Here is a 51,282-nt window from a genome sequence, read left to right on the forward strand (position 1 = left end):
GTAAGCGGTAGGCACCATATAATTGTCCTAGAGCTATCGAAACATCAGCATTCAGTCTAGATTTGAACCCTTTTGAACATCTTTTTAGATAATCTCATTTCTAAATGAGAAATCATTCGATTTCTTATCACAATGACTTAAACCGAGCTCTTGTAAAAAAATGGTCAGCAATTTACAGAGGGATATTTGAAAAATTGTTAATTTTATCCCAAACAGATTAAAACAGGTCATCAAGAATGTAAATGGTCCTACAAGGTAGTAGTTGAGCGAGAAAGGACATTTGTTTCAACTAATAGTTAACTGTCCGAATACTTTTTTGGCTGCATTTTTGAGGAATTCAAACTGTATGTACCATATCTTCAAAACGGAAAGCTTTTCCCCGAATTTTTGTTGTGCATATAAATATGCTTTAGTTAAACATTGTTTTAAAAAATATGTGTTACCATTCTTTGCAAAAATACTGTGCAAAATTTCTAAAAGAAAATTTTATGCGCTGCTGTCCGAATACTTTTTTGGTTGACTGTAGCTGTTTCAAAAAATTGAGTACCATTGATTAATGGAAACATTTTCTATAAATTTAACAATTTTTAAATATATTTCTCAAGAATTGGCTTTTACCGGTTTTTTACCGGTTTTACCGGTATTGAATTTATCAATACCGAAAAACCGGTTTTCGAAATACCCCGAAATGGCATCTCTAAGATTTACTTCCTCGATTTTAATGCTGTATGCTTTGCAATGGTTATCAGTGAAACAACGAGTTGTTTATTTTACTATGGTGTTCATTTTTGGAGTAATCAATGGTTTGCTGTCCAATATTTGTGTAATCGAATTGAAAGAGGAAGAGTCTTTCATAGATATAATACATGAAATGAAGATGAAATAAGAACACCGAATTTTTTGTCATGTGATTCACAGAGTCCGCTATTTTACAAAGGAATAAATGTTTTCAATTCGATATCAAGACACAATAAACGTGCAACAACATTTGCGAAGTTTGAAAGGCTATGTGTTTTACATGTAAAAGCAGTTTTTTAAAATTAATTTATTGATTTATAATTGACGAAGCTTTGAACGAAACATATGATTTTTTTTATGGAGAACTGTCTTGGCATTCCCCTCAGTGTATGCAAGAGGCGTGCGCCAAAATCACCACTCACTTTCATTCCTAGCGACAGCAGAGCGTGCGATGGCGTGTACACCACTATCTAACGTCCCGCATGTGCACTGAAGTTTGGATTGGCTACTTTCAACACACACCCATTGGAGCATTTGTAAGTAAAAGGGTTCTACTTATGTTGATGAGAGCATTGAGACTTACCAAAAATCCCAGGGGGCTTCCTATCTAACCGATGTTAAACGAGCAGAATTTTCTCCGGACGCGCATTGGTTACTTCAGGGGCATAGGACCGTTGTACTGAGGGGGAGTAGGCACCACGTGCCCGGATACATTTTTCTAGAATGGAGCCCTTGCACTGACTCACCCGCCGGTATTTTACGGAAACGGGTAATCCAGATAGCAGTTATTATTTTCGCGGACACATCTCAGGGCACGCGGATTCATCCTTCTCCTCGGCGTTTACACGGACCTCGCCCGAAAAGGCAGATCGACACTAAATTGTGTTGAGAACCCGTTCGCTCGATTTTCGCGGCGCGGGTGTAATACGGTAGATTTAAGTAGCGGGGTTTTTTCCCAAGCTACACAGCACTTCACGGTACACGGTCGATACGAACTTTCTTCTTAATACCGCCACGTGGATATCGCATGGGAGTAGCAACTCTTTACTCCCACTCTTAGGTACGTCCGAACGCCTTGCTTGCCAGAACAAAAAGCCTCGATCTCATTGCCGATTGCCTGCAACTCCCCCTTGCAGGCTTAAGCGGAACTACCTTGCGTTACGGCAGAACTCCTCTGCTCTCGGTCGGTTCCTGCGATGGAGTCAATGGCAGTCGCAGCGTCTCGATAAGGGGATTTTGTTTAATAAATTAACAATTTTTTCCCTTACTCCTAACATGCAAAACAAAATACAATTTTTACAACTAGGGTAAAGAACTAGTTTTAAGCAGTCCAAGCGGATCACTGATTGTTTTACCTTATTACAAGCGATGGGTTGACTAAGTGGGGGATATCAGCATACCAATCTTCTTGCTATCTTTAATTCTTCAAGCTGTTACCATTGGAAGACACTATTGTTGAGCTAAACTTTTGATTTTTCGCTTTAAAAGTTGGAGCGGCGGAACTAATTTTGAACAGACCGAACCCATTTTCACCCGCAAGGTGCTTTTTTAAGCAATCCTGAAATCTGAATTTTTTTACGTCCCCTTAAAAAATCCCTCGAACTTTTCCCCCTATTCAGTAAGTTCGCGTTCCTATCCGCGACCTACTAATCGGCATCTGATGCGTAATCGGCATAGCGTATCGGCATAGATGCGTAAAATGCCATCTGTCTAAATTGTTTATCGGGGCATACACTCACCGTACCGTTCGGCAAACGGTATTCGTCGTCTCTTTTATTCTCTGGTGTTCTTATGGGAAACTGCGAGTTTGACGTCTCACTCGCTGTTCATAAGGATGGTGGGAGAACAAAAGAGGTAAACATATAGCAGTACAAACGATCCGACTAAGAACAGTGTTGTCAAAGCAAATAACATTGAAACACATCGTTGCTTTATTAAATCACTGAGAAAATCTTCGAAAATTATTGAAAAAGCCAAGGAAAAAGCTGTCTTTTGTGTTGTTTTTAATAAAGAAGAATTTATTATGAACATACATTTCTCTTGAAAGTATTGAACCACGTTTTCACCATAGGAGGTTTCAGTTAATTTCAAACTTAAAATTCTTATTTCCAGAACCGAAACAGTGTCTTGGCAACATGATAGTTCATCAGTTGTGCTGCTGCTGCTGCTACTGGTGAACAGGTTCCGTCAATTCAGAATTTGTTTACAGTTTTGTTAGAAAATAATAAAACTTTCGGCTAGTGACAAAGCCATAAATAATAGAAAAAAAATGAGCTGCACACACATACATACACACACACATATACAGACATTGCTTAATTCGTCGAACCCTACCGATTGGTATATGACACTTGGCCCTCCGGGCCTTGGTTCTATTTCGCGTTTTTCGACCAATTTCTAAACCTTTGTTATATAGTACACTCAACCCCCGCTAATATGAAAAACAGCTCGTTCAGATTGGGCGAGTTCATTTTTAATCTGAATATTTGGTAACTATATTCATTTTCACATACGCGCAAGACGCGCACCCTATGAACTTGTTGTTTTGATTTGACGAAAACAAACGTTTTGAAAACATTTCAAACATGCGCGAATTCTAAAGGTTCGATTTATAGAAGACGAAATTGGCTCGGTAGTTTCGACTAAAATGGTCTATTTTGAGTGCTGGAGAGAGGTAAGTTGCATATGAGCTACATTGCCAAAGCTCCGGAGCAAGAGGAAACGCATTAAGATTTTTTGCTTTTTTTTAATTTGCCGGTCAACTTTAACGTCAATTGTGTGTGACGCTTGATCGGTTTTTAATGTGAACGCATTCATACCACCGGGGTACAGATTAAAAATGTTCAGATTAAAGAAGGTCATACCAACGGGGGTACACGGTATAACAAAGGTAAAAGAGAGTGAATAATATGGTATGTGACAATTGAGTGCTTGACTCTTAGAGTGGTTGTAATCAGTGCTGAAAAATGTGATGGATTCGTTAGTAGCGAGGCGGCGATTGCCTTCAGCAGCTGAAAAATGTACGTTTTTGGACAACAATTTTTAATTCATCATATTTCTTGTCGGAAACCCAATAAATTGTGTTTGTGTGAATCAAATGTATGGTTAAGTGATTTGTGAAGATGATCCTATCAAAAGATTTTGAAAATATGAATAAAAAAGTGCATTTTCGGCTCATTTATGTTCAACTGATTAAAATAGGTGACACTGCTTAACTCGTTCCTTACCCTATTTACATTTACTATAGGGCTATTGCTACACACACATGCAAGACATCTGTTGGGCACACATTGCATATTTTCCTATTCGAAGCAGCAAAAACGTGCTGGATAAAATTATCATTTTTTCTAAAATTATTAATCATTTTAAAGCAATTAACCGACAACTGTTCCCTGAAATATATGCTGACTTTTGGTAACTTGGGTTTCGGTAAATTCGCGTTAAATCGGTGTCCCAAATATACTGTTTTTTGAAGCAGTATACGGCATAGGCCAAGTTGAAAGTAACGGAATATAACATTGGTTTTAGCATAATAAATTGCTTTTTTAGCCGAAAGCAACTACCTGCTTTTGATATTTGTTTAGTTTTATCCCGCTAACATAGGTCATAGTTACATTTTTGATCATTGCTACCGCGTCTTAGCTTATTTGTTGAAAATAATTTTTTGATTTAGTAAACAGATATATTACCTTGCCATATGTATGAAGCAATTTGTAATTTCTGTTTTATATGAAGAAAACAAATCATTTAAAAAATTTTGCTCTTCCCAGCCCGTGTATTTTATATGGAGCTGTCACTTTTGCCTGCCCAACAGATCTCCAATACAAATGCACTCTGCAAACACCCTATAAGGTCTTGCACGGGCGAGCATAACCTCACTTCTTTGACGTCTATCAGTGGTTTGTTTACATGGACTTGGAACATGGCTTAACATGGTTGAAACTGAATATTGCTTAAGGCCTTAGCGGCAAGTTAGAAAAGGACATAAACTGCCATTCCGAGTAGTTTGGAGGGTGACACTGCTGGATAATACGCTTTCAAAACGTTTAACTCCAATTTATGCATATCGCGTTCGCCTAACAAATAGTAAACAAACCACGAGTGGATGTCAAATGGGTGAATTGCGTTCATTTCGGTTCATTCGTGACGTCACCTTGCAAAACCTTATGGGGCATGGTCACATGTTACACATTTTGTTTTGAGATTGATTATTTATTTCATTTATTTAAACAGAAAATTGTAATTGACGAAATATTTTGTGAATTATTTCATTGTGTTAGAAATTAAAATTGTATTTATTTTTTCAAATTTATATATTTTTTCATTTTTATCATAACACTTTAACTACTATGTTCACCACGATGGTGTTGATGGTTTTTTCTTTCATATTATAGTAATTAAAAAATAATACAAAAGCCGTCTACAGTTTGACCCTCGCACGCAGAGTACAGATACCTATAACTATATTTTGAAATAAATGTAGCTGTATCATACAGATATTAGCTATATCTGTATGTGAAACAAGATCGATCGTTTTTTTGAATTACTGGTTTAAATTGTTATAATATGAATTATCTCATAGATAATACCGTTTTGCTCAAGCCCTTGTGCGGATATGTGGCGGACCATCATCATCATCATCATCACCTCTGGAAAGGTTACAAAAACAATTAAGGGAGTTAAACAATCAGGATCCAGACTTGATGTCCAAATTTTGAATTTGTTTTGTAGTTTGTTTATTTTACATTTAAAACACGTAACATTCCTCATGACTCATGAGAATGTGTTCCAAGGACAATCATCTGAACTGTTGCTATTTTCGGAACTGAATCTTTGATCAGCTTGCACAGGTGGACTGAGCCATTATCGGCAGCGAAACGACAATCAGTCCGGGCTGTGTTCTGGCGCTTCTCAGGTCCATTGATTTTCCCCTTCCTGTATTAGAGGCAATCACTTGGCGAAGACAAACAACAATCATCGATGAATCTGTCTATTTGTCCTGCCTGGGCTAATTTATGTACTGAATTTGTTATCTCTTTGTGTACACCTACACACGTTATGATGGTTACAATTCCATCGGCCATGTAGCAGGGCAAGCTCACCTGTTGCGGTTGAAGTTAAAAAGGACAATTGCGTTCACTCTTCGTACAAGATTGACCCCATGGATATCACTTCCAATAAGTGATAAAATAAAAGCGAATGGCACAACTAGAGTTGCCTTATAAAAGTGCACAGACCGGCCGATGCTGGTCTCATTTTAGTTGGATCTTGGCCGCGGTTAGTTCGTGGCGAAGGGTGTTATCTCTCGAGAAAAATCTTCTGTAACTACCGAGAACAGTTATGAGTCTACCAGTGGTTTTAATTGGCTTCCAATATCTCTGATTGGATTGAACCGCATCGGGATGTGGATGCCGTTATCGGTGATGACAGCGTTGTGTGTCCTGATGGACGTAGCGGTGCATATTCGTGTTGGTGCTGCCGTCGCCAGTGCCGAGGATGCACTGGAAGTAACATTTAGTGAACGGACTCGCGCTGACTGGGAGAAGGTTTGGCACCAGGAAAGTCACTCCCGCTGTCGCGAAAAACTGATCCGACATCTTTACTGGGCATGTGAAAAGGATATTTATCGGATTTCGAGGCGAAACGACTACAGGCAAGAGACAAATCAGAGTCCAGAAAAGCGAACCAATGGTAATAGTTTGTGTGAACCGTGAGTGTGATTTAAGTTTAGTCAAATTTGGGTAATTTAGAAACACGTATGAAATAGTTCGTTATATGTTAATTGAGTACCGCGAAAGAAGAGTTTTCACATTCAAGTAAATTATACAAAACCATTCTGATAGTTCGAATTACTGCTCACAATTACAAGTTCGTATTTCGAATGACTAGTAGAATTTTTGAATGAAAATTAATGAAAATTAAGGCAGTTTTTCTTGTTTAATTATGAAGAATAGTGGTTTACCTATAGACAAACAAAAGTCTATGCATATTGATGTTCAGTAATATTTGAAATGCAATTTGATTCGCATCGAAGATGGTTCTAATCTAATGCTGTTGTTCGTCTCCGTAATGGGAAAATAGCCGAAGACATGGCATAGACTAAGACACTCAGCATCCTACCTCTAATTTGCAACGCCCGCAGAGTACAGCTCATACTTTCTGGTCCAGGTTTGCCGGTCCAGCAGAACCTAGGGATGATATCAGAGATCTTCACTGTTCTGTACGGTCGCTGTAGCTTTTACCTGCCGCCAGGACAGTTTCTCGTCAACAACCCGGATGTCTTTGGATGAGCTGCGTCACCATGAGCCGGTGGGTCTGCCTCTGCTTCGTTGGTCTTGTGGATTTCAGTCCAGTGCTTTTCAGCAGATCTCGTTCACTCCTTTTCTCAAGGTGTGTCCGATCCACTTTCACCTACGTTTCCGAATTTTTGTTGCCCTCGGTCGTTCATGATATCGACGATGCAGTTACTCTTTTTATATCAAGTTTTCAGGCCACCAGGCAGAAATGATAAATACCTCCAGTTTTTGTTTTGTACTCGCTGAAACGTACGACATTTCGCAGGCTTACAGGAATGCAGATTTAACGTTTGAGTTTAAAATTCGGGTTTTGGAATGTGATCTGGTTTGCGCACCAAATGTTTCGCAGACTTGTAAAGACACCCCTGTTCCGTGTGGGGTAAGGGCACATCAACCCGGGTGTCACCATCGGGCATTTTCTGGTTGCCGGGATATTGAAAGGCTTTACCCTGCTCAACCTGTTGGTTCACTGTTATAAAGTTGGTGGGAATGAGAGCCCTCAGAGAGCTCATCTATCTTGCTCTGCATGTCGTCGGCTAGATCGCGGTCATTTAGCTGTTCGATCGATAGAGGATTCTAAGGCAATCCACTATTTGATCTACTGTCAATCGCTCAAACTAATACCTCATCCATAGCGATGAGAAACGGCAGCGGTGATAAGATGCAGGTCTGTTAGCAGTAACCCTTACAGGGTCGGACAATACGCCATTGTGCAACACCTTTGCACGAGAACGCCTCGTACTGAGCTTGGATGAAACGGAATAGCTTATCTGGAATTGTTCTACGTCTAAGTGCGTCCCAGACGTTTTCGTGGCTGAGTCGGTCAAAGGCTTCTTCAAAGACAATGAACACCAGCAGAAGAGTGTCTTGGAATTCATTGATCTGCTTCAGCATAATACGGAGCGTTCTGATGGTCTACATATGGTCGACAACTCGAAATCCAGCTTGCTGCCTCCAGAGAGTAGCGTCGATCTTCTCCTGCTCCGGTTATCGGTTACCTTACAGAGTACCTTCAGAGTAGTACAGAGTAACGTGATGCCACGCCAGTTACCGCGTTCAGTTAGATCTCCTTTTATGGGAACTTTTACCAACATACCCTATATCTCTGATATGCCCTGATGCATGCCTTTGATAGTTGTTTCAATTTCATCCAGCGATGACACCTCAGAGTTCACGCGGTTAATGCGACGATCGATTGGTGTCATGCGCTGCTGGGTTTGCAGGGGACTCAAAATGTTCAGTCCATCGCTTAAGCTGTTCCGTACGGTCAGTTGGTAACAGACCAGCTCAGTCCTTTAGCGGCATCCTAGTATTCATTCTGATATAATTAGGGTGGAGACAAATATCGTACAAGAAACAGATATCATCATTGCCGGCGACGGGGTCTCTTTCTTCGACTAGTGAGTAAGTCCCGGCTCTCTTGTCCCGCCTGCAATCAAGTTTAGCAGCCAGTTCGGTGTACCATTGGGCAGGTGTCTTAGCCACTCTAGGTCGCGCCCGCTGGCTTCCACCACTCTCCGCTCGTTGATCATCTTCCAAATTTAATTCAAAATCCAGTCCCTCCGTGCGTCGCGCAATTTGTCGAGGGTTTCGCCACTGGTTGTGATGAACGCGTTCTTGATTCCGGTCAATTGCTCTTCGACAGTTCCACCAAGTGGCAACTCCGAGACTAGGGATTCAAGTTGCTCGACAAAGGCCCTTTTCACCTTGGGACACTAAAATCGGCGGATACGTGCGACGCGCAAGCGTATAATATAGCGTTTTTTGAGTGCCTTGACGTCACTGTAGTCTACAGTCTCTGTAAGCTACTCACGACACGATATTTCAATACCGAGTCTAATCCCCTATATTGCTTTAACACATTTCGGTTTGATTTCAATTTGGAAATAGTAGGTTAATGTCGTTACTAACCGACAGTTATTAAGCATTTAAGCCCTAACTTGTTCGGTTGGAGTACATCTTGGTCTATTTGCTGAATCATCGCTGTGAGACTCGACGGAAGGAAAGAAACATAACGAAAATCTCGGCATACATGCTTCTTGAAAAGACCTATGGAGAGTGCCCAAGATATGCACCCTTATCCTGGTTTTCATTCGAATCATTTTCGTACAAAAGTATAGACAATTCGTATTCATATTTTCGTTCGAATCAATTCGAATTACCTTTCCATTTCCATTCGATTTTGAGTATAGTGCCGTACGAATGTAGGATACGGCCACAAACAAGAATTAAGGTCGTAATCGGGTATAAAAAAGCACAGGTCAGTCGAGACGTGCTCTCAGATCGAGCACACTCTGATTGACGGCAGACCCTTTTCAGATGTCACAGGACAAACCTGGATCATTATTTTGTAGCGTGTAAGATTGGTGCACGGTTATTCAGAGTATTCAAATCGACACTAACGAGGAAAATATCGTTGACCATCCAGTAGTTATCAGCAAAGGAAGTTGCTACACACGGAAAGTTGATGAGTGGAGCAATTATGAGTGGACACGTGAATGAGCAGGAGAAGTTCAACCATGATTGGATCAGCATCACAGCTCAAAAATTATTAGGCATTTCTGCTGTTGCCTCCCAGGTGATCTCGAGGTTCGACACTGCTCTTACAAGCCAGTCGTTGTATGTTCGAAGCTCGACTGGGTCAATGGCACTTACTCCACAATTGTCCTTTACACCAGCAGTTTTCTGCGAAGTCTGTCAAATAAGCAAAACAGAAGCGTAATTTTCGAAAATGAAATGTTGGCGTCACGACTTAACTTTGTAATAGTTTACGATTAGACTAAAAATGCCAACGAGCGACAGGTGAAATAAAAAACCGACCAGAGCTCAGATGTTGGGTCCTACCGCGACGCATCAGAACAAGGAACAACATCGAAGGGCTAGAAAGAGGCTGCCGAATCGGAACTGCACTGTCGTATGAAACGCCAGCACAGGAATCGCGTTTTTGCCGAGACCAAGGATTACACTACTAGGCACGATACGATAGTATCTATAAAACCAGAAATGGAATCAGCAACCGGAACGTGCTATGTACAATACTGAAGACAATACTGAAGACAATACTGAAGGAACCCGACTATCGGGAAATCGGAGAAGACCTGGTGTTGGAAACAACTTTTCATGGTGCGGTTGAAAGGCAAAGAAAATAAAATCGGCGATAGGAACAAAGAACAGTGGGTCTGCCAACTTTGTACGAAATGGAAATAGCAGAGTACGAAATGAAAAAGCAGAAGAACGATAAGGCAGCTGAAAAGAGGTATTTCTTTTGAACTTTTGTTAGTCGGTATCAAACGACCACCTTTTTTTTTATAGATTTCAAGGCAGCGTAGAGTTCAGTAAAGCGAATTGAACTATAGTGGATTATGATTGAATATGGTTTTCCAACGAACCTTAGGATGATTAGCGGGTTGGATATCAAACTTGTTTGTGACAATAGATGGTTTGGAGCAAGATGATGTTATTCGAAAGCAGGCGTCAAGTGCACGCTAGGTTTAGCGAACGACATCGATATCATCAGCGTTAATGGTAAAGTAGTGGAAGAGGTTGTCGAGCATCCTAAGAAAGAAACTGCGTAAATTGAGCTTGTACTGTGCTAAAACGAAGTACATGGCAGTAAGGTTGGTATAGCTCCTCGGGTATTGATGCTGCGGTGATATTAGATGGAGATACTTTTGAAGTGCTCGATAAACTTGTTTATCTTGGTATACTAGTGACATGTTACAACCATGTTAGCCGTAACCAGTCAAAGTCCTAAAGTGTGCAAGTAACCACAAAACTCTCAGTCCACTAGACGCTGATTCTTCTGGTGGTAATCTACGATCACAAAGCTTGAACGCTAAAGAAGAACGACCGGCAAACTCTTAGTGTCTTTGAGTGTAAGATCATACGTTCAATTATTGGTGGTGAACTGGAAGAAGTCCAGTAAATCGTGGCTATAAGGGATATCGGCTGACCGCCGATTACTTACTTACTTACTTATGTGTCCATGTCCGCCGGTCCGGCAGAACAAAGGGATGAAATCAGAGATCTCCACTGCTGACGGTTACCTGCCATGACTTTTACCTGTCGCCAGGACAGGTTCTCGTATACAGCCCGGGTGTCGTTGGCTAAGCTCCGTCGCCATGCGCCTCTGGGTCTGCCTCTTCTACGCTGTCCTTGTGGATTCCAGTCGAGTGCTTCTCTGCAACCCTCGGTCGCTCCTTTCCTCAAGGTGTGTCCGATCCACTTCCACCTACGTTCACGAATTTCTGTGGCTATCGGCCGTGGATGACACTGACGATAGAGTTCCTCATTCCTCAGTCACCAGGCACGAATGATGTATCGCAGGCACCGGTTAATGAATACCTGCAGTTTTTGTGTTGTCTCCGCTGAGACGCACCACGTTTCGCAGGCATACACTGTAGAGATGGTCGGGTATGACATTTTGAATACCCGAACCCGACCCGTACCCGACTAAGAAAAAAAAAATTTAAAACTCGTACCCGACCCGAACCCGCAGGTTTATTTTTTTTTGATACCCGAACCCGACCGGACCATCTTTAGTGTTAAATGTTGTCAATAGAGGTACCCGACCCGACCCGTACCCGGCTTCAACAACAAAAATTAAGAACCCGTACCCGACTCGAACCCGCAAATTATTATTTTTCAATACCCGAACCCGGTGGGTACGGGTAAATTTTCCGCTACCCGGCCATCTCTAGCATACAGCAGTACGGATTTAACGTTTGAATTAAAGATTCGGGTTTTCGTACGTAGAGTGATCTGGTTTGAGCGTCAAATGTTTCGCAGACCTGCAAAGGCACCCCTGGCCTTCCTGACCCGTGTGACTATATCAATCTTGGTACCACCACAGAGAACAGACATCCAAGCGAAAGGTCCCCACTTGGATAAAACTTATGTCAAATTAGTTGGGAAACTATAGTGATGATGTCGCTAAAGGCGCATAAAATTCAACACTAAACTCACAACAGTTAGCTTCTGGCGCTAGCATAACGCTTATAGTCCATATTTAATAGCGCCAGAGAAGCCAAAAGTTGTCAGTGTGCAAATCAAAAGAATCATTTAGTTGGGAAACCACAGTGGTGGTGACGCTAGCATATTAGGTGATTTTATTTTGAAATTTTATCCAAGAATTCCCGGAAAATTTGTTCCTGAATGCATGTCTGTTCTCTGTGGTACCACCATCGGGCGTTGTTTGGCTACCAAGATATTGAAAGGTGCCTAGTGTGAGATACATACATATGCGGTGCATACAGGACTCTATGTTTGAGCATTCCTTCCCACTTCACAACGAAAGTGTTGGCAGCGCTGTCATGTGAAGCTGGTACAGTACGCAATTATCATTGGCAACATCGCACGTCTATCTGCCTCTTTTCCAGCAGACTTTTGGACAGGAAAAGGTAAGACGTGCTTTGTTCGCCCAGCTCTTCTCCGCGTCGAGTGATTTCTAGATTTGGTCACTTCTTTGTAGTTAGGTACTAGTATGGTAATTGTCAAGTGTGAATTGAAGAAGTGTGGCAAAACAATCAAAACACTGTCTGATATGGAAAAGTGGTGAAAAAAGGTGGTTGACAGTTTGTTTAATTGTAAAAAAAACTCATCGGACACAAGGTGGTCTTCATGATATAAACACATATGACAGTAAATACATACAATAGTACAATTACAAATTTATCGTCTACGAGAGAGTCGTCGTTGAAAATTATTAGGCATCATGTTGAAATCGAACCAACCGTAGAGTTCGTTGAACCGCATTGCCATAAATCGGATAAGGTCGTACAGTCCGTAGTTTGCATTCCGTCTCTGCAGGTGCAAGAAATACCTCATTCTGAGGGGTCGTTCAGGAGCATACAAATTCAGTTGACTCAGAAGAGCGGGGCTGTCAATATCTCCTAATAGCAATCTAGCCAGGAACGTCGCTTGAGCGTTGGCACGTCTTCTTTCAAGAGTCTCCAAGTTAAGCAGATGGCAGCGTTCCTCATATGGCGGAAGGTTTCTGGGATCGCGCTATAGAATTTGTTGATATGGACACCAGATCACTGATCCGAATTCTAAAATAGACCTTACAAGTACAAAGATCGGAAACAGTACGGGTCACGGAACTCCTTGGCGATTTTAAAAATAAATCCAAGTTGCTTATTGGCTCTGGAGATAATGTCGTTGTAGTGTATACGGAAGGTTAGTGCGCTATCCAGGACGACACCAAGATCACGTGATAGACGCGTTGTAACAAATGTCCTGCCATGTTGTAGCTAAAAGCTATGGACTTATTTTTACGATGAAAGGAGATGGCGAAGCATTTTGAGATGCTGACGGTAAGCATGTTATTCGAGCACCAACCTTCAAATTTGTCCACAAGGTGTTGCAGTTCAATGCAGTCGGAGTCCATTTTAATTACTTTAAAGATTTTTACATCGTCAGCATAAAAAGATCGACAGAAGAGCTGATAGTTCGTTTATAAAAAGAGAAAGAGCAAGGGTCCAAAGTTGCTCCCCTGTGGCACGCCAGAGATGTTGTTGAACGAGTCGGAGAACTCTGATCCGATCTTCACACTTAGCCTACGGTGTGTTAGGTACGAACGTAGCCACTTGCAGAACGGTGCGGAAACTCCCAGCTTTTCCAGCCTAGCAAGCAGGATGCCGTGATCCACCCGATCAAACGCAGCTTTCAGGTCCGTGTACACTGCATCAATTTGCACCCCTTCATTTATGTTGCGCAGGCAGAACGATACGAAATCGAAGAGATTCGTGGAGACTGAACGTTTTGGAAGAAAAAAAAACATGCTGGTCTGAGGGAATGTAGTGTTGACAGCTAGCGAACAAAGCGTCGTTCACGATTATCTCGAGCACTTTAGAACTTGAGCATAACGACGTAATCCCACGATAGTTTTGTACGTTGCGCTTATTACCCTTCTTGTGTACAGGGAACATTACTGATTCTTTCCATAGAGTAGGAAACTTACACTGCTGAATTGAAGCATTGAACAACAGTGAGAGAGGTTTAGCGAGAACAGTAGAACACTTTTTCAGGATGCAAGATGGAATACCGTCAGGACCGGTCACTAACGAATATGTTAATTTTCCGATGGCAGTTTTCACAATCTTCTCCGTTACACGAAAGACGTTGAGGTTGATGACTTCGTTAGGTGTGTTTCTAACAGCATAAGCAATTTGTTCTGAGGAAGCAAGAGCACGATTAAAAGCCTGCTTGAAGTGAGTAGCAAAGAGGTTGTATTTATCGCGAGCAACGTTGGCTTTACGATCGTCCAGAAACAGATCAACAGGTAGGCCGTCTTCGTTTTTCTTAGAGTTGACAAGTCACCAAAATTTCTTCGGATTTCTGCGCAGGTATCCTTGCATTCATAGAGTATACTGCTTATACAAAAAACGATTGTACGCTCGAAAATCACTACAGGCACGGTTAAAGTTTCGCTTGGTGGGTTGGCAGCGTGATCTTTGAAATGCGCGCAGAGCAGAGGATCTAGCACGTTTCAATTGACGGAGATGCGCGTTTTCCCATGGAGGCTTGCGAGCGGGTCGGCGTATGGGAACGAAATCGGTGATCAAGCTGTTCAAAGTGCGAATGAATTGTTCAACAGCCATGTCAACATCAGGATACAGTAACAGAGATTGCCAGTCGATTTGCGCAATTGCAGTGGCTAAGCCATTAGAATCAATTCTATGGATGTCGATAACGTCCTCAAACGCGACAGGGGTACAGTTAATACAGTTTTGGCAAGTACCGTCAAACGGGGTATCTTGCAACATTTCTCAACTTTAAGTTTAGGTAAAAACTTATCTGCAACGTATTTGAGGACATGTAATTAATACTTGCAAAAAGCGTTTTTCTGGAAATTGACTGAATTCACCCTGTAGGGGCTTTAGGTCTACATCGTGCTATCAGGTACAACCATAACGTTACAGAAAATGAAGAAATGAATTGATTTGGATTTTTGGCACTGACCTGTAGCATGAAACACGAATCGGAACATGGAAGGTATTCTTGGCCTTTGCTCAGCTTGGTCAACTGGCACAATTGGCTAAAGAAGCTAGTCGCCTGAAGCTCGAAATACTGGGACAGAGCAAGTTAGTTCCTAAGAGTGACAAGCAAATTCATTTAAGGGATTTTAATGCGAAGATTGTCTTCAGCAACTTTGAACAGCAGATCTTGAACGAGTGAAAGAAGGCCAGCCAAACCAACCAGTCGCCAGCCAGTCGAACAGGAAACCAAACAGATCACAACTTCCGCTTCCTCAGTGCAAAAGGAGCATAGATTATGTAAACAACAAACGCCGCATCGACATCACATCCGTCCATAAGGTACACCTGCGCGCGAGTTCAAAGATGTGAGTTATTACGGCGTGCACCATCTGAAAAATCATGAGGTAATGAAGGACTATGTCAGCTAGTATCCCGAGACTCAAAAATACCGCCCGGCAGAACTGTTGATGTACAATGGACCAGCATCAAGAACAACTTCGATGAAACTTTCTACAGAATTCAGATGAAACCTGTAGGAAGACCGATGAGCGGAGAAAGCCAGCATTGAGCGGGCACAAACTAGAGCAGCTGAGGCCCAGCTAGTATTTCCAGTTGCTAGTTCAGTGCTTCAGCTAGCCACATGTCAATGATACGTTGAGCTAGATAGGGCTGTTAAAGAGCCTTGTAGAGGGGTCAAGGTCATTTCCCTAGCTGAGGGGAGAGAAAGGACCGGCAAGCGATTCGCTTATTGTACACATTTCTCGATCAAAGCAATCAATGCAATTATGGACAGAGCTAGTCAAACATTGTCTTATTGAATATTTTGGCATGGAGAACGAGTCCAGTGTAGAAAAATTCATAGCAGCGAAAAACTCAATGAGAATTCATGCACAAGAAATTTCAACCTTGATCACAAGCGCAAAATTCACATATGAATTTCTCTCGTTATTATACGCGATGCCTCTGTTGCTATGCGATGTGAACAAAATTCAGCTGTAAGCATTTTGCTTCATTCTTCCACAGCTGGCATTTCATACAACGAACCAGAGAGCAAAAAAGAATCTACCGCCAGAGAAAACAGCAGCAGCGAAATACGCAGCACACATTCATGAATTAAAATGGCAAACATATTGGCGGAATTTACATTTTTCCTTCGCGGGAATCGACATTTTTTAACTAGAAAGTAACAAGCCTAATAAGAATTAGATAAACATACAATTTAAATGTGCGTTTTAGTTTAACATTCCCTCACGCTCACTCACAGCTACGTATCGCACAAGAGAACGCCTATGGTGTTCAACAACGAATTTGTATGTATATGTGCATAGCAGTGGGTAGCAGTTGAAGCAAAGCAGAATGTGATTTAGCGATGAGCAATATGTGTGAGTTTTGTGCTTCTTGCTATGAAAACAGAAAAACTCACTCGTGATTTTTTTCTGCATAGGATCAAGCTGACTTGATTCACAGTTGATTTTGATTTTTAATGAGTTTTGAGTTATTCATGATGTTTTTTTTAATGATTTTGAGTTTTTACCATCACTGAGAACGACTGTTCTGCTGTTGAGGATAGATGAAGTAATAATATCTGAGAGAGCACCTTGTAGGTAGCATTGATCAGCGTAATACCGCGCTAACTACAGCAAGCGAACCAGTCGCCTTTTTTGTAGATGGGACAAATCACACCTTCCAGTTCCGTTCACTCCTCTGGTAGTTTCTCCTTGCAAAGTCTGGAAATTATCCAATGAAGTTTAGTTGATAAGAATCTTTAAAGAATCGCGACTCGGCTGTTTAACTGTGCGATGGTGATCGAACATAAGTGTCGAACAAGAAATTATTACAATTAGTAGTTAAATTCATACTCTGCATTCGGCATTATGCTACCGGAAGGAAAAGTTGATACAATGAAACTTGTTGGTTTTGTTTAATTGTTAATGAGAAGCTTGTCCAGAACTTGAATTGAAACTTCCAAATGTCATGTTATCCCCAGCTCGCGAGCCTCAGTAATGATGACGACTTGTAATGACCAACAGTCTCGAGTCCTTTCGATTCGCGCAGAGGACTGTGGCAAGGCGATGGACTGTCCTGCATGTTATTCAATATCGCTGGTGTGATCCAGCGAGCGGGCATCGAAACGAGAGGAACGATCTTCAGCAAGAGTAGCCAACTCCTAGCCTTTCCAGACGACCTCGATATCATTACTAGAAACCTTGGAGCGGCGGAGACAATCTAGGCAAGACTAAAAACGGCGATTAGGAGGATAGGGTTACAAATCAATGCGTCGAAAACCGAATATATGGTAGGAAGAGGCTCCAGAGAAAGCAGCGTTTGCCTGCAGCGGATAGTGACTATTGACGGCGATGAACTGGATGTGGTTGATGAATTCGTATATTTGGAATCTCTGGTCACCGCCGACAATAATACTAGTAAGGAGATATTAAACGACGCTTTCAAGCTGGAAATCGAGCCTACTTTGCCCTCTCCAAGACGCTTCAATAAAGGAGCATTCCCCGCCGCACAAAGCTGACGGTGCACAAAACGCTAATCAGATCAGTAGTCCTCTACGGACTTGAGACTGTAACTTTGCTTACGAAAGACATACGTGCACTTGCCGTATTCGAACGAAAAGTGTTGCGGACTGTTTTTGATGGAGTACAAACGGATAGCAGATAGTAGCGTAGGCGTATAAACCATGAGTAACAGGCACTACTTGGAGAGACTTCCATCGTACACCTGGCGAAAGTTGGGATACTACGGTGGCCCGGCCACGTCGCAAGGATGCCGGACGAATGTGTAGTGAAATCCGTTCTCTTCAAGAACCCCACAGGCACCAGGAATAGAAGGGCCCAACGTGCTAGATAGCTCGACTAGGTTGAAGCCGACTTGCGTGTGTCGAGACGCGCAACGAATTGGTGGCGAGTAGCCCAGGATCGAGTGTAATGGAGCGGAATTCTTGATACGGCAGGAGCCACCCCGGCTCTTGGCTGAATTAGTAAGTAAGTTGTAATGACTAAAACTAGTATGTGGAGGTCTATACAGACTAGATGAAAAACTTTCGGTTAGCATACCTGAAAGATTCTACCTAGTAAAATGTCATTACAATTCCTTCATACGGAATTGAACGACGACTCGATGCGTTTGTTAGTCTTCGGGTTAGAAAAACAATGAATAGATGGTCAAGGTAAGCGACCATTTCTAATGCTGCTAAAACGACGCCACTCACCTTTCTTCGACGGCCAAATGGCTGATCAAAGAATAGCATGCGAGAACGAAACAGGAAGCAGTACGCAGCCCGCGTCACTCGGAAATTGCTCTGCCCACCACACGCTCTCAGTCGATAAGAAAAACCTTTATTACGCAACTTTCGTAGTTCTATGTCAACTATGTGCTCCTATATCGGAGATCACTTTCTTTTTCGAAACATTTTAATTCATGCCAATTTACTAATGGATTTCATTGAGTAAAAGCTACCAATTAAAAACAATCTAAAATTCTGTTTTGTTATATGTATTCAAAGTACACCAACGCTGTAATGTTCAGCGCTTTGGACGGTCAATTCACCGATCCCGAGATTAGATCATGGTTCATTCCATCAATTTTTTTTCCTAATTCATTCTATTTTCAATGCAACAACAAAATAACCGCATCACGATTGCTTTCTAGATCATAAACAACGTTCATAAAAAGAGAGGTTCCACCGAGATTTGAACTCGGATCGCAGGATTCAAAGTCCTGAGTGCTAACCGTTACACCATGGAACCTTGGATGAATGCGAAAGCTTGTAAACAGTTTTTTACATTCGTTAATAAATTACGAAAAAAAACATGCATCTGAAAATTATATAACCGCATCGTTGTTCTTACAGTTTTACCTCTCCTGTCGCGGTGGACTATCAGTGCGGAACAGGCGCAGAGTTTCTTACGCACCCGCCGAACTGGTAAGCGTCGCTCCGGTGGTTCAATCACAGCAGAATGCTGCACGCGAGTAGGCTGCACCTGGGAGGAGTATGCGGAGTATTGTCCCTCGAACAAGCGCATTAATCGTTACTGAGAGTAAACGGCTTTCGGATATATTCGCATCAGAGTGCGATTGTGAAGAAGTGTTGGTAAGCGGCGTAAACTTTAAATATATTTTGGGTTTGATGCAAACTGGCTATTTGGTGTTACTGTTGACTTATTTCATTTTTGTTTTCGAAAGTCCTGCCTTTGACGTTTGGAATGGGGTTTGAGCGAAAAAATGTTTTTGGTACACTATCCAAAAGTACAGAATTCCCAAAGCGGAATACACGCTTATTACCATAAGGGGAATGAAAGGAAGTGTTCGGTCCAGGTTCAGAAAAGGGTAGATTATGTTCTCCAAGAGGGAGATGAACACGAATCCAAATAAATAAAGCCGTTCCGGTATCGTTAAAAACTGTCCGCCATGGATATTGCGATAGAGAAGTACACTGATTCCGGTGTAAACAACGTGCATCGCGTGTTTGACTAAAATTAATTCTGGCTTAAAAAGTAAAGGAAATAGCGAATAATGCCCAACGATGCCCAGAAATAGTGTCCAGCGGGCGTCGGTGCGATTCGTGATAGAAAGAATCGTGAGCGGGATAAGCATCATTAGAATGGCTTTCTCGTGGACGTGCCAACCGAACATAAATGACGAACACGCACATATTGTTATAGCTCGGATAAAATTGAGTCCAAGACTGGGAGAGTGTTTCAGAGTCCATAGCTTATACAGAGCTGGAATCATAGTTATAGCAGACAACACAAACGTTATCAATGGCGATATTGATGGAAGTACATTGTGTGTAAACGTCTGTACAAGACCTCCGGTATTACGCGAGCCTATAGATTTCTTTCCCAAATAAAATGATAAAGCTTTATCGGCAAAGTTGTACAACGCCCAAAAATTGGGCGCCCAGTAAGCATGGGTGAGTCCTCGTTTGAACGGAAATAGCCTTGAAAACACCTAGAAAATATGACACAAAATAAGTTTTGCGTTTAATTGAATGAATAAATATTTAATACCTGTGGTATGTCATTATAGAACGGTCCAAACGAGAGCAAACAAATTCCAGAGACAATCACACCGAGCTTAATTAATTTCAATATAGCTCCACCATTGCGGAAGCAATAAAATCGTAATAGAAATACGACGTAGACCGGTGCCACGTAAATAAAGATATGTTTTAGATTTAGTAGAACCGCAAAGAATAGTGCAGAAGTTAGGTAGTTTTCCGTCAATACATAACTTATACTTAAAAGTAAAAAGCCAAAAAGGAATCCATTGTACTGAAAGTGAATGTGGTCTACCATCAGCAGTCCGATATTGGTCAGTAAAAGCGCTGATCCGACGATGTGTTGTGCGCCAGTTTTGGCCAAAACATTCATGCATCTGTAAAGCAATTATTATTCGCTGTTCTTAGATAAAAAATCATTATCTAACCGTTTCACACCAAACGCAAACATGACATCTGCTACCATCACTGAAAACCGCTGAAAAAATACCGTACTCATAGAAGAGTAATTCAGGTTTGTAACACTTAACATGGCTGGATCAAAATATTTCGCCACCTGAGAAAGGACCCATTCAAAGTAGGCAAAAAACGGAGGATAGTCTAGCGTCCACTCGCTGGTAGCATCGTAATACCACTTCGCTAACGGTCTGCTATGCGTGATGGCTAACCAATTACGATGCACTTCAAAATCTGTCGACCGGCTGTACGGTTATTGTTCCATAATGTAACGATTAGCACTCTGAAATACTAGTTCATTTAGGATATACTTACTATGCCGGTATGAACATAATTTTAAGTGCCGTAGCAAGCAGAAACAGGTACCAAAACATCCTCGAATGCAGACCGGTACGAAACGATCTTAAAAGACAGACTGCTGACACGAAATTGTTTACATCGACACTTTCTATCTTCCACATATGCGCCGAATGCGCCGCTTCGTTCGAACAAGCGGCTGATCAACGGAGCATGCGAACTGGTAAATATTTACAATTTCAGTTCAATCACTCGAACTAGGCGGGCACCCTTTCGGGCTTTTAGCCCGCATGCATACAATTGAATACAAGATTGAAAACAAGAAGACTTGCACACAAGATTGGTTTCTTTCGAAATGGTCGTTGCTTTCTAATTTTGGCAGTGGGAATTTTATTTTTCATATTTTACCGGCAACCGAGCCATATATTACTGGCTTTCCGAGGATAGCCCCGCTCTGGCCGAACACGTTCATTATTATAAAGCCAATAATAGTTTCCTTTGAAAAAATATGTCTTTCCTGTGTGTTTGAATCACAAATGAAAATATGTGGCTCTGAGGGATACATTTTAACAACAATTACCATTTGCACCTGACGTGGCTGCATCCAGGTTTGATGGTATTCCATACCATCGATCCATTGACATCGGATAACCTTCATCCATCTCTTGTTCTGTGTCATTGTACCGCCAGAATTGGTCTCCCGCAAAATAGTAAGTTTTTAGATTTTTAGCTGAAAATATTTTGAATTAAACTAGCAAAACAAAAGTAAAACACATACCCCAAACCATCGCTGCGTCTATTTTTTCTAAGCTGCTTGGTAGACCGAAATCGGTAATTGGACGAGCCTCCGGGTGGAGAAAGTTTTGTCCATCGAAAATCCAATATCTGTTCCCTGTTCAGTGGAAAAAAGTTAGCGACCCCAACGCTTGCATAGATTGTTGGCAATTCTCACCCGAAAACAAAACGATACTGTTGTCGAATTCACGTTCATAAACTGCATCGATCCTGGCGATATGTTTCGGAAAGTTTTTGAACACCTGCCAAATTTTTACCGGATAGCCTTCCTTTATACGATACTTCTCCGTCAGACGCCACAAGTAGGCTCCCTTGAAGATGAACACTTCTCCACGTAGAACGCCAACCGCATCGAAGCTGCCGGTGCATACATCGGGGATTTCCGTGTACTGTGGCACAGCCTGCGTAACTACACTGCTGTAATGCCGTGTGATATGTTCATCCACTGTTGTATAGTCCCCAACATATGTTATGGGAAGATCGTAAAGTTTAGTTGTTGGTTCAATATCGGTGGAAACGGAGTCGGTAACGAAATCTGGTAACTTCGATGCAGGTTCCTCTGGTATTGGTTCCGTGCGTTCCTCGTACTCTTCACTATCCTCATCTACAGAATTGGTGGTGTTTATCGGATGGAATGGTTCGTCGGTGATGTAAGGATTTTGAACTGCAAGCATTGTTAAATATTAACCTTTATAAAACTAGACTGAAGTAGGTTATCAACTAGATTCTTCCACTGGTATTACTGTAAAAGTTTCCCTAACAGATTCATTGCCTTTTCGCTTCTGGGACACTTACTGTACAGTTTATACATCGCTAGAATATCATCGTAGTCTAGCGTCCCCTGGGTTATGCCTTTGTAGTACGGAAACATCAGTGATGAATATACGGGAGAATGAGCCAATCCCAGTGAGTGACCGAGTTCGTGAATTGCTACTGAGTAGAAATCAACTCCATCCGTAAGGTGTGTCGAGTTTTCTTTCCAGTTTTCATCTTCATCAAAGTGGATATCCCCGCCATACGCATTCATTTCGTACGGATAGAAAGCATGGGCCAGAATGTTACCCGGACCATCAAACGGATAGCTGTGAAAGTGGGCGGAATAAAAAATTAGTATGTAAGTAGTATGTTAGTATGTGCATGTAGTATGTAGTATGTGTATGTGAATGAAGTGAACTTACTTGTCACCGTGGTGACCACTGCCAAATCCTACAATGATATCTGCGGAAGGATCATACACACGAACGAATCGCAGATTACTGTATTTGGCCCACTCGTCGAAAGCTTTCTGCATAAACTTGGCAACCGAGTCTTCGCCTACTTTGCTGCTCCAATTGGCGATGCTAGAGATGAATTATAAAATTTTGATCGATAAAGTTCAATGTGTATGATTTGTATGATTTCCATACTTGGAGAAGAGTAAATGCTTCCTGTGAACAATGAAAATTTTATAAAAAAGGTGATCAAAACTACTCAAAAATGGGTGATGCGCTACGTGCGCATTTCGGGTGAAGTACCCTCGAACTCCTTTCAGTAACGTGGAGTGTCACACTACTAAGGGCGAGATTCAGTCGGCAGGTATAGAAACGAGAGGTACGCTTTTTAGCAAGAGTATCCAACTCCTAGGCTTCGCGGACAGCTTCGACGATCACTAGAAACTCTGCGACGGTGGAAGCAATCTACGCTAGACTAAAAGCGGTTAGAAGAATCGGTCGGCTCTTGTCGAATTCCTCTCCACTGTACTCGACCCTGGGCTACTAGTCGCCAATTCATTAAGCGTCTCGACACACGTAAGTCGGCTTCAGCCAGGCAAGCCATCTAGCACGCTGGACCCCTCTATTTCTGGCACCAGTGGGGTTCTTGATGAGAACTGATTTCACTGCACAGTCGTTCGGTATCATTGTGATGTGGTCAGCCCACCTCAGTCTCCCAACTTTCGTCAAGTGTACGAATCTCACCAAGTAGTGCCTGCAACTACGCCTACGGTTATACGCCTCCGTTTTCTGTTTCCACTCCACCAAATATAGTCCGCAACACCTTTCGTTCGAATACGGTAAATGGCACATATGTGTTCCGTCAGCTTTGTGCGGCGGAGTATGCTCCTTGATCGAAACGTTTTCCAGAAGAAAAAGTAGCTCGACTTCCAACTTGAATGCGAATGGATCTCCTTCCTTATTCGTATTATTGTCGGTGGACGGTGGTATAGACCAAATATATAAACTCATCAATTACTTCCGGTTCATGGCTGCCAACGGTCACTATTCATGGGAGGCGAACGTAGTTCTTTTCTGGAACCTCTTACTACCATATATCTGGGTTTCGACGTATTGATTTGAAACCCAATCATCCTAGCCTCTGTTTTAGATTGGCGTAGATGTCGAGGCCGTCTACGAAGGTCGAGGGTATGGCTACTTTACTGAAGATCGTTCTTCTCTTTTCGATGCCCACTCTCCAGATCACACCATCAATAGCGAAGTTCAGCTCCTATTTGCTACCCTCTGCACGATTCGAAGAGACCCAAAAGTGCCCTCGAATTATGCACGACCAATTCATACTCGCTCTAGGGTAGTTTTGATCAGCTACGTTAGTTTGTCCGGTAAATCGCACTCGACTGTATCGTGGTTAATTGGTCTAACGTCTTACGACAAGGCCTACGCAGTATAATTTCTCCAACTATTTCGGTCCATGGCAGCTGGTGTCCAGTTCCGCGGGCACCCAGTGCTCGCCAGATCTCGCTCCACCTGGTCTTTCCACCTCGCTCGCTGTGCCCCTCTTCGTCTTGGTCCTGCCGGATTTGATGCGAAAACCATTTTTGCAGGATAGTTGTCCGGCATTCTAGCAACATGTCCTGTCAAACGTATCCGTCCAGCTTTAACCACTTTCTGAATTCTGACTTTCGAAAACTCCGAGTGCTCGTAGGTCCTCTTCTAGCAGTGTCCACGTTTCGTGCCCGTAGAGGACAACCGGTCTCATTAGCGTTTTGAATAGTGTGCACTTTGTATGGGGGCTCAAATTGTTCGATCGCAAGTATTTGTGGTGTCCGTAGTAGGCCCGACTTCCGCTGATAATACGTCTTTTAATCTCACGGCTGGTATTGTTGTCCTCTGTTGCCAGTGAGCTAAGGTATACGAACTGGTCGACTACCTCGAACTCATCCCCGTCGATTACCACGGTACTGCCCAAGCGGGCCCTGTCACGCTCGGTCCCGCTGGCCAGCATATACTTCGTTTTAGACGTATTTATCTTCAATCCAATCTTCTCTGCTTCGCGTTTTAGTCTGATGTACTGATCTTCCACCGCCCCAAATGTTCTGCTGACAGCATCCATGTTGTCAGCAAAGTAGATAAATTGACTGGATTTATTGTAAACCGTGCCCCGCACTTCGATCGCCGCTCGTCTTATAACACCTTCAAGCGTAATGTTGAATAGCAGGCAGGAAAGACCATCTCCTTGGCGAAGTCCTCTGAGAGATTCGAATGGGTCCGACAATCCACAGCACTGGATCCCATCCATCGTGGCCATGATAAGTCTAGTAAGCTTACCCGGATAGCCGTTTTCGTCCAAAATTTTCCATAGCTCTTGTCCGTTTACGCTATCATATGCGGCTTTGAAGTCGATGAACAGGTGGTGCGTGGGGACTCGGAATTCGCGGCACTTCTGGAGGATCTGCCGTAGGGTGAAGATTTGGTCCGTTGTAGACCGACCCTCCATGAAGCCTGCCTGGTAACTTCCCACAAATCTATTGGCTATTGGCGATATTCGATGAAAGATGACTTGGGACAGCACTTTGTAGGCGGCATTCAGGATAGTGCTCCATATCCCAAATTTTGACAATTAGTTGATGCAGACAGCCGGCCAGCTTGTCCGGGTCCATTTTAATAAGTTCCGCTCCAATACCATCCTTTCCCGCTGCTTTGTTGTTCGTCAGCCGCTGGATGGCTTCATTAACTTCCCTTATCGATGGGGGTGGCACATCTTCGTCGCTTTCTGCACCAATGTGGTCACTTCCTCCGCTATCATGGTCTTCCGCCTGCACGCCATTCAGGTGTTTATCGTAGTGCTGGTTCCACCTTTCGATCACCGCACGGTCGTCAGTCAAGATACCTCCATCTTTATCTCTGCACATTTCGGCCCGCGGCACAAAGCCTTTGCGAGATTCGTTGAGTCTCTGATAGAACTTCCGTGTGTCGTGAAAGCGGTACAGCTGTTCGAGTTTTTCGCACTCTTTCTCCTCTTGGTGGCGCTTCTTTTCCTTGAAGCGAGTCGGGTTTGCGGTCTCTGCTTCTGTTTGTATCGCTCCATATTCTGAAGGGTGGCTCTACGCAGCATTTGTACCCGAGCTGCGTTCTTCTCAGCCAATATCTGCTGGCATTCCTCGTCAAACCACGTTACGTCGATTCGGTGCCACACGGCCTAGGACGTTCTCCGCTACGCTGTTAATGGCTGTTTTCATGGCATTCCAACAGTCCTCAAGAGGGGCTTCATCCAGCTCACTCTCTTCCGGCAGCGCGGTTTCGAGAGATAACGCGTAGTTTTTGGCGACCTCCGGTTGCTTCAGTCGCGCTACATTATACCGCGTTATCGTATCGTATGTTGTTCACAATAGATAGTTTTTGATGTATCCTGACCATCACTAGGTATCAATGTTAGCGCCCGGATAGGTTCTGACGTCGATAATGTTTGAAAAGTGCCGACCATCTATCAGAACGTGGTCGATTTGTGATAGTTTGAATTCCTCCTCCTGACCAACCTGAGCATTACAGTTCCCGATGATAATTGTGACATCATGTCTTGGGCAGAGGTCGAAATCACGCTCCAACTGCGCGTAGAATTCGTCATTGTCATCATCGGTACTTCCGAGGTGAGGGCTGTGCACGTTAATTATGCTAATATTAAAGAATCGGACCTTGATTCTTAATCTGCACATTCGGGGGTTGAACGGCCACCCCCTTCTGCATCTCGCCCATCACTATAAAAGCTGTGCTCCGCTCGTGTGTATTGCCACAGCTCTGGTAGGGCTATCGGTATTGGGCACTTTGAATGAAAACCGGTATATCGGTTTTGGCGTGGAAAATACCGGTAATACCGGTAAAATACCGGTATTGACAGATTACTCGAAATCAATAGAAATGTTGATGATATTTAGTCGGTAATACCGGAAAAATACCGGTATTGACAGATTACTCGAAATCAATAGAAATGTTGATGATATTCAGTCTTTATTTTCAAACTTTGGCTTCAGTATTGGGGCTTAGCAAAGTAGAATTCTTTATTTTCAAACTATGGCTTCAGTATTGGTGCTTAGAAAAGTAGAATTTAAGCAGATATAATACGCTTAGCGATTTATTTCCCTTGCTAGAACGGATTTTTTTGCAACGCAATGATTGAAAAAACTTCCGCTTTCATCGAAGTCTGACGAACGGCTCTCTGCGCATCAGGAATTTCCTTTTCATTTCTTCGAACTTATAGTAGGAAAACCTTCTTTCAAGTATTTTCAAAAATTCTGGTATTGTAGCTTCCAGCATAATCAACGCCCCGGCCTCCTACAGTATCTTTATGAATTTTTTCTCCATCCCCAAAGTGAAACACCTTTGTTTCCCGTTCAATATCATTCACAGATACCTCTCTTCTCTGTTATCAATCCGACTATTCTCAAATAGAGGCTTGGAGTTTAATCAATGTAGCACTTGAAAGAATTGGAACATGCTCGAAAAACGCAAAGATCGCCATTTTTGATCAGGGCCTGGCATTGTCGAAACAAATAAATGACGCTGACTTTCTCTTATCTTCGCTTCATACATGGATGAAGCGACTTGTTTCATTTGTTGAACAGAACGTATCAAGTAAGCTCCAGCTGAAGTTAGTGGCTGTTTGATATACAGACGATTCACAGTCAGGCCAGATTTATCGATGTTGAGTGGGTAAATGAGTGGGATACAATATGTGTTAAGTTGTAGGAAATGTTACTCAAATTCAAGTCAATTGCATTCAAAGTTGCTGGCCTTCTACTGAATATTTGCTAGAAAAGACAAATGAAAATTTAAAACCGGTCGTCATGATGAAGTGAAAACCGTTTCATTGACGCTGATTGAAACTGAAGTTTCATTACTTTGTTGTTGAGTGACGATTTACTATTGTAAGTGACGTTGCTGGGACCTGATATTGTTTCCTAAAGTCGTTATTTGAGAGCTTCAAATAATTTGGTGGCTTTAAAATATCAAGTTGTTCAAAAATAAATTGAAACGCGACGTCTGGCTTATACAATGAAACATTTTTACAGCAAAAATGCTCTACTGTGCCTTAAACGGGTTCAAGAGCTATAATTAATTGACCCACAGCTTCACCTTCTTAATTGCTAGCAAGATCATCAGAAGTTGTTTTTCTATGAATTTTACAATCTTCTCTCAAACTTAGTTCGAATTCTTCGAATAAGGAATTTAAAAAAGATATTCGAAAATACCGGAAATATCGGTTTTTGTCTTTCCAAAACCGGTATTTCGGTATCCAAAAATTGGTCGGTATTACCGGTACTACCGGTTAGACAGACGGTTGATTTTTTTAGTGGTTCAGGCTTGCAAAGCCCGCAATCAACCCCACAGTATCGCCGGAGGGCCAACGAAGCTGGAAGGAGCCCTCCTCCCCTGTCAGCATACGACCTTGGTTTCCACCGGAGTTGGTTACCCGATCTCCACCGAGGTTGCTCGTATCCCGGCTGGTACCACGAAGAGGTAGGGGTAGGAGTTGCTGGGTAAGAAGCTGTGAACCACTGTTGGGTCTATTTTATGCTCAGTGCACAAGGCACCGATGGTACGCATTACCCAGCCGTTTACCAGCCTCGACTGTATCGTATGCTGCCCTGAAATCCACGAAAATATGATGCGTGGGCACGTTGTACTTCGGGCATTTCTGGAGGATTTGTCGAAGAGTGAATATTTGATCCGTAGTAACACGGGTCCTCATAAAACTTGTCTGGTACTTTTTTTGTTATTGGGTATAGACAACGTAACGAAATCTGGGAGAACACCTTGTAGGCAGCGTTGACCAGCGTAATGCCGCGATAATTACAGCAATCTAGCCGATCGCTCTTTTTGTAGATGAGACAAATCACATCTTCCATCCGGTAGTTTCTATTCCTCTCAAATCCTTGAAATTATTCCGGGAGATGTTGTTGCTAGCGGTTCTTGGCCATTTTTGTAGATTTCTTCCGGGAGTCGGTCCTTTCCGACGGCTTTATTGTTTTTCAGCTGTTTTTTTTTTCTTTTATTTTGGGTACATTTTCCACTGCGACCAGTTATTTGATCTATTGTGGCAGGCCCCAGTTTATTGTACGCCACATCAGGGTGTCGTATCACTATTAGTATGAGTGATTTCCACTTGCTGATCGACGGCATTGTCCCAATAAGGTATTAAACAACGAATAAAGTTTATTGCCTTATTGGGAGAATTCATCCATACATCCGAGGGTTGTATTAAAGTCATGTCAAAGAAAGTTTTTCTTTTATGAAGTAGTGCCACGCAATAACATAGTAGATGTTCCGCATTTTCACTTTCTAGGTTACAGAAGCGACACGTGTCATCTTCTAATTTTCCCAGTTGTTTTAAGTGATATTTACTTGCGCAGTGGCCTGTTACGAGGCCACAGTAAGTACGTAAGTCCTTTTTAGACAGGCTAAGAAGTTTCTGGGTTATTGTTTTATTAGGAGATATAAATTTCTTTGATTGTCGAGCTGTCAGATTTTTTTTCCAGACATCATCAATCATTGATTTTTCCCAGTTTTTTAATTCCATTTTAATAGTACATTCTGAGACCCCACAGAATGGTTCTGGTCCAATGAAAGGTTTTATCGATCCAGCTTTTGCCAACTGATCCGCTTTTTCATTGCCTTCAATTCCGCAGTGCCCAGGGACCCAAAAAAGATTTATTGTGCTTTTTCTAGCCACCTGCTGCAGCAATTGAATGCATTCCCAAACCAGTTTAGACGAACACGAAACTGACTTCAGTGCTTTTAAAGCAGCCTGGCTGTCAGAAAATATACATATATTTGCATTTCTATAATTTCGTCGCAGACAAACTGTAGCACATTCAATAATTGCCTGTATTTCTGCTTGAAAAACAGTCGGCCATTGGCCCATGGATATTGATATGTCGACTCCGGGGCCCGTTACGCCAGTTCCAACTTTGTTGTTTAGTTTAGAACCGTCAGTGTAGAAGATTATCGATCCTGGTTGAATATTGGGCCCACCTGATTCCCACTCCGTGCGACTTGTTTCTGTTACATGGAATAGTCGTTCAAAGTTATATTGTCTATCCATCCAGTCCTCATGCGTTAATATGGGATTAATTTTAAAATCCTTTAACCCTTTATAAGGCCGTGGCAATTATTTTGCCACCAACGAAAAATATTTGTTTTGCGTCTATAATGACATCAATATAATTATAGAAGCAAAATAAAAAATGTTTGTTGGTGGCAATATATTTGCCACTGCCTTATAAAGGGTTAAGATACTGAGATGGCCCCTAAGGTCTCCATCAAAGAGCTTTTTTGTTCTCCTCAACCTTAGTGCATTTTTCTCAGCTTCTAGTTGAACAAATAAGTGCAGCGGAAGCAAACTTAAAATAGAGTCTAACGCTTTTGATGGCGTACTGCTAGTTGCTCCGGTTATGGAGATTGTAGCTAATCTTTGCAACTTCTCTAGTTTCTTTTGAGCATTTTTAATCTTTGTTTTCGGCCACCAAACTAAGGCCGCATATGTTATCCTGGGTCTTACTATTGCTGTGTAGATCCAATGAATCATTTTAGGTTTCAGTCCCCATTTATTTCCGAAAGTTTTTCTACTTATCCATAAGGCATTCATAGCCTTATTTAACACTTGATCCAAGTGTAAATTCCAGTTTAATTTGCTATCAAGAATCACTCCTAGATATTTTACTTTGGGAGAAATATTTAGTTTTGTTCCTTCTAAGTACAAGTCAGGTATTTTAGTTTTCCTTCTTCGCGTGAAAGAAATAACAGTAGTTTTTTGAGGGTTTATTGAAAGATCCTCATCTCTGCACCACGATATTGTAGAATCCAGAGCATGCTGCAATCTATCTTTAATAACTTGTTCATATTTCCCACGAACTATAATTGCAATGTCATCGGCGAAACCAATTATTTCAAATCCTGACGCTTCAAGATGTGATAGTAGTTCGTCAACAACAAGTGACCACAACAAAGGTGAAAGAACTCCTCCTTGTGGGCAACCCTTTACAGTCTTTACCATGACAGTTGACATTCCATGGCTACTAGTTATTTCTCTTTTTTGTAACATTTGACAAATCCAATCTACAATAGCTTTATCGAAATTACGTTTTATCATAGCATTTTTCATTGAAGTGTGAGATGCATTATCAAATGCTCCTTCAATATCTAAGAATACAGCCAAAAAAATCTCCCTGGCTTCAAACGTCTTTTCAATTTTTGTTACGAGTGCATGCTGTTTGATTTCTTACCGGATCTTTTCGAGATCGGAACCGGCACGCTGTTATTGTTTGTAGGCCCTCCTAGGTTAACTTCCGTTCCGTCTCTTTCTGTTATATCGTCATTGAGATGCCCATCGAAGTACTGCCTCCACCGTATCGATCGTTTGTGATCAGGTTTCTCTTCTCGTCCCTCACTTAACTGGCTTAGGTGTGCGTCCCTTACGAGATTGGTTCACCTTCTCAAGTACTTAACTTGCGCTTCTGATTAACCCGGAGTAGATGTTGCAGCTCTTCACGGTCTCTGTCCTTCATCTGGCGCTTTTTCCTTCTCGGGATTATCGTCAACTGGCTCTGCGTTCGTCGATACTTGGCAAAACTCTGGCAATGCTTGACAAGTCTTCAATTTGTACATTTTACGAAGTATGGAAAACTTGTAGGCCACATAATTATCCATTTCCAAAAAAAAAAATTGTCAATTTCAGAGATGGCCTATTTTGGCAAATCAATATTTAAATTTTAATATGTTTTTTTTTCAGCGATGAATGAAGTTATATTTTTTCCGTATTTTTTATGAAACTTTAGGATTTTCTAAAAATCATCCATGGATTTTTTGTAGGTCCTAGAATTTTCGAGTTATATTTTTTTATAAAAGAAGAATTTCTCTTGAACCATTTCCAAAAGTTAGTTAAGACCAAATTTGGAAAAATTAAAACGCGAAATCCAAAAAAGCAAAATTCTAAACAGTTCACAATAATTACAAGAGTGGTTATGAATCGGTTAATGATGAAAAGAAGTTTAATTTTTTATGTTATGTGTATTTAGTTAGGTTTTAATCAGTTTTGGTCGTTAACTATTATTATTATCAGATTTGGTATTTTGTTACCACAGATTGATATAATTTGAAAAGTAATAATTTTTGGAAATCACAATTTTGCGTCATCAAATATTTCTCATTTACGTTTCCTTCCTCCTCATTCCCCTGCTCAGTAGATAGATGATGATACCGGCAAGGTACAAACCTTCCTAACATTTTGGGTAGCCGTTCGAGCCAAATGAGTAAACATTTTTGTCAGCCATCCAATATCTCCTAATGAAGTATGTCAACTGAAGGGTGAATTTCAATAATACAATGGTACATATGTGTTAATGTTATGAGATGGGTTTTAATAGATTGTATAACTTTTTAACATAATACATTACGGATATTTGCATCACTTGGAGCTTCATCCATCACTGTCAAACCGCCTATATACGCCCCTCCAAATTAGTCATATTATAATAAAAGCCGTCAATCCGTTAAGGTTGTCCATATCCTTTCACTTTCGATACTGACAACTCAACAATGTTTTTTTTATATTGTCTTGAAATGGTTACTTATGGCCTATAAACCATCATCACAGCATCAGCAGCAAATTTCATCCATTATGTATGGTTCGTAAATTTGCTATCCTCTACTTGCCCCTTTTTATGTTCCAGCAGATCTGACACCGCGGTATCGTTTGCCGCCAGCAAGTTCACTGGAAACATATTAATCGCACCTGCAGTTGGGCTTTTCGAAGGCTTTGATCAACGCCCCAAAAATTCAAAACCTGTCGGGGTAAAGTACTTTGGTGCGGCCGCAATCAACTGCGTTTCAGTGAAAGTCTTGCCGCATTTTGTGATGTTCTTTTTCTTATTTCTTTTTTTTTCATATTTATCGCACGAACGGAACGGAACGAAACGGATTTCGATTCACAACATCTGATGGTATCGTGTAAACCCAACCTAGAGTGTAAGGATCACTTTTGGCCACCAGTGACTTGTGGTTGTGGATCACAATTACTCAACACAAAAGGGGTCCGGAGTTGGTCAATCCTTTTAGGGGCGAACAATCAGATGATTCGCAACTTCGATAAGCATTGCCGACATGTGTATTTGATGAAGAATGATATTGTATGGTGTTGATTGTATTGATAGACCGGTGTTGGGTTTGTTGGTATCAGAAGTTAAATCTGCTGGTAGATAGACAAACGACATGCCAAGTTCCATCCGAGAATTTATGAGAAGTGAAATGATCGAGGTCATTGCTGAAATATGATATTTTGTTACATCCGATCCTGTTTTGGAGATCATTAATCTATCTCAAGATCAATGATCAAAATTAGTGAATGTGTCAGTTTTCACCGCTTTAAAATAAAACCAATCACTAGACTTCGAATCGAATTCGATCTAAGTCAGAGTCGAATATCATGCAATGTTTAGTTGGGAATCTAAAAAATACTCACAAGTAGGTGATTTTCCTTTTTCGCCAGCTCTCCGAGCCAATTACAAAACGCCGCTGTCGTGTGGAATGGTCATGATGTTCGGTATAATCCTTCACTCCACAACGAGGTGAACTCATTAGCTTCAAGTTGTTTAAGGCACATTGTGAAGTTAGCGTCACGATACATGAAAAGTGAAACAATTCGACTTTCCATCACCACAGAAATGAGAACTGGTCACTAAAAATTAACCAACCTTGATCGTTTGAGCATCTATTTGGCCCGTTTCCGGCAGCGCTCCGTAGCGTTGAACATTCTTAATGGCCATTATTACAGCTTCCTCACTGTAGAGTGCCTCCGCCTGGTTGGGACCTTTCTCCAGATAACCATATCGCCGCATGAAATCAAACTTTTATAATATGGGATAATCTATACATTAACCAAGTTGGTCGTTACATTATCGCATAATACGTAATCAGCAAAAACCCACCATATATTTCGTGGGAACCTGGTTAGACGTAACAATATCTACTCGATCCCAGGACGGAGCTCCCCGCGACCACGGAGTACATCCCAACAAAAACATTAACACAATAGTGGTTCCCGCCAGCAAACTGTTGTCACGGACAAACTTTTTTCGCGCCATTTAATTTCACCTTTATCAACATCGCACGACAGATGACTGTTTTGGCACAACAAAACTAATCGGCGACGAAGAACCTCGTTCCCACCAGAACCACAATCAGACTGAAATGAGGTTTCCTCATTCGAATGCTAATTACTGGCTCACTCGACGACCCATCGTCGGGAGCATCAGTAGACGTAAAAAACTGATTCTCTTTCTCCCGGCAACGGCGAATCTGAAACAATCATGCAATTATGTTTATCATCGTACCCGTGCCAGTTCCATCGTGGTAAGCGCCATTGTAAACAAACGGATCAGTCTTCCTCGTGCGCGTCTACTTTGGAGTTGATAATAATTCTTCCATCGTAATGTGGTCATCTGCGTTTTCGAGAACGATTACCTGATGAATCACTAGCCGGTTCATTTTGCGAGCGTTCACTTTCGAATTGTGCACAGTGAGTACTGATTTGATCGATTATTTGCGCCTAATAGTTAACACAGTGCTCCCTTTTTAAAAAAATTGGCCATCAAAAAAAAGTAAACGTCAGCTGGTTTGTATGCATCGTGCCAAATTTAAAACAAATCGTTGGAGAAATTTTTGAGTTTTGCCCTTTTGAAGTTTTAAGCAACAGATTGCTCATACCAATTAAATAATAATTATGTGTAATTAAATAAAATAAAATTGAATAAACATAAATCGCAATTTTTTGCAACATATGCCTATTGGCGACAATTTTACTTACTTACTTAATTGGTCTAACATCTTATGACAAGGCCTGCGTAGTATAATTTCTCCAAGTATTACGGTTCATGGTAGTTGGTCTTCATTTCCGCGGGCACCCAGTGCTCGCCAGATCTCGCTTCACCTGGTTTTGCCACCTCGCCCGCTGTGCTCCTCTTCACCTTGTTCCTACCAGATTCGATGCGAAAACCATTTTTGCAGGATTGTCCGGTATTCTAGCAACATGTCCTGCTCAACTTATGCGTCTAGCTTTAACCACTTTGTGAAAACTGGGTTCGCCGTAGAAACGCGCGACCTCGTGGTCGTTTCTTCGTCTCCATACATTGTTTTCTTGCACGCCGCCAAAGATAGTTTTTAGCAGCCGCCGTTCAAAAACTCCGAGTAATCGTAGGTCCTCTTCTAGCAGTGTCCACGCTTCATGCCCGTAGAAGACAACCGGTCTAGTTTGCGTTTTCTACAGTGTGCGCTTTGTACGGGTTGACCGCAAGTGTTTGCGGAGTCCGTAGTAGACCCGACTTCCGCTGATAATACGGCTTTTAATCTCACGGTGGGCATTGTTGTCCTCTGTTGCCAGTGAGCCAAGGTATACGAACTGGTCGACTACCTCGAACTCATCCCCGTCGATTACCACGGTACTGCCCAAGCGGGCCCTGTCGCGCTCGGTCTCGCCCGCCAGCATATACTTCGTTTGAGACGTATTTATCTTCAACCCAATCTTCTCTGCTTTGCGTTTTGGTCTTATGTATTGATGTTTGGCCGCCTCAAACGTCTTGCCGACAGCATCCACGTCGTCAGCAAAGCAAATAAATTGATCAGATTTATTAAAAATCGTGCCACGCCTTTCGATTGCCGCTCGTCTTAGAACACCTTCAAGCGCAATTTTGAATAGCAGGCAGGAAAGACCATCTACTTACCGAAGTCCCCTCCGAGATTCGAATGGGTCCGACAATCCACCCTAGACTCTCACACAGCACTGAATCTCATCCAACGTAGCCATGATAAGTCAGGTAAGTTTAGTCGGAAAGCCGTATTCGTACAAAATTTTCTATAGCTTGTAACTGGATTTTTGTGAATTGGCCCGCTTATGGGAATAAAACAATATTTAAGACCAGTAGTTTTGTTTTATTCAGGGTATTGTGAATCCACCCTCTTTTGTTTAGTACTCGAGGGTGTCGGCAGAGCTATGAGGTTTTAGGGCGGGTCTGTTAAGAAACAAAAGAGGGATCGGTGAAGCTATGTTCATCCAATAATGCACCCCCAATGGGTGTATCCGGCCATCTTTCACACCTTCCGCAAAGGCAGAGGCTCGGATCGCAAAACGGGTCAGACTTACCTTCTCCACCAATCCCGTTGGGTCAGGATAACGCGGCTCTTTGGCGGTTATCCGTGGCCTTTCCCCCACGGGTTCTTCTGAGTGGCTGGAATTATGTATACGGCACTAGCGGAACCTTTATAAACAAAGAACAGACAAACTTATTTCCGTACTTTTGGGTATGTCTTGACTCGTTCACAGTCCACTTCAGAACTAAAAGTCAGAACTAAAAATGCTGTCGGGTGAAAAGCTCACAGAGAGCATCAAACCTGCAGTTGTTGAAAGGGATGGGGGTTGATTGATGGGCGGTAGGTTCGATATAGGATGGGATGGGATCGTGATCGGTGGTTTAGGTTTGTCGTCTCCGACTCTGTTTACACTTGCCTTGCCTCCGCTTCCAGTGATCCGGATTTTAAGATACACCGGTCGGGGTAGCAACTAGGCTAGTGATAGTTCAGTCGATTCCTATCTCTTGGAACATTACAAGCTCTTGTTGGTTTACACTATCATATCCGGCTTTGAAATCGATGAACAGGTGATGCGTGGGGACTCGGAATTCGCGGCACTTCTGGAGGATCTGCCGCAGGGTGAATATTTGGTCCGTTGTGGACCGACCCTCCATGAAGCCGGTCTGATAGCTCCCCACAAGCTGATTGGCTACTGGCGATTGTCGATGGGAGATGCACTTGGACAGCACTTTGTAGGCGGCATTCAGGATAGTGATCGCTCGATAGTTCCCGAACAGAGCCGACCTTGAGAGCACGATCGCGGCTCTGGGCCGAGCTAACCATTAGAGAAGAGGCGGTTGATGCACACCCTCAAGATCGCCGACGGTGTCTGACCAGCGATCGAAGTTCTGTTCTAGTCGGTCTTCCATCGGCCAGTAATAATTCAACAAACGACAGCAGACAGCATACGGAGGCAGATTGTATGTGTTTTTTTTATTGAAGATTTTTAAGCGCGTATCGAATGAACTTGTGTTGGATGGCTTCCAATCTGGATGACCAAATACTTCTATAAGGGCTCCACACCACAGCTGCACCTTCAATTATGGATCGCACGAAAGAGTAGTAAAGAGCGCGCAGGCACTACAGATCTCGTCATTCCTTGGTGACTCGAGAGATAAATCCCAAATTTTTATTGGCATCCACTAATGTGTACGAGTAATGTTCACGGAACGAGAGCTTCTCGTCCAGGTGTACACCGAGGTCTTGATGGAGACTGTATCCAGTGACTGCATCCAGTGACAGTGCGGTTGGAAGAGACGACCTAGCATTTACGCATACTGAGGAGGAGCTTGTTTGTTTTCACGACGCGACGAAGATGTTGAAAAGCCTTTGGAGTTCGCGACAGTCTTTGATAGTTTTACACTGAGGAAAAGCTTCAAATCATCCGCTCCGCATACAGAAGTCTACATCCTTGAGGTAACACTGCGTATATATCAGTAAAGAATAATGAAAAAAGTAAAGCTCCAAGATTGCTCACTTGCGGGACACCAGATCGATTACAAAATTGATTCGAATGTGCGCTGCTCATGCCCACACACAGAAAGACGCCGGTTAACCAGATATGACCTCAGTCAGCCTACAAAGGTCGGCACCACATCCATCCGCTTTACTTTAGTCAAAAGCAAATCATGGTCAACACTCGATGTTTGACGCCATTTGGAAATCCAAGATGGCGAACCAGGGATGATTCCTCCTCAGCGGAATAAAAGAGAAGAGAAAAATTCAAACTTTGCTCAGTCTTCAACGCGATTTATTCTTCTCCGTTTCATTTTGACTTTTCTCTTTCTTGCTGAACGCGGTTGTATGAGCAACCGCATATTGCGCTACTCATTGAGGAGCAACAGAATGTTAATACACTTTAAAACGTTGATGCGGTGCGCTGACGTATGGGTAGTGCGTTGAGAAAAAACGACGATTGTAAATAGCGGCCATTGCCATCAGAAAAATATTAATCCATTAATGCAGTTGAATCATCATTCTTACATTTAGTATATTCAGCTGAGTTTGGCTGCTGTAACCGTTGGTTACAATTTATATTTTAACTCCGCCATAATCAAAATGTTGTTCATAGTTGCTCAGTTTTATTCCTACATCCTAAGTCCACCTCTGAGCAAACTTTGACAGAAGGAGTGGTAGTTCTCCAAGTCTTTGGACGGAGGAAAGTTTACTCCAAAGTAGATGGCTCGTAAAAGCATCCTTCTCCGGGAGAGATGTCATCGGTGTGGGTGATAACCTTACAAGTCCATGGACGGATGGGTAACTCACGTAGGATAGCTTTACCGAGAGGTAGCATGCAGGTTGCTGTAAGGGTGCTAGCACTCCAAGTCTGGGGCGGTTTGCGTGCTAGGCGGAGTGGTCATTCTAACTAGTACGCTTTTACTGAATTCACCACTGCCACTCACAGCAATATAGCTGATATCACGCCAAGCCTGACACGGTGTGTTGGCGGAGTGGTCACCAATATTTGTATGCTCACAGAAAGGGAAAGAAAGGGCTCACAGGGAAAGACGAATCTGGCATTCAAATCTGGCATTACAATAGGGCATTGTTGACGTTCGGGAAAAATTCGTTCCCGAACCTCAACTGACAGGTCCTTTAAAAGGCTCAGCTGTTATGCTGAAGGAACTTTATTCTGTCGTAACAGCGAACGACAGTAAGTCGCGTTAACAGTTTGTACTTATAAAAACAAAAGTGGTGCAAAGTAATTATTATCTTTAATAATAGAGAAGAAAAGTTTCTTGTTGAAAAGTAATGTTCTGAAAGGTAAAAATCGAAGAAGAATAATTAAGTTATTGTGTCAGTTGTGTAAAAGATGAATAGTCAATTATTTAAAACATATTGTTAAGCTAAAAAGTGTGTAAAGCTTACGCCTGATTAAGATGTTTGTATTATAGTGTCAAGAAAAGTAAAAAGCGATGACACAACAGAAACTACAGTTAAAAGTTATAAAAAGATAAATGAAAAGGTAAATTCTACGTACAATGTAAAACTATGTATAAAATATGTATTGCTGGTGTGCTGGTCTTGCTTACGCTTAAAATTAATACGGAAAGTGGCTAATATCCCTCGGCAGGTCCTCGAGGTCCAGTTCTGTTCCGGCCAACAATACGTTAGCCATTGCCTCGGTTGAGGATAGTTTTCGTTCCGGTTAACAATACGTCAGCAATTGCCTCTGTTGAGGATAGTCTTTGTTTCGGCCAACAATACGTCAGTCATTACCTCGGTTGAGGACACCGTTTGTTCCGGTGATCAATACGTCCGTCATTGTGGCGATAGACCATCGAAGCCATTGCTACGCGAGGCCAGCGTAGGCGATGGTAGGCCGATCAAGGATCGGCATTTGCTGAAATAAATCGTACGTGAAACCAGTGCTACGTCGGCGTGCGTCGTCGGTGATAAGCCGATCAGGGATCGGCATTTGCTGAGAATTCAACGCTTTGCGGTCGTGAAACGTCCTGTACAAACATAGCCATCCGTAACACCAGCATGATAAGTAGATAGATTTAAGCCAAAACTTAGTTATTAAGATTAAACTTACATTTTCCTGTGCTGGCTGTGAAATTTCAAGCTTGAAAGTGTAGAACAAGTTTCTTCCTGGGGAGATTGAGTTTGAATCCCCCAACTTTCTCCCCTCATCGAAATTTGAATGTATAAAGTCTATTGGCTAACAATTATTTCACATTTACTAGTTTCTTAATAATATATTTGGTCAGTTTTAAAAGAATTGACAGGTTAACTGAACTGCCTTTGTAAAACGAATGGTTTTCATGTTTGTGAATATGATGTTACGATTCGTAGCGAATGAATTGCAGAATTTCAAAAAAACATTGTTGCATTCAAATTTACTTGATGCAGTAATTAGAAGCAAGAATCTATAGGGGATCTGTGGGTAAAATGAACAGGGGGGGGGGGGGGGGTAAAATGAACAGGTAGCCAAATTCCCAGTAAACCGATTAAAATCTGTTCCAGATCAATAGGTATCTTCTCCTAGAAGTATTTCAAGCAATATGTGGTGATCATAGGCTTTCTAATGTGAAAAAAATTGAAAAAATAAAAAATATTTGCTGAAATCTGACGCCGATGGTAATTTCCACTAATAACATATAAGCTTTTTTGGCGAAACAAATTAAATTTCGATTATTGGTATCATTTAGTGTTGTTTGCTTATCACTGTCCTGCGGATCTGTCGAAAATTCCAAATATTTTTATCAACTGTTTATAATAAACACTAGAAAACAATTGGTGTTTTGGGGGCAAAATGAACACTTCACTATGGGGGCAAAATGAACAATGTGTAATGATGTTTTATTTTCCATTTATCAGCAACCAACACCTAATTACAATTCAGTCAATGAAAATGATCGAGTCTCTCGAAAAATGACGGAAAATGAGCGATGTAGCGAGTTGAAATTCAAGCATTGTATGAACGTGGCGAAGATACATTATGTTAACTTTGTGGAGTCCTATTTTAATTTCAGCAGCCTTGTTGAATATCTACAGCTTATGTAGAACAATGATAAGGTAAAATAATGTTTAATTTATCCAAATTGCATGTTAACTTTAGTTTTCTATGACATGTTCATTTTGCCCTCACTGCATGTTCATTTTACCCACACGAAAAAAATCAAGCTCGAATGTGACGCTTTCGAAAATAAGCAATTTTTCATGACAAATCGTCCTTTTTCAAACATCTTTATTTTTTGCTACGTGGAATATGAATCCAGCTTTCAATTTATGTAGTGCGTTCAGCATTTGGTTGGTTGCTGGGGAAACAAATGGCGAAATTACTAAGGGTGTTCATTTTCCCTCCAGTTCCCCTAGAACAGATTCTACTGATGAAATCGCTACATTCTATGAACATGGTAGAAAGCAGGAAACAATAAATGGACGTTGCTTTTGAATCGCTTTGAAAATTTGTCTCTAAAGCTGTTTCTACAGTTCAAACGAATGCAACAGCTGTTTCGTCGCCAACGATGACACTACAGGAAGAACTGGCAGAAACCCTGGCGCAAAATAATCAGCAAAATAAAAATCTTCAACCTAAAATTGACCATTTATTTCCAGGATGGCGATTTTTAGGCGATAAATGGCGCTGGATGCAGGAATGGTCAATAGAATAAAAAAACAACCCTGTGGCGAACTATTATTTAGTATTTTACAGAAAAAACCTATTTTGAAATCCTTGAAATCCCATGCAATGTATATTTTTTTAAACGGGACCGGCTATTAGGAGTTGAAAATCGTCGTTTGACGCGAAAAATAATTGACGTCCGGTGGTCAAGGAACAGTGCTGCATCGTTCACAAATACTGAGAAAAACATGGGACCCAAGCTACTACCCTGCGGTACAACAAAATATGATTCCAGTCACTTACGAATTCTTTCCGTACAGCCAAGTCTCTTTAGCCTACACAGAAGTATTTTATGGTTAACAGTGAAAAATGAGGTTTTTAAATTAGTGTATTTGGCATCAACCTGTGCTTTGAAAATGATATTTTTGATGCAAAACGATACGAAATCAATAAGGTTTGTTTCCACAGCGCGTCCGACAGGCAACAACTTACGTCTTATTCACGATAATCTCGAAAACCTTAGACTCCACATACAAAGAAGTTATTTCTCTGTAATTTGTTACATTCCGTTTATTACCTTTTTAAAAAACCGGAAACATGCCAGAATTTTTCCCAGCGACAGGGAACTTCTGTTGTTGAAGAGAAAAGTTAAATAAGGATGCAAATGGAGCTGCCAAGATATTCGAATATTTTTCCATTAACGTTTATGAAAGTACTCCATAAACGGGCGAAAAGGACGACTTCAGGTTACTAGCTACAGAAATGACAGTCTGCTCGCGTATGCTAAAACTGTCCATTTCCAGCACAGCATGGTATGTCTAACATCTAAGGTCTGACAGAACTTGCTCTATCTGCGAAGCAGTGGTCAAAAACCCGATGTAATCCACCTAGTCGTGAAAGGAACCTTTGTTATATAATTTTAGTTGTCATTTGATATGCGCCTTTTTAGTTCAAATAGCAAATCGGCTTGTCTCGATTATTTTTTATTGGAATGAAGTTTTGCAGATATGTTGGATACCACGCAAGGATTTTTTGTACACTGAACACAATTTTTTTCGCCAAGAGTAACTTTTCAAAAGGACGTATTTAGAAATGAGATTATTTTTTAAAATTATGTCTTAACACTGCTTATTTGGTCAAATTGGTGTTAAAGAAAAAGTTGTTTAAAATTAAGTGTATTTTCAGAAAAAAATAACATATCAGTATTCTCAAAATATCCCGTCCAATTTGCCTTATTTTTTTAAAGATAGTTTTAATTATGCCCTAAAATCTGGTGAAGAGCTGCTTATGGACACTCTAGCGAAGTACCTTGGATACTGTAACCGATAACCGTGTAATCGACCTTCATGGATTTGAAAAAAAAAACTTGCCAGATTGTTCGTTTTAAGGCTTGTTCGCGAAAAAATCTGGACACCACAATTTTACAATAAAACAAATTTGCTAGAAGTTTAATCCATGAAACAATTTTATATCATTTATGTGTGTATCGTTAATAATTATCAAACAAATTAACATTACTTATTTGGTCTGCATGAAAAATTGGCGAGCTTTGGAGTTTAACCTTGCCATGAGGGTCAGTACAGACTTGTTGGCAACTAATTTAGCTGCGTTTGTCCAAGATTTTCGAAATTTATCTATAGTTGTTGCTTGTTGCTTGTGCTGGGACAGCTCTCCCTTTACCAAAGCCCAATACCGCTCGATGGGGCGTAACTCTAGACAGTTAGGTGGATTCGCCTCCTTTGGTACAATCTGGACTCCATTAGCATCATACCATTCCTAAACATCTTTGGCTATGCTGACAGGATGTCAAATCAGGCCAAAACAGCTAGGGTACATAATGGCTGTGTAGGAACGGTAACAATCGTTTCTGCAGGCATTCTTCACGGTTTATTTCCTTGTTAACCGTTCCCGTAGTGATGTAACTTTTGCTTGCTCGAAGTATGGCTTGCCATACTAAATATTCTTTGGGGAAATTGACTTGACTTTCTTCTAAAATACTAAAATACTCTGCAACGCCGTTTCATGGCAGTGTAAAAAGATATACCAGTCTTCTAGGACATACGTTTCAACCTTTTTTTTTCTTTTCAACGACGTTTAGCAGTCGGTTTTACTTTTCTATTGGGGAAGAATAAATGCTTAATGCGAGAAATGTAGATTCAGGCAAATTGAAAATTCTTGATATTAGGCCAAAAATATAGACTTAGCGAAGGTGAGAGTCGAACTCACAGCTCCCAATCTCTAGTTGATCGTGTTGTTTTACCAATTTCGTTCCAGTTCATAGACGGCTTAGTGGTGTAATTGGTTAAACAGTACGCTAAACTAGAGATTGGGAGCTGTGAGTTCGACTCTCACCTTCGCTAAGTCTATATTTTTGGCCTAATATCAAGAGTTTTCAGTTTGCCTGAATCTACATTTCTCGCACTAAGCATTTATTCTTCCCCAACATACGTTTCAACGTCCATTATAACGCATGGAAACTACGTTAAATATTCGCTATGAAGCTTACGAACGTGTGTTTTGGCCGTCGTATTTTGCTTATCATTACGGTTTTGCACAGTCCTCACCTTGAAAGACTTCATACCTTGTCGTTGCTTAGAAGTGTGCACGAATGTTGGCGACATTTTTATTTTACGAGCAATGATACGTACAGAAAGATCTGGTCTCCTCCGTAATATTTGTTTTACCTTCGCATCCTTGTGGTGGGTCCTCAGATCCGTTTTTGTTCCACTGGCCTTCTTCCTAGCTGTTGTCAAGCGAGTATCGAACGATTTTAAAACAATATGTACAGTGCTTGGAGGAAATCCAAGCTCTTTGGCAAGTTTTCTTAACGGGAGATCCGGATTTTCCTTGCGCACAGGTTTTCCGTCAAATATTTTTTTTCCACAAAATGTTCAGTTTTGACTCTTAGAAATGATACCCATAATAAAACTTTCTTGATTAAAGCCTCGAACTACTGTAAAAATGAAGAACTAAAATACGTATATTTCAACCCGTTACTTCTCGGATGTATTACATGCCTTTTTGTACCAGTGTCCTCTATTTTCACCACTTCGAAACCATTTGTGCCACTCTTTAGTCTTGTGGCAAGCAACACACGAAACGAAAAAGAAGGTAATCATTAGCTTTTCATTCGTTTTATCCTTTTTACTCAACCGCTGATACATATATGTTAAAATCCGTTATGCAATGCTGTTGTGCAATTTTGATAAATAGTGCAGCCGAAACGATTTTTTTTAAAACTCAACATTCGTGATTTGGTGAAAAGAAATTCAACATTCTTGCAATTTGCATTGTTTAAAAAATCGTAGTAAATTCTAGAGTTAACGAAAATATATATTTTTGCACCATTGTCACTCTTATTGGGAGTACTTTCGAGAAAAAATAAGCAAAGGAGGAGTATGATCTGACGGAAAACCTCTATTGCTTTTCGCACTTGCTCTTCTTTCGACACCATTTTACGCTGAGCGCTTGTAATATAAACAAGTGTTATATTTTCAGAAAGAACAGACATACGTCTACCATTCTGCAAAATATTTCACTCATTGTTAATGTATTTTCGAAGCTGTGTGTGTTTAGGGGTGTCCAAATTTTGTTACGAACAAGCCTTAGAAAGGAAAAATCCCGAATTTGGTGCTGATTGGTCCTCCCTCATTTTTTAAAAGGAGAGACCCGTTTTGTCAAATTCTTTTACCTAAAAATAAAAAATAAGAAAACTTATCCAATTTAATTCTACTATGTGTATTTTATTCACGACAGATACGTATTTCGCCTACGACTTGCAGGCTTCCTCAGTGTCTGTTTTCGAACCTGCGGAAACCTGCAAGTCGTAGGCGAAATACGTATCTGTCGTGAATAAAATACACATAGTAGAATTAAATTGGATAAGTTTTCTTATTTTTTATTTTTAGGTTTCGTATTCTACTAAGACGCTCCAAAAACTTCAGTAAATCCTTTTATTTTCTTTTGCTCATAGGCATATCTGGAAATACAGTGGTAACCCGATTATGTCACTCCCCGATTTTGTCACGTTTTTGATCCGATTTTGTCACCCCCGATTTTGTCACGTTTTTACTCGAGTTTGTCACGCTTTTGATTTATCAAAAGCTTAGTTTGAAAATCATTTTCAAACATGTCAAATGTGTTAAAACACTGTGAAAAGAACTGTGTTGATTATCGTGGAGTTTTCACAAAAGTTGTTTCTTATCTCCATAACTATAATAGCTAGAAGGTCACTTTCTTTGGCAAAGTTCTTTATAATAATTTTATCAGAAATTTTGTAGAACACTATTTTGCTCTATCTCTCACTGCTTGAAAAATAAATTTTCTATCTTCCTTTTAGGGGGATTAATCGAAGAATCGTTTATACCATAAGAAAGAGCATTTTACGCTGTGAAATTTCTCTGAACATAGTTAACCAGTATAATCAACCATTTCGGCGCAATTAAAAAACGCGTGTTTTCGTACCTGTGGGACCCGTGCTGTGAACAGGTGACAAATGTCCACAGAGAGGTAGATGGAAGTGCAAAATGTCCTAAAAGTGATCAGAATGAAATATATGTAGTTCGTTCTAAGTTATCTGCAAAAAATAAAAATTGAAAAAATACCCGATTTTGTCACTGTCCCGTTTTTGTCACCCCTAAATCCATCATGGGGGTGACAAAATCTGGTCATTACTGTATTAGGTTTACAAAGAAACTTTCTTCACATTTTCACAATCAAAAATAGTCCAGTCAGAAAAAGCTTTTTTGGCGTTTTGAGCTGAAAATGCTCATATAGAAATCGACATGCCTTCGAAACTTAATTCAATTGTATGTTAACGCTGTGTTAGTTATCATCCATATGGATCCTAGCGACAAACAACCTTTAGAGTATATTTTAACATACTGAATAACTTTCTAGAATATTTGAAAGCAATAAAGAATATCGTGTGCAAAATTTTTGAGCAGAAGAAGGGATAGATAGTTACTATCGTGAAAGCACCTAATTCCGATCACCTAAGGCATGATTCATCTTTAAGTCCTCACTGAAAAATAAAGCTTCGACATTTATTTACATGGTATGTGTCTTTAGCAAGTATTTTCAATAATGTTTCATGGAAAAATATTAAAATGCCTAAATTATTTATCGAAAGTTACAAAAAAAGCGTCATGGTATGATGTATCAGTGCACCTAATTCCGATCATCAATTTTAAGGCGTGGTTCCTATTCCGATCACAGGTGTATCTAATGCCGATCACGATGTGATGAGCTGTTGAAGTATAAAACTGTTGTCAACTTGTACCAAATGGGTCTGAAATGTTTTGTGTTTATATAGTCTGACGATAATTTCCCTACCAGTTGTCTTCTGCTTACGTTAATGATCATTATTATCATTGGCTTAATATTCATAAAATTTGTGTACTCGAGAGCGGATTATGAAACATTTCCCTTCTTTTATCTTCATTCAACCGTTACAATTACAATAAAATTAGGTAGCATTTGACGTTTTCATAATGTTTTGATCATAGATAATAGTAAAAATCAAACCAGAAAGGTTGTGTTCCAGACATGACCGCGTAGTTGTCCTAGAACTACGTTAGACTGGTTTTCGCAAAGAAACCTCGAATATTGAAGAAAACTTTTTACACCATATTGATATATGTGTAGTGTAAAATAACGTAAAGTAAGATCAAACAAGCAGCATAATAGTAAATATTATCCTGCTTAATGCATTGTATCGTATTTTTGGTAGGTGAGCTATTTTTGATATCAAAAACGAATATTTTTACCAGTGCCAAAATCGGAGTATTTCAGTATAAAAATCTGCCTCACGCATCCAGCTATTAACAAAACTCTAGGGGCAAACTTAAGTCCTCAAAATAATTTGTTATTGTTATAATAAGAGAACAGGTATTAATGAGATAGGCCTTAACTGCACTGTCGCTATTGCTTGTTTGCAGCGTTAGAAAAGTCTGAGCCTTTCAGTTGGCCTCAAAGTACGGCACTGGTCTAATAAGCTAGACGTCGCAAGTCCGAATCTCTACTGAAAGAGACTGTAAGAGTCAAAGTATTTGTAGCACTAGCCCTACAACTGTCCTGTAGTCTTTCAGCTGGCTGCGAAGTCTGTTGTAAAAAAACAGATTGTCAAAATTCCAAATCGGAAAGTAGCTTCTAGGTTTTACTGTGCTTTGTAGTAAGCAAAAAAATCCACACTGCCACAGCTTGGTGGGTGTGGGTCCGTTTCTGGGAAACAAACTTTAAAAAACTTTAAATATGATTTGCAATGGCCTAATTATCTAGGTAAAAATCGCTATAAATTATTGTTAATTTTGTTGTGTTGTGCACGATTGCTCATAACTTTCAAATTAAATGTCTAATCAAAAAACTATTCAATAGTGATCTATCCGGCTATATTACCTTTCAGATAAAACTAATAGCGCATAAATCGGTTTGGCCATCTCTGAGAAACAGGCGATCATTTGAACCTTGTCAACAGTGTTACCAGGTCGATTGCCCATTTTCCCGCTGCCCAGAGCTTGATTTCCCGCTGAAATCCCGCTGGCCAGGATCAATTTCCCGCTAGAAATCCCGCTGAATCGAAAGTCATATTATTCTTTCGTTTCTGGTGCAATATTTCAGTAAGGCTTGCATTTGAAATTAGGATGATCTGCTGAAATTGAGAGGTTGCAATTGAATGAACATTATGCAAATTTACTGCATTCATGTTGACGAAGTTTTGGGATTCAGGAAACAGAAAACGAAATATTCTGTTATCCCTTATATAATGACAGTTTACTGCGAAATTTCGCAAGAATTATAAGATTAAGGAGTCTAAGAACACAGGCGAAAATTTCGAAAGAAGCTTTTAGCACAAATTCTTTTTCTGTGTCTAGCTATGATAAAAATCATGCAAAATTTCAGCAACGCTGGCAAATGGTTATGGTTTTTGGTGACAAAAGAAGATATGTTTCAATCTTTAGAAACACCCAAAAATCAAAAATATCTGTAAAGCGCATCGGCTCTTTGTTCTCGCCTTTATTTTGTTTTAGCACCGATTTGTTTTGGTTTTGTTATCATACAAACCAAATTATGGGCCCTATTCTGTAAGTCACGTCGAGTGTCACTTTGCTCGAATAGTCGACTTTTGCTATTATGTAAGTCACACGACCCAATTTGCTCGAATAGTCGACTTTTGCTATTATGTAAGTCACACGACCCAATTTTGTCGAGTAACACGACTAAGTCCATCGCCAAAAAGCTAGTGACTAAACGGTTAGCAAATGACGCAGAGTTAGCTTTGTTTTGATCGTGCATTGAGCCGCTATGTTACCCATTCTTCTTGCACTCGACACACGACAGTGACTGAGTCGAGCCGAGTTGCTCGACGTGACTTACAGAATAGGGCCCTATGATGTATATAGATACATAAGTGTTGTTTTGTTTCCAATTCATGAATCAGTTGGATTTTGCCATCCATTGGCAACGAATTAGTGCAAAACGGATTTGTTTGGTGGTCTTCTTTTTCAGTAAGTTCTAATGAGTATTTGTCAGAACTATCCCATTCTAGGTAAAAACCACGGAATTTTATAATCAACAGAATATACTGAACCATCTGCCAATGCATGAGCAGACATTAGAATGTCACTAAACGAAGTGTTTTGCTGTCAACCTCTCTTTCAGCACTCTTTTTGCCTATCAAATATCGCTAAATCGAGATCCCGCTAAAATCCCGCTGAGTTATTTAAGAAAACCGCTAGATTCCCGCTAGCCGCTGTTTGGTTATTAAGTCCCGCTGTCCGACTTAAAATCCCGCTAAATCTAGCGGGAAAACCGCTGATCTGGCAACGCTGCTTGTCAAAGTTGATTTTTTAAGGTTATCTTTTAAACTGCTTATTTATTTTCAATGAAACTTGGTGAAAAGTTTAGCATAAGTAAGAGCTTTCTTTTGGTATCAAGATCGTTGGAATCGATTGTGTGGTTCCGGAAAAAATCGTGTCACGTATTTTCACATTTTTGCTTATAACTTTTAAACGAAACATCGGACTACGAAACAATTCAGCACCTAGTATAACGTACTAGGCAATAATACCTTTCAAACCGAAGTAATAGCGGACAAATCGGTTCAGCCATCTCCGAGAAACAGAAATTGAAAATGAGCTGCACACACACATACACATATACACACAGACCAATTTTCGACCAATTTCTAAACCTTTGTTCTACACATAGTATATTTTACAAAGGTAAAACGCTTGAAAACTCACTAAATTTAGTATGACACAGATTGTACATCTTTAAAACTTAAAAATAATAAGTTCTTGTGTTCAAAACCTCAGGCCTATAACAATCTCTCAGTAAACTTGAATATAATTTAAACCTTCCTGTGTATGCGTCGGTCGGTCAATGACCCAACGTGCCTCCAAACATTGCACTATTTGAATTCAATCTCCGTAAGACCACATGAAAAACGCTGTTTTCTTCTCATCCTTCCTCAGCGGAGCAGAATCAACCGTGCTCTTGTTGTACTCCTGCGCTCAAACGAAACGACCGAATGAAAGTAGACTTTTAATACTTTCAAATCGTTGTTCTTTTGTTTATCTGTTTTTATTCGGGATTTCGGACTTCACGCTGCCAGGAGGGGCATTTACGTACGGATCGAACAAAGAGATCATCAACGAAACGCTCGATTCTGGAAGTTCAAAAATTACAACTCATGTTTCCATTATCGCCGGCCAGTGCGCCGCGCCGGTGCACAGTGGTTCAAACAGCGAAATACGTGATCGTGTGTTATTGCGCCGAAACGTGAAGTTTTTCGCATGTAGTGTCTTTAGAAACATTTCTCGGTATAATAGGCCCCTTCTTGTGAGAGAAATCTTTGGGTGATTAATTCCCTTAAAAGTGAGATACGAAATTTATTTTCCCGTATATTCGAGATACAGGTGTGGTACTTTCGGCAAAGTTGTAGTAAATATTATTACAAACAACTTTGTCAAAGACACCATACTTGTATCTCTTCATGGAAATTATCTATTAAGCGTTATTCGTGGACAAACCCTTTAAAACAGTTTTTAATCCCCAACTTATTCTGGTCAATTTTTACGTGTTCATAGTGTTATAGAAAGTTGTTTATCTTGCTAAAATCAACGTTTCTGTAGAACATTATTATATGTTATTTTCCAAAGTTTCGGAGATTTTGAGCTTTTTTGGTGAAAAATAGCACTTCTTTGAGCTTAAATATTTCCCAAGGTGGCAAATGGTGGCAGATCAAACAACTCCTACCTAAAAGTACAACAAAAAACCTATAAAAGCAAGTGTCAATTGACTGTATCTGTTTGTATCCGAAAAAGTTATAGTTGTTTTAAAAATCCATCTCAGTCATGTTTACAGAACAATTAAACTGTACTTCGGATGCAATAAACGCCATTTTGTTTACGTTGACAATCTCTTTCTAACAAGTTAAGTTACCAGCAATTTTTTCGCCTATTTTCGAGTTGAAAATGAATGTAGACTTAAAATTGACGCAATTAATAAGAGAAAAGCTTCCAAATAACTAACTTAAGTCTATTTTGTTCAATTTTGCATTGCTCTCTCCTTCCGCATTTTTCCAAAACAACATTTGATGATGAGTTATCTCACCTACACCTTTATTTAACATAATTAACTATATATGACGTACTGCTTACTTAGTCATTCTGAGAAAAGTCGGTCTTTCTTGACTGTTGTTGAAAGTTGGTCATTTGGATTTCAGCCATTCGTGATTCGACCATTTATGTTTCGGCCATTCGGTACCAGCCAGAGTGTGTTCTTTTGAAAAGACATCAATCGAAGGAATTAAACAAAATAGGCATAAGTAAGTTATTTGGAAGCTTTTCTCTTATTAATTGCGTTAAATAATTTTAAGTCTACATTCATTTTCGACTCGAAAATAGGCGAAAAAATGGCTGGTAACTTAACTTGTTAGAAAGAGATTGTCAACGTAAACAAAATGGCGTTTATTGCATCCGAAGTACAGTTTAATTGTTCTGTAAACATGACTGAGATGGATTTTTAAAACAACTATAACTTTTTCGGATACAAACAGATACAGTCAGTTGACACTTGCTTTTATAGGTTTTTTGTTGTACTTTTAGGTAGGAGTTGTTTGATCTGCCACCATTTGCCACCTTGGGAAATATTTAAGCTCAAAGAAGTGCTATTTTTCACCAAAAAAGCTCAAAATCTCCGAAACTTTGGAAAATAACATATAATAATGTTCTACAGAAACGTTGATTTT

The 51,282-nt window shown here is 40.8% G+C and overlaps 3 protein-coding genes and 1 non-coding gene across 4 annotated transcripts; 1 reads left to right on the top strand and 3 right to left on the bottom strand.

Annotated features, from left to right (window-relative positions):
- The first annotated feature begins 6,140 nt into the window (after window positions 1-6,140).
- LOC128732474 (probable insulin-like peptide 7) lies at window positions 6,141-19,060 on the top strand. The gene is made up of 2 exons (XM_053825729.1): window positions 6,141-6,429; window positions 18,876-19,060. Exons 1-2 carry the CDS (start codon window positions 6,141-6,143, stop codon window positions 19,058-19,060), a joined length of 474 nt encoding a protein of 157 aa, XP_053681704.1.
- Trnaq-uug (transfer RNA glutamine (anticodon UUG)) lies at window positions 18,700-18,771 on the bottom strand. Its single transcript has one exon. It is a non-coding gene; the product is annotated as a tRNA-Gln (tRNA).
- A 65-nt stretch (window positions 19,061-19,125) lies between the features above and the next one.
- On the bottom strand, window positions 19,126-20,946 carry LOC128743703 (probable dolichyl pyrophosphate Glc1Man9GlcNAc2 alpha-1,3-glucosyltransferase). Its single transcript, XM_053840333.1, has 4 exons — window positions 20,796-20,946; window positions 20,453-20,725; window positions 20,035-20,401; window positions 19,126-19,975 (listed from the first exon to the last, which is right to left on the bottom strand). The coding sequence occupies exons 1-4, from the start codon at window positions 20,939-20,941 to the stop codon at window positions 19,184-19,186; spliced, it is 1,578 nt and encodes a 525-aa protein (XP_053696308.1). The 5' UTR covers window positions 20,942-20,946; the 3' UTR covers window positions 19,126-19,183.
- Window positions 20,947-21,160: 214 nt separating this feature from the next.
- Window positions 21,161-34,005, bottom strand: LOC128740950 (matrix metalloproteinase-2-like). The gene is made up of 9 exons (XM_053836529.1): window positions 33,763-34,005; window positions 33,529-33,681; window positions 33,297-33,415; window positions 22,751-22,912; window positions 22,368-22,654; window positions 21,730-22,236; window positions 21,556-21,669; window positions 21,358-21,507; window positions 21,161-21,294 (listed from the first exon to the last, which is right to left on the bottom strand). The coding sequence occupies exons 1-9, from the start codon at window positions 33,916-33,918 to the stop codon at window positions 21,182-21,184; spliced, it is 1,761 nt and encodes a 586-aa protein (XP_053692504.1). The 5' UTR covers window positions 33,919-34,005; the 3' UTR covers window positions 21,161-21,181.
- Window positions 34,006-51,282: the final 17,277 nt, after the last annotated feature.

Source organism: Sabethes cyaneus, chromosome 1 (genome assembly GCF_943734655.1).
Source record: "Sabethes cyaneus chromosome 1, idSabCyanKW18_F2, whole genome shotgun sequence".
Classification (NCBI taxonomy): domain Eukaryota; kingdom Metazoa; phylum Arthropoda; class Insecta; order Diptera; family Culicidae; genus Sabethes; species Sabethes cyaneus.

What these genes read in the sequence shown, in the direction of transcription:
- LOC128732474 (XM_053825729.1), top strand. Translation starts at nt 6,141, where the DNA reads ATGTGGATGCCGTTATCGGTGATGACAGCGTTGTGTGTCCTGATGGAC. An exon ending in TCCAGAAAAGCGAACCAATG is followed by an intron (nt 6,430 to 18,875) that starts GTAATAGTTTGT and finishes TTGTTCTTACAG; the next exon opens with TTTTACCTCTCCTGTCGCGG.
- LOC128743703 (XM_053840333.1), bottom strand. Translation starts at nt 20,941, where the DNA reads ATGTGGAAGATAGAAAGTGTCGATGTAAACAATTTCGTGTCAGCAGTC. An exon ending in ATTATGTTCATACCGGCATA is followed by an intron (nt 20,726 to 20,795) that starts GTAAGTATATCC and finishes ATAACCGTACAG; the next exon opens with CCGGTCGACAGATTTTGAAG. An exon ending in TCTATAATGACATACCACAG is followed by an intron (nt 19,976 to 20,034) that starts GTATTAAATATT and finishes CATATTTTCTAG; the next exon opens with GTGTTTTCAAGGCTATTTCC.
- LOC128740950 (XM_053836529.1), bottom strand. Translation starts at nt 33,918, where the DNA reads ATGGCGCGAAAAAAGTTTGTCCGTGACAACAGTTTGCTGGCGGGAACC. An exon ending in AGTGGTCACCACGGTGACAA is followed by an intron (nt 22,655 to 22,750) that starts GTAAGTTCACTT and finishes CCACTTTCACAG; the next exon opens with CTATCCGTTTGATGGTCCGG. An exon ending in AGACGCAGCGATGGTTTGGG is followed by an intron (nt 21,508 to 21,555) that starts GTATGTGTTTTA and finishes AAATATTTTCAG; the next exon opens with CTAAAAATCTAAAAACTTAC.